At 33.7% G+C, this 72089-nt stretch overlaps 1 long non-coding RNA gene across 1 annotated transcript; it reads left to right on the top strand.

The window, feature by feature from the left end:
- The first annotated feature begins 16472 nt into the window (after window positions 1–16472).
- Window positions 16473–35597, top strand: LOC123573522 (uncharacterized). The gene is made up of 3 exons (XR_006698077.2): window positions 16473–16624; window positions 30789–30958; window positions 32298–35597. It is a non-coding gene; the product is annotated as an uncharacterized lncRNA (long non-coding RNA).
- Window positions 35598–72089: the final 36492 nt, after the last annotated feature.

Here is a 72089-nt window from a genome sequence, read left to right as displayed (position 1 = left end):
GAGGACATATCTCAGACTGTCTCAGCAGGGGAAACCTCAGACAATACAGAGGCTTTCTTGGGCAGAGGTCCCTGCGGCTTTCCACAGTGCGTAGTGTCCCTGGTTAATAGAGAATGGAGAATGGTGATGACTTTTACCAGCATACTGCCTACAAACATATTGTTAACAAGGCACATCCTGCACAGCCCCAAATCCCTTAAACCTTGATTCAATACAGCACATGTTTCTGTGAGCACAGGGTTGGGGCTCAAGTTTCAGATTAATAGCATCCCAAAGCAGAAACAATTTTTCTTTGTACAGGATCAAAATGGAGTTTCTTATGTCTTCCTTTTCTACATAGACGCAGTAACAATCTGATCTCTCTTTCTTTTCTCCACACAGTACCTATTTCAAGTTCGGATGTTAGGATAAATTGAGTTTATATGCGTGTAGTACTTTGAACAGTGTACATAGCAAGCTCTCAACTTATGTTAACTTTTATTAGTGAAAAAGAAACAAAAGGCGCTAATAAAATTTCTTGTACTTCAGTGTGACTGAGAGGTGATAAAGTTTCCAAATGTTAAAAACTTTTCAGTTTTAAAATGGACTCATAATTTTATTTTACAACAAAAAGAATGCTCCAATATTTTTGATATTTTCCATGTTAGAAACTTTGTCAATATTCTGCTACCTAGCAGATATTTTCAAATAAAAGTAATTACAAAGTTAATTCCTTCAAAGAAATGTTGATATTTTAACAATTAAGTAAAAAAAAAATTTTTAAAGACATTAACCCTAGGGAAATAATATTTTGAAAATGGATGTTCACTGGTCATTGTTATTTGACTTACGTTACAGAAAAAGAACTCACACATAAAAATGCTTCTCTTTTCCCATAAAAAAAAAATATGCCAACCAACATCACTTTACCTATCTGAAAATCGATTAGACCTTTTTCCATGTTAATGAGGGTTGATTATTTTTACATTCTAACTTTATTTAAATAATACATTTTAGTGGGCTGATAAAAATAATTAGCATCCATATATTTTGTTCATAAAGTCCTCACTTAAAATGCTTGTATAATTGCATGCCATTTACCCTAGCTTAGCTATATTGCCAATACATTTTTCATTAGTAAATTCAGATATGACAATATGTGGTGCATCAGTGTCCAGTGAACCAAATATAAGTTTTTCACCACCTCCAAACTATTTACCCACATCAAAGCAAACAGTCGTATTTCCTCTGCCAGGAGTTGTGCCAAGAGACCATGACCCGTGTGATATTTTTGGTCATAATCCTCTATGTTAATTCACACTATGGTAATCAGCCCTGATTCTGAGCGACTTGAAAATTCATCAGTTATGTAATCATTAACATTTTCTTAATTCATCAAGGCTAGAATAAAACAGTGACGCTGTTTTTATCCTCCTATAGGATGAGGAGTTTCACGGTAGCTAGACTATCTAATTTCTTATAGTAATTCATTAAGATATTGAGAACTACTTACTCCATATTTGTCAAGCTATTTTTAACTAATTATTTAAGTACTTCTTTCTACCATTTTAATTGCCCTGAGGTTTTGTTATTTTTTTTTTCTGTTTTTCCCTTTTTATTGTTTCCTTTTTTTTCTCAGTAATTCTAATGTTTTTACAATCATGCAATTTCATTAAGTTTTCTTGGTGAAGAGATTCATGACAAACTTTCTCACATTATCTTACCTCCTCTCAAACAATAAAGTCACAAAATGAGCCTAAGGAATTGGAACACCATTTATCACATCAGTCATTACTTGGATCAAAGGCACATAGTTTGTAGAAACTTGAGTATCATTAAGTAAACAAACCACAGTTGTTGCATTTTCAACATTTCAGCAGCCTTAATATTCCATTTAATGTCTAAAGGCAGAGTAGAACAATTGTCTTGTGTCCATATTGGGAATTGATCCATCTGTTCACATTTCTGCAAAACATGCTGTTATATGAAGATCTTCAGTAAGACCAAACATGGGCTTCCATTTGGCAGTATCTAAAGCAGGATAATAATTTCTTGTTTATTTGTAAATAAAATCAACTTTAATTGTGGCTAGGCATGTTGTCAACACCAGTTTATAAATGGAGTTATCTTTTAACTGAATATCTTTTTGCTTTCTATTTAAGGAGTCTCTTGATTTCCTCTCCTTGAGACAGGTATTATCTTTCTATGCTTAGTGATAAAATGGGGACATCATTTCAACCAAAACAGGCATCTGTCCAACTCTCATATGATGTTATACCCCTGCATGTACAGATAGGTCACTGAGTGTGATTAAAATCTGGCAACCTTTGGCTACTTCTTTTTCCTCATTACCAAAGTGGGTGAAAGCTGCCAAAGTATCACATTGTTGACTGACTTGCCCTCGTTTAAATTTTTTTGGTAATCCTTTGGTAATTTCTTCCATGCATCTACCAACTGTGTGTCCTTTCTTTTCTTTTCCTTTCTTTCTTCCTTTCCTTTCCTTTTTCTTTTTCTATTGAGACAGAGTCTTCTATCACCCAGGCTGGAGTGCAGTGAAGTGATCTCTGCTCACTGCAATCTCAACCTCCCAGGTTCAAGAGATTCTCATGCCTTGTCTCCTGAGTAGCTGGGATTATAGGCCTACCCCACCACACCTGGCTGATTTTTGTATTTTTTGGTAGAGATGGGATTTTGCCATGTGGACCAGGTTGCACTCGAACTCTCGATTTCAAGTGATCAGTCCTCTTTGGCCTCCAAAATGCTGAGATCACAGGAATGAACCACCACGTTCGGCCTCTGTGTCCCATTATTAAGCTTTTCCTGTCAGCAGTGGTCAAAGCTCTCAAGCAACCTTCCACCAGAGATGGTCAGGAACCCATCCTGACAAAAAATGGTTTCCCCTTCCTCATCCTGCTCTCTCCCAAATCAAGCCTAAACTATAATTTAAATTATAGATATAACATTCGTTTGTTTTTCTGCTTACATTTCCAATGGCATCAATTACACAGTTACAAAATTAAAGAATTCATAAGACTCACAGATTATGCTTGAATGTCTTTCTATGAAAGTCAAAGATATAGCACAAGAAGAGGAAGAACGCACACAGGAAGGTCTGAATACTGGCAAGTGTAGACCTGCCCACATATTCCCGCCTTGAATATTCCCATTATTCCACAGGATAGTCTTTGTCTTTAGATTATGCACTACCATTGAAAGTGAGAGGTATCTTTATTTCAAGCGAGTCTCGGCAAAATTTCGCACAGGATTTATCATATTCCATTGGTTACATAGCTAAAACTAGGTTACATACAATACATCCTTAAACAGTGTAGACAGCTAGCCCTAACTGCCTTTCAGTTTCCCGCTTTAAACAGCAAAATGCAAATTACAAATTAGTACCTCCCATCCTCATTTTGACCAAGGGTCATACTTAGACTTCCAGATAGTCATGGAGCTATCTCAGTTCAGCTATAAGATAACCTTGTTTCACACATGGTCAAAGTATGAGGGAATTATTCTTCCTTCCAAAACTCATACCCATTAATTTGTAGTTTGTTACATATGGTATCATTTTGCATTGTTAAATTTGAAATATTTACTTTGTGTTATCCATAATTCAGTGATTTTTTTTCCTGTAGCTTGATTCTACACATTGAATATAAATAAACGATATTTAAATTTTATTATTACTATATTGTAAAACGTGATCAAATGCAGCCATAAGTTAAATATTATTTCTCAAAGGAGACTTTAACAGGAATCAAGATCTTGCTAATTTTTCTTTACTTAATCTGGTAATAATCACCTAAAGTAATGTCTTACCTCCTATATCGTCCTCTTGCTTCTATTGCTTTTTCCATTTTGTTGAAATAATTTAAATATTTTTTGCAATAAGATATATATAGATATCCAAATGCTTTAATGGCCAATATGTCTCATAGCCTCTCTCACTTTTAAGCTTAGTATCTTTTTCTTTTCTTTTCAGATTTAAAACTACTATTTCATTAAATTTCAGAATGTAGTGTTGTAGATGAGAAGGCTGAAATCAGTCTTTTTTTGTGTAGATAAGCTGGATTGTCTCATATTATTTTGATTTTTCTTTTCCCCAAGAAGGGTTTGAGGATGCTTGGGAATATTACATGGTTTGGAATAGATGTGAATCCAATTTCAATCACATCTCTTGGATCCCTGGGGTGATTCAATTCCTTAGACATTCTCGTCCAAGTTCAGTAATGAAAGACTCATTGCAATAATGTCTGTTGGGCCATCCCTGTCTTCATATTAATCTATTGACTGCAAGGTTATAATTTCGTAGCCCACTTAAATCAGCAGAATGAAGCATATTTTGAAATAAAAAAATTAATTTATACTCATAGAAATTATTGTAACTTTTATTACAGAGAATATCATTGCCTGAAAAGCATAGGAATTCAAACTACTATAAAGGTTTTTCACAGAAAATTATGTTAGCTACAATTCACATTGTGAAATATAATTATAGTATCATCTGTAATATGTTAATATACTTAAATTATCTCTAAGTTTGTAGTTATAAAAACTTATAACAAGGTCATAAATTCTATCCAATAATATAAATTAGGGAATAAGACAAAAAATAATTATAAAATGGTGATGAGTGGAGGAGTGGTTTTCTAAGTGATATAAAAGTTCCTGTAGAAAAACACAAGTATGATCCATTAAAATCTGATCAATAATTTGTTTTCAGTAATGTGTTGCTAACATCTATTTTCTCTGACCACGTATTCATGTTTTATTCCCACAATAAAGCAATAATAGTTGGAGAGTACATACTATCTGTAAGTCCTATATTAGTGTCATATTATTTCCCCTTTAACTACGTTGTAATTTAGTGAAATAAATTGTACTTCAGATTTGCCAAGGTCAGATAGTTTCGGGTTAGATGCTCAGCATTCCTACGAAAAGCTTAACACCTTGATATACTTTAGTCTTACTACAACTTGGGTTTGACATCTTCGAAATGGGGAAAATGATACCCTTACTGCTGTGTTGCAATGACATAATGAAATGCCCTCTATAAAATGTTTGGCATTTAGTGGTTGCTCAATAAATGTCATTGCCCCAATTTCCCTTTCCTTGCTTCCTTTCTATATGTTCTGGGCTAATCAAAAAAAAATTTGACTATCTTCTCTCTAATGACATTTTTTTTGTTTATGAGTTTACTTATTTTCGATTTTTTTTTCTCTAGTAAACGTATTTTGTTTTCTTTTGTGAAAGAGGCATATACGTCTCAAGGTTATTAAGTTAAGTTGGAGATTTATGTGTCTAGTGGCTGAGATTGTGAGGGAGCGTAACTGTAGAAAGCTTCCCGAAGATGATGAGCACTGAGATGAAGCAGGTACGTAAAGACGTTGTTTGGCGATTAGAACAGTGAGATGCTATTTGAATGTGTATTAATAAAATGTTTGCATAGCCTCAATATCTCACTTATTAATTATTCAAGGAATCCATGAAATAAAAATGCTAAACTGACAAGCCACAGCATTAGTACTCTAATACAGAATAGCATGCTAAAGATTTGAATTATAGCACCTTTTATTTGTCTCCATTTAAACAACACTATTAAACTGAAAAAAAAAATGACTTTAGCTTCTCCTAGGTTTAGCTCTTTCAATTGAAAACAGTTTGACACTTCCTCATCCTTTTTGATATGTTACTTTCATCGTTTTTCCCTGCAAAGTAGAAATTTTATTTAATATTGTTTATTTTAAATGTATAGTATATGAGGAAAGATTATGAAATTATTTTTAAAAGATGTTAGATATAACAGGAGCAAACATTCATGAATATATATGATGTACTGGTGATTTTATACATAATTTTTCCTAGAAGTAGGTGTTATTAACCCAGTTTTAATATGAGGGAAGGGATGCTTCAATTTAAGTGACTTCCTGAAAGCCGCACAGTTGATGAGTGGTGTGGGGGACACAAAGTAGGCCAGATGATTGCCTGGTTTTAATTATTTCTAGTTCAATCTTCTGTTGATAGTGGGCTTGGTAGCTCTGGAAGATATGGACCTCATCTGATTTTGAGATATAGCCAGAAGAAAACTATGTTAAATGGGAATGAAGATGAATATATATTTAGTATGCTCTAAATGATATAATATTATGGCATGCTAATTTTGTAACTACATTTTAAAAGTCTCTTTAGTCATGACTCTATGAATGAAATAAATATATTGCTGAAATTTTAATTTCCTTTTTTATTTACTAATACATGTGATGATGGACTTTCCAATATTTAACTTCAAACTTAATATTTCAACTTGGATATCAAATGTAGACTGCAACTTAATATACTCAAAGAATAAATGTTAATTTATTTCTCCAAAAACCTACTTTTCTCTTAGTTTTTCCCACCTTAGTACATTTCGCTATTTATCTAGAATTCAGGTCTCAAATATGATCCACTCTTGACTTTCTCACTAACTGAGCATGTTCCGTTAGCTCTAAATATCTAAAGACAATAACATCTCATCACTATCTCACTTTCAACATTGTAGTTGCAGACGCTGTCACATTTTTTTTACTTGGGGTTGCTTAAATTACTTCTACCTAGTTTTGTGGTTTTTTTTTTTCCTACCACCTGCAGTGGGTTGAATAGTGTCTTCCCAAATTTCATGTCCATCTAGATCCTCAGCATGTGACCTTATTTGGAAACAGGTCTTTCTTTGCATATGCAATTGGTTAAGAGTCTCAAAATTAAATCTTCCTGGATTTAGTTAGGGTAATATTGGAATCCAGCGAATAATGTTTTTATAAGAAGATAAGAGAACCCAGAGAAGTAAAAGGAGAAGAAAATATGAAGAAAGAGGAAATATGTGACAATTTTGCCACTACTTTAGGAACTCGTTCCTATCTTTGTCTAAAATATTCTTTCCCTAACATCTTTAGGTGTCTCAGTATCTTTTTTCATTTAGTCACCACTCAGATACCGCAGAGTTCCTTCTTGATCATTCTATCTAAAACTGTCCATAAATATATCATCTCTCTCTCTTTATTTTTAAAAAAGTTTTAAAAGCATCTGAAATTATTGTTTTTTTCATTTATTTATTTTTTTCATACTTCAATATAATTTAAGCTCCTTCAAGAAGGAACTCTTCCTATTTCTTCTACCATTATATGCACAGTGATCAAAAGAGGGATACCTAGAAGGTGGTCAATACAATCGGCTGAAGTAGTTAGTTCAGTCACAATACGTATAGAAAGGGGCATAGCCTTGATAAGTTGGACTGGGGCATGTGGGAACCCTGAAAGCGAATCCTTACTGACATTTGAAAAAATAAAAGAATCTGCCATTTAATTATATTCATTATTTATTTGTCTTCTAGTCTCAGATTTGTCATTGATATACTAACAACAGAAAAATGAACCCAAAGCAAAACCGAAAACAAAGCTCATTTAAGACAGTAGTGCAGCACATACAAATATCCTGGAAGAATTTAGAATTTCATATGCCCCATGGTGTTTTGGGTAGGTAATAACAATTATCAGTAGCAGTTGCCCAGAATACAAAGATTCACAGCGATATCAACTAAGTTCAGTGAATGTTAATGTAAAGTAAGTAATTTTAAAAAGACGCAATAGTACTTTGTTTTTATATTTTCTAAATCAATAGGAACAAGAAAGAAAGAAGGCATAAACTGGAGACTTTCTAAGGTGGTATTGACCTTTATGCCATTAGGTCACTTTGAAGGGTGTTCGAATTATTTTTGGTTACCCATGATATATATTAGATGTTACTTTTAGAAACTTTGTCAAAAGATCAAGGTAATTCCTTTCTGTTGGCAAAGTCTTATCAAATTAACTTGGCATTATATAAAATATGATGTGGATGTCCATAATAAAATGAAACAGGTGTCAGTCAAAGGTGTTTTCTATAGATTTTGACAAGCCTCTTTGATTTTCTACTAAATACAATATTAAAAATTAGTCATATATTACCTAAAGTTTGTTTTTATTTATTTGTTTTAATTTGAAAAGTCTCAGTAGTGAATGAAAAACCCTTTCCCACATCTTGGAGTGGTGAAGGAAGAAAGAACAGATTTTGCTTACTGTCACTCTATATGCATGGAATTTTAAGATCAAAGTGAGAAAATATGACACTGTCCTTTAGATGAAAGATGATCAAAAACTACATTTGCATGATTTCTTTTTCTCATTTAGGACACAAATAGTCAACTTTGTCATTTCCCCAGTTGAATGTTATGAATAACCAAGTATGTAGATTTTCCCCTTCCAGAGAGAATAAAAAAGAAAGTTGTTGAATTACGTTATGCGCTTCTACTTTGTTCCCTTGTGGTGATTTATATAAATCATCTCTTGTGACAGTATGGTAAAAGTCTTGCAGTGGTAAGACTGAGAAAGACTGTGATAGCCTCTCTACCATGCATCTTCCAGGAGAAGGAAAATCTTTAACAATGGCATTGTGGAAAAGCCTTGGATTCAGGGAGGATTGTCTGTGAATAAACAAATACTTGCTGTCTACAAGTACAATTCCCAGCAACATCAAATAACTGAGATCATCATGTGGTTTCCAAGGAATTAAGCAAAGTGAAAGCCATTAACACTTAAACCGCTTGCTCTACACTGAATTTCCTACTCAGTCATATTGAGCCAGCATCCCACTATCTACTACAAATATCCTGCATCCTTCTCTATCCCCCATAAGTGTGATTTAGCTCCTCACTATTCACAAGTATATTTCAAAATAGTCTACGTTTGTGATGCTTTCTTCTATTCTTTTCATGATTTCCACCAATCAATGCAATTTTAGCCAAAGTTATTTTTTATAGAAAATTCTCTCGTCATCAAAGACATTTTGCAAAATTAAACTTGGTATGTTCTCATCCTTTTATACTTATTTGCATCATTTTATCTCTATCGAATACACTCTGACTCTTGAAACTGTTACCTTTTAAATTATCTTTTCCTTTTTGTGCTAATTGCTTTCATCTTTTTTCTCTGATGAAATTGTCTTACTAAATAGTGTTCCTTATCTTCTGTTTGTTTCTTAAATTTTGCTGACATTTTGTACTCATAAATTCTTTCTCTAGTGATCAGCTTTCTGATAGTCATTTCTTATTTATACTAACTAGATGACAAATGTTCATCTTTTATCCTTCATTTTGTAAACACAATTTATGAATAGGTCTGTGAGCCACACCCACACAAAAATCAATTTCAAGCTTCCCATTGGAAGAATAATCTCAGGTATGTTTTTATTATTATTTCAAAATGTTAAGGGCAAAACATAAAGACAATAATTTTTGTAAATATAGATAGATTAATAGACAGAAATTTATATTATTTTATATAAATGTATAAATATAATACCTACATAGTTCTTGATTAGTCTTTATCTTGACTAATCCCATAAAGTAAGCATAACTAGTTGCCAAGGAATACATAAAGCTGAGGGTGTAAGTAAAATTATTCAAATAAAGAACCACAGAATTTCCACTGAATAAGAAAAGAAAAAAAAATGACATAGAAAGGGTGATGGAGAGTTTTTAAAAACATGTGAAAGTCAGTAGTATTTACTGTCACATTGAATGTGGAATAATTGAAGGGATAGGATTAGTGAAGGGAGAGGGGCAGGAATTAAAGATGATGGTCTGAGAGTGAAGCATTGGCAGGGGACAGCCTACAGGAAACCGGGACTCGGCTCTCAGTGGCAACAGAGAGAGCAGAGGATGGGGCCCTTGATCTAGAAACTTACCTGTCAACAGAGGTGTAAGAAGCATATTCTCATGTTCTCCATGTCTGGTAAAATCTTAGATTAGTTTCTAATATGCAACCTTATAGAAATCTCCATCTCCATTCAGTATCAAAGAACAAGAAAATTCATATGGAACAAATAGCCTTAAAATAGCAAATTAAATAAATCTGAACTTTGTAAATGCTGAAGTTCCTTCTTGTTTGCATTTTATTCATATGTGTTTCCTAGACTTCTACCGTGTTCAGGGCCTTTTTGCAGAACTATTTTGAGGAACTCTTTGAAATTCCCTGGATATTCCTGTCTGAGAAAAAAACAAACAAACAAACAAACAAACAAAAACATGTAAATTGGCTCAAGTTGTGTCAACATGATAGAAAATTGTAGAGGCAGGTACACCTTTGCATTTGGACAGTCTTTCACTTAAAAGAAAAAAAGTTTATATTTAAAGAGAATATATAGTACACAGGACTTTAAAAATATATATTTATATTCCAGAACTTTGCCTTTTGTAATTTAAAATGCATTGTAAATGAGGTAAAACATTATTCAAAGTGATTGTAAATTAATGGAGTTAAATTTCCAAAAAATAAAGAGTACAATTTTTAATTATCTGGTTCATGAGCATGCTTTCCATCTGCCTTCATTGTGTTGACTTGGAAATACTATAAAATTTGATTCACTGTTGTGCTGAATTAACAGTTAAAAATTCTGCCCTTTAAAAATACAAATTTACTAAAAAGGAAAAATTACTACCTCAAATGGGGAAGGGAAGAAAAGAAACACTTGCTATTTTTTTTTTCTTTTTTGTACTAATGTGTGTGACCTGATTTTATAACTTTTACTGAGTAGCTAAAAGTAGCTCTGCCTCTGGGATAACTATTGTGTACCTTAGCAATGCTATTCACCCATTAAGAATCTTAGGGACCTTGAAACAGACTGCTTACTCCACAGTGGCTATATTTAACTACCTTCTGGAGAACACACTATACAATTTTTGTAAGAGTATCGGATGTGTGCCTATATGATAAGCTAGCAAGATAGGAGGCTGCTTTTTAAATCCCACAGTACTTCATTTAAGAATGATAAAAGATAATTCAAAGAAAAAGATCCTATTTTGAAATTTCATTCAACTAAAATATCATATAAAGTATTTACCTTACAGAATAATATTTACTTTGCATTATGCAGACTTATTACAGCCTAAATAAATTAGTGATTTAAGTTGGAAAATGATTAAGTCTCATGTGTGTAGAATATAATCTTGTGAAAATATTTTGAAATAATTAGTTATAAGCTCCTTCTATCTTTGCAGAATGTGAATGAATTAGTTATCCTTTAAATCTCTTTTTTAAAAATTATACTTTAAATTGTGGGATACATGTGCAGAACATGCAGGTTTGTTACATAGGTATACACGTGCCATTGTGGTTTGCTGTACCCATCAACCCATCATCTACATTAAGTATTGATCCTAATGCTCTCCCTCCCCTAGCCCCTCACCCGCCAACAGAACCCAGTGTGTGATATTCCCCTCCCTGTGTCCATGTGTTCTCATTGTTCAGCTCCCACTTATGAGTGAGAAAATGCGGTGTTTGGTTTTCTGTTCCTGTGCTAGTTTGCTGAGAATGATGGTTTCCAGCTTACAGGTCCCTGCAAAGGACATGAACTCATTCATTTTTATGGCTGCATAGTATTCCATGGTGTATATACGTCGCATTTTCTTTATCCAGTCTGTCATTTATGTGCATTTGAATCGGTTCCAAGTCTTTGCTATTGTGAACAGTGCTGCAATAAACATACGTGTGCATGTGTCTTTATAGTAGAATGATTTATAATTCTTTGGGTGTATATCCATTAATGGGATTGCTGGGTCAAACAGTATTTCTGGTTGTAGATACTTGAAGAATAGGAATCGCCATACTATATTCCACAGTGGTTGAACAAATTTACATTCCCACCAACAGTGTAAAAATGTTCCTATTTCTCCACATCCTCTCCAGCATCTGCTGTTTCCCGACTTTTTAGTTTCCATTTGTTTGTGTCTTCTCTTATTTCCTCAAGCAGTGATTTGTAGTTCTCCTTGAAGAGGTCCTTCACATCCCTTGTAAACTGTATTCCTAGGTATTGTATTGTATCTGTTTGTAGCAACCGTGAATGGAAGTTCACTCATGATTTGGCTTGCTGTTTTCCTATTATTGATGTATTTAGGAATACTTATGATTTTTGCACATTGATTTTTTATCCGGAGACTTTGCTGAAGTTGCTCATCAGCTCAAGGAGATTTTGGGCTGAGACGATGGGGTTTTCTGAATATACAATCATGTCATCTGAGAACAGAGACAATTTGATTTCCTCTCTTCCTATTTGAATACCCTTTATTTCTTTCTCTTGCCTGATTGCCCTGGCCAGAGCTTCCAATACTATGTTGAATAGAAGTGGTGAAAGAGGGCATCCTTGTCTTATGCCTGTTTTCATATGAAATGCTTCCAGTTTTTGCCCATTCAGCATGGTATTGGCTGTGGATTTGTCATAAATAGTTCTTACTATTTTGATATACGTCCCATCAATACCTAGTTTATTGAGAGTTTTTAGCATGAAGGGGTATTGAATTTTATCAGAGGACTTTTCTGCATCTATTCAGATAATCGTGTGGTTTTTGTCATTGGTTCCGTTTACATGATTGATTACATTTATCAATTTGCATATGTTGAACAAGGCTTGCATCCCATGGATGAAGCTGACTTGATCGTAGTGGGTAAGCTTTTTATTGTGCTGCTGGATTTGGTTTGCCAGTATTTTATTGAGGATTTTCACATTGATGTTCATCAGGAATATTGGCCTGAAATTTTCTTTTTTTGTTGTTGTGTCTCTGCTGGGTTTTGGTATCAGGATGATGCTGGCTTCGTAAAATGAGCTGGGGAGACTCCTCTTTCTCTATTGCTTGGAATAATTTCACAAGGAATGGTACCAGCTCGTCTTTGTACCTCTGCTAGAATTAGGCTGTGAATCCATCTGGTCCTGGGCTTTTTTTGGTTGGTAGTCTATTAATTGCTGCCTTAATTTCAGACTTGTTATTGGTCTATTCAGGGATTCGATTTCTTCCTGGTTTAGTCTTGGAAGGGTATGTGTGTCCAGGAATTTATCAATTTCTTCTAGATTTTCTAGTTTATTTGCTTAGAGGTGTTTACGGTATTCTCTGATGGTAGTTTGTATTTCTGTGGGGTCGGTGGTGATATCCCCTTTATCATTTTCTAATTGTGTCTATTTGATTCTTCTCTCTTTTCTTCTTTATTAAAGTCTGTCTAGCAGTCTGTCTATTTTGTTAATGTTTTCAAAAACCCAGCTCCTGGATTCATTGATTTTTTGAAGGGCTTTTCGTCTCTCTATCTCCTTCAGTTCTGCTCTGATCTAGTTATTTATTGTCTTCTGCTAGTTTTTGAATTTGTTTGCTCTTGCTTCTGTGGTTCTTTTAATTGTGATGTTAGGTTATCGATGTTAGATCTTTCCTGCTTTCTCTTGTGGACATTTAGTGCTATAAATTTCCCCCTAAACACTGCTTTAGCTGTATCCCAGAGATTCTGGTACATTATAATTGTTCTCATTGGTTTCAAAGAACTTATTTATTTATAGATGACAATTTTCTTCTATTGAAACCAATATCTAATCCTTTATGTTCATTTACAGTGAGATTTTAAATGTTATTCTCATTTCCTTCATCTCTATGGTGAAGTACTTAACATGCAACAGTATTAGTAGTGAAACAAATGCCAAATCTTCAAGAATATTTCTCTTAACATGATTTGATCACTTATCCATGACAGTTTTTCTCTACCATAATCGTTTCAATGGAGGGTGGCAGTTTGCTGAGGTGTGAACTGTGGGCCAGCAGCACCATCATCTCCTGCGACACTTTCCCAAAAGTATAACTTCACACACACTAACAAAGAAGTCATAGTTAAGTCTAGTAATCTTCATTCTAACCAAGTAATCTTGGGAAATCTTTTGCCCAAAACAGGTTGAGATCCACTAGTATATGATATAAATTAATTAGTAGTACTAGATTAAGTATTTTTCAAGTATTTGTGTATTTCTTTAATTGTTGGTTTGGTACTGATAGTGTTAAAATATGATAATTCTAGAATAATTTTGGTTTTCATTATTATACATTAGTAGATCTACTGTAATTGGAAACACCTTTGTTTAAATGGTCTCTTCCTTGTGCACATTATCTCCAAGAGCATGCAGCTCTTCAGATTTTTAATATAAAAATTATTATAGAAATTTATTCCAAACTTGCTGACATGTGGAAGGAAGTGTTCAGTTGGAAAATTAATCATTGTTTTTGCAGGATTTGGAGCAAGAGAAAAATCCTCTACTGAGTGATATGGGAAATCAGAGACCCCACATTTTCTTCCAATGTCATCAACAAATATTTTTCTCCAGGCCATCATCTATAAAAGAGACACACTATATAAAATACAAATATTTATTTTTTCATATTTATTTTTCAAATAATTAAATAAAACTATTAATATTTTCCAGATTTGAATAATCAAAGACCCATTTTAATACATCATTGTAAAATTGTTCACTAATAGTATTAACTAATCCCGTTTTCATTTTACTATTTTGTTTTCATGTATGATTAAACTTTTACTCTATATAAATGAATATTTAGGAATTTCATCAACTCAAAGTACTCAATATAAGTAAAGGTCAATCAGTTTGCATTTGTGGGTGCTTCTTTAAGTAGGGGATAGCACTGTCTACATGTCTGTTGTCAAGATTTGTGTTGCTTCTCTGAGTCCCACTATCACTTTTACTCACATTTAATGTGCAAATTAAAATATTCTAACAGCTATGGGCAGACATTTAAATAATGAAGCAGCATTGCAAAACACACTTGGCTTTGTGTTCACATTTTTTAGATTTATCACTTAGCAGATGCTGAGCAGGAAGCCATATTAAGTGTTTACATTACAGTCTATCATATACTTTTGTAAATTCATGTTTAATTACAAATTTGGGGTTTTACTTTTTTTTAAATTTATATTATTTATTTATTTATGTACTTATTTATGGGGTATATGAGATGTTTTCACACAGGTATGTAATATGAAATACATCACAGAAGACAAAGTATCCATCCCCTTAAGTATTTATCCTCTGTGTTACAAACCATCCAATTACACTCTTTTAGCTATTTTAAAATGTACAATTAAGTTATTATTGACTTTAGTCACCCTATTGTGCTAGCAAATAGCAGGTCTTACTCATTTTTTCTAACTATGTTTTTGGTACCCATTAATCATCCCCATCTCATTCAGAGATCCCTACTGCCCTTTAAAGACTCTGGTAACCATTCTTCTGCTTTCTATGTACATGAGTTCAATTGTTGTGATTTTCAGATCCCACAAATAAGTGAGAATATGTGATGTTTGTCTTTCTGTGCCTGGCTTATTTCACTCAATATAATGATATCCAGTTCCATCCATGTTTTTGCAAATTACAGGATCTCATTTGTTTTTATGGCTGAATACTACTCCATTGTGTATATGTAGCACATTTTCTTTATCCATTCATCTGTTGATGGACACTTAGGTTGCTTCCAGATCTTAGCTGTTGTAAATAGTGCTGCAACAAAAATAGGAGTGCAGATATCCCTTCAGTATAGTGATTTCCTTTCTTTTGGGAATATACCCAGCAGTAGGATTGTTGGGTCATATGGTAGCTCATTTTTTAGTTTTTTAAGGAACCTCCAAACTCTTCTCCATATGGTTATTCTAATTCACATTTTCACCAACAGTGTACAAGAGTTCCCCTCTCTTTACATCTTTGGAAGCATTCATTATTGCCTGTCTTTTGGATAAAAGCCATTTGAACCGGGGTGAGATAATATCTTATTGCAGTTTTTGTTTGCATTTCTTTGATGATCATTGATATTGAATATCTTTTCATATGCCTGCTTTCCACCTGTATGCCTTCTCTTGAGAAATATCTGTTTAAATCTTTTGCCTATTTTTTGTTTGAATTATTAGGTTTTTTCCCTTATAGTTGTTTGAACTTGTTATATATTCTGGTTATTAATTCCTTGGCAAATTGATAATTTACACAATTTTCTCCCATTCTGTGGGTTGTCTCTTCATTTTGTTGATCGTATTATAATACAAATTTGAAGTCGTTATATTTGATTGTCTTATTGTTCACAACCAAAACAGTTATAAGATATTAAATTATTTCATTACTTTGGATTTCAGAAGTACTTTGCAATGACTGCGAAGTTTAATAAAATACTTTATATCATAATCATGAATAGCAAAATATGTCTTACAAAAGTATGTTATGCTGATGAACTACCTTCAGTGATAATTTACAATGTGCCAGAAACTGAACCTGTGCACACCCTAGAAATTGTAAATTAGCAAAAGTTACAAATCCAGGGCTCCCTTTCCTCTACCCTCCTCATAGACTGGTTTTTAAGCCTTTACCACTGGAAGAGGAAGTGCTATGAGTGAGAAGTTGGTATTAAGTGAAAAGATAAAGAGCCACATAGGTAATCCTGAAAAAAATCCTAATGAGAAATGTTCTTCTCTGTTTCAAATTGTCATATAATCATTTTAGTTTAAATGCAGCTGAGTGTGTGTGTGTGTGTCTCTGTGTGTGTCTGTCACATAGAAAACTAGTGGGAGGCAGCAGTATACTTCAGCAGTAGCTAAAGTATAGCTGTCAAAAGCAAATTTGAAAGGGAGATCTTCCACAGTTTTAATTCTCATTCCTCTGTACTTTACTAAGTCATCTTTAAATTTCTGTTTTCTTATTTATGAAATGGGGATATCAATATAATCTACTGCAAAAGTTGGCTATAAAGATGCATTGAAACAAGGTAGGTAATAACCTTTTCCACACCAGTTGTTTAATAAAGGTCAAATATTGTCACTGTGATTGATGCTATTATTGTTCTACTTATCGTTCTTATTGATAGCAAGAAAACACATGTGTTCAATGTGTTTTTCATTTTTGCCAATAGCTTAAAAATTTCCTTGGACATTTTTCAAAAAGAAAGATAATAGTAATAATTAATATTTAGTTTTTAATATTTACAAATTTGCTAATTATTTTGAGCTACATGCAAACTGATTTATTACTTTTTGTCAGTTAGTCTGACAACTCAATAGGACAAGTATTACTGTTATTGTCATTTTAATTGATGAAGAAAATGAGCTCAAAAATGTTGTCAGTAGCTAAAGTAAGAATTCCAATGTAATTCTGAAGGATTAAAAATCTTGTTCTCATAGACTGCATGGAATGCTATCTCAAAAGTTACTAGCAACAGTACTTTGCAATATTTCCTAAATATTAGAAATATTGTTTGTTGGATTTTACCAGAGAATGAATTAAAATAATCAGCATGCTCTTTAACATTTTTATCCTCTATTAAAGTGTTCTACATTTGTGTGTATAAAATATTTAATACATTTAGTGAGAATGTTGGACTATGTATTAATGTGTTTGCCAAAGATAAAGAATTTATTACATTATATAAGTGTTTTAAAGGTATTCCAAATCTGACCTAAATTTCAAGTCAAAGAAATTTTTCAGGGCAGTATTAGATTGATTGGGCTGATTCCCAAAGCTTTGCTTTCCTTAATATTCTTTCTATGTCAGAAGAATTGGCAGCATTGTAAATCAATATCTAAAAGAATGCAGTCTTATCTTAAACTGAAAATATTATTTTAAAATTGTTTATGTTTAACTTTCTAAATTATAAAATGTTATAAAGAAAAATACACTACATGAATCATTATTTAATATATTTAAATTAAAGTTTTCTTCATAAATCACTCTAAACTATAGGATTGATTAAAAGACCACAAGATATATTTTTACATATGAAATTTTAAGAAAACATTCCAAAATTCAGAAAACATTAAAGTTAGGCTTCCTCATTTGTATATATATTATACCCTGTGTTATTTTTGTATATATATAGACATACTTGCATAAAATCACATGCAACTTTCCTAGTTACCATAGCTTTGAAAGATGATATTTTTCGTATGTATTATTCATAAAATCCTCAGGCTAATTTATACATGAAAGAAAAGAAAAATGTAACTCTTGATCATAAATCTTTATTTATGAACAGAAACCTAAAAGATTTATAATCGTTACATTATGGCAAGTTTCTATCATATGATGTATTAACTTGCAGTCATAACCTTAAGTAGAGAAGTCCTGTGATAGTATATAAATCACACGATATTTGGTTTCGGAAAAAAACCCTCTTGGGATGAACCTATTCATAATGCTACGCATTGGATGGGTGATTTCAGTAACTTTCTAGGATTTCCAAATACGCAAAATGAGTTTTATTTTATTATGAGGTAGCCCACCCTAACTCTCTGTCCATAAAAGATATCTCATTATAAACTAATTGTATAGATATATAAATTTAACACTTAAAACCAAAAATTTTGTACTAATTTAGATCAGTCATGTGTATGAAATTCTCCATGACACTGGAATCCACAAAAAAATACAGTTCTTTACCTTTCCAAATTACATTTTTGGGGTCTATATCACCTGAATTGTTAGAAATTATGATATTTGTGTAGAGATGCTTCTCCTTTACTTTACAATTAAGTAGGAATATATTATATACAATCAAGGTAAATTGGAGAAGAGTATTTTATTTTTAATTTAGTGTGATTTCTTTTAATACATTTAGCACATCAGTAGTTTTGACACTTACTTGCTATGTGATCTTGGGTAAGTTATATTACCTCTCTGTGTCTTGACTGCATAATTTTTGTAATAAAAATAGTCATTTTATAGGGATAATATAAACATACATAATAATTTAATACATGTAAAGTATTTAGAAAATATTTGCATAAAGTATATACTGAATAAAAGTTAGCTGTTATCCATTAAAGCCAGGTCAAACTGCTGGAAGCAACCACTCTCTCCCTTAAGCTTGGATATGAACTCATGGGTCTGCAATTTTTACAGACTATTTGTCAATTTTCCACACAGCTTCCCATCAAGGTTTCTTCTACATTTTGCATAAGGAATATTGATGAGGTGTAATTTCCTGTTTCTCAAAACTCTTCCCTTTACCCATAAAATTTTGTATTTTTAAAATTTTTTATGGTTTCTCAATTAGTTGCTCCATTATATAATATTTGCAATATTGTTTATTAAGAATTTTAAGTCATTAAGAAAGCTCTTTAAAAGAAAAGAAAGTAATGTATAAATGATTTTCAAAAATATAATTGAATCTTCTTAAGATAAAGTTTATAATTACACACACACACAAAAAGCACCAAAGAGGTATTTTGGCAAACTCAATATATTGTTCCCATACATGAACACAGTTATTTATGACAACTACATTAAACATAGTGTGTAGGTGATTTCTTCATACAGGTTATGTCCTACAGAGATTTAATTGTTTTAAATACAATAATATGAATACAGTCTCATCTCATTTCCTTAGTCCTTGAGAAACATCATTTTTACAGCTCCTTACAATGTAAGATTATTTTATCATGGATAAACAGTTTTACTTTCCTGCAGGATGAAATTTACTAATCCATAGAGTGATCAGGAATTTGTTCTTACCATTGTTTCTGCCTTGAATTTCTTCTCTGCTCTTAAACCACAGTTTGTTATGATGATTCTGGCCCTCTGCTTCTTAGAGGCCCCCTTCCCTTAACCTGGAACCCTCCTCCGTTGCTCATTCTGCCTTGCCATGTTCCCCCAGAGCAATCTCTTATTATCTACACAGGAGATTATTAGAAGTACTTTATTAAAGGAACAGATGGATTTAAGCCTAGCTGCACAGTGATGGAACAACAGACATTTAAATGGATATCCAAGTTAAGACCCTTTCTGATTATGGATACCATCTACATCTTTATTTGTTTCTTCACCTTTCCTCAACAAATCCTTTCTTCTCATGAATCCCATTACTTTCTCTGTCAGTTTTTATCTCTTAAAACTAAATATTTCAGGTTTGGCCAGAAGTTACAGAAGGCCCCCTTCTGATCATTTGATTTGTCACTCTAGCTTGATGGAAAGAATAATTATACTTCCATGGTTCATGCAAAGCGAGGTGTTCAAAGAACATTCTATTCTCCTGTCAACGTATTTTGAATTAGTTTTATAGAGGCAATAACACCTCTGTAACCTATAAAAATAAACTTTCATTAATAAAAACAATCGCACCATCTCAAAATAAATGTAAGCTAATTATATGTGGGGAATAAACGTCTACTCTACCCAGTAACTTGTCTTTGCCATTGCCACATCTGAAACAACAAACTTCACCATAATCATGCAGAGGAGCACTTATGGGATTCTATTTCTCAACTAAGCTCATGGGCTATAAATGCTTCTCTATATTTTTGCTAGAAACATGGTCCAAATTTGATTCGGTTCTTTTTATTTCATCTTTCGCCATATTGTCGGGGGAAACAGGTAAAGGAGTAGGGATGCTAGTCAAACTACAAAATTAGAAACATGTGTAAGAACAAATTCATTTTTATATTACTTACACTTGTATTAATTTTATTTACAAAACCTCAAAGAGCTTCTTAGATATCTTGTGCTGTGAATTGTTTAAAAATTATTGTTGTCATTCTAGTGGTTAAAGAAACAGAGGCTTTGCATGGTTGAGGTATCTTGCAAAAATAATATTTTTTTGTTTAAATCAGCTGTACAAAACTTCTCAATTCATATGAAATAAATAACATATATATCAGATTGTTGGCATTTATAAATGATATTGAAAAAGAACATGAAGTGGACCATTTTTAAAGATGGCAATAGAATATATAACTCATGCTTATGGGTAATGGAAGAGGTTAAACAGGCCATGAACCTAGGAATAAAATATTTTCTTCACATGTGCTTCAGAGACATGCATGGATATTTTGAGAATAGAAATTGCTTTCACTGTGTTGAGGGTGAGAAAGTTAATTTGAAGAGGACATAGACAGATTTATAGGTGACTTATTCTTATGTTTGAATAATCCATGTCGACTTTCTTTCAGAAAGAATCAAGATCTTAAACTATTTTCTGCTCATTTTCCTAATCAACCAGTATGTTACTTCCCACCTCGTCCTTGCTTTTTCCTTTTTTAAATGTAGCTCTAGTTATTGTTAGTTCATGTTGATCACTTGTAAATTAACTTTGAGGTAGATACAGAGTTATCTCTCAGTAAGTCATTGTTTTTCTTGTCTGGGGTCGAAGATGTTTTATTGGTCTTCATAAATGCTTTCAACCATTTGAAAACAATAATGCAATGCATAGAAATAAAAACATTTTATGTTGTCTCTGTCTTTATAAAAACATACCTCATCACACACAAAAATGTATGAATGTAGAAATGCATGTATATATGTTTGTATACATATATGTTTTATATTTGAAATGAAAAGTAATAAATGACATATACTCATCATACCCAATATACTCTGTCTTCTTTTCTTTCTCAGTCAAATGGATTTCAATTTATCTAAACTAATCTTTTCAAGTCTATTTTATTATTTTATATTCTATCTTATTTTTTTAAATGCTGGCCAAAATCTAGCATATAGATTTCATAGCCCCCTATGAAATATTGTTTTAAAAACAATATTTCCAATCAGATCTGGCAAAGAAAACAAAAACAAAAACATTCATTTCAGTTTATATATAATGTAGTCAACAACAACAACAAAATGAAATAAGTAACTTCATTAGTTTAGGAGAACAGTATGCAAAAGAGTGTACATTATAAAGTAGTAAATGCCTTGAGAAAGTGATGTATAAAATGTTTGGTTCCCGCCACACCAATATAGGAATATTATGAAAGTGTAATATTTTCCTCTCATAAAATAAGAATCATATAGAATAAACCATTTTATAAAAATTTAGTGATGAGAATTACTATTATGAAGTGAAGGAAAATAAGATTTGTAATAAATTATCCCATTTACTGCAAAAGGTCCCTAAGTAGCTGTGGCACTCACCACATTAGGGGTTGTGAAAAATAGAACCCCATTTCAGGCAATGTCCTAAGGTTCTTTTTTTCTCACCCCACACCCTTCCCCAACACATATACAAGCCACTCTTGGACAGCACGCTATGAGAATACGTTAGCAGGGGAGTTGTTCAGAAATCATTGCTGCCTAAACTTATAGGAGACTGACAACTATTGAGAAAAGCATTTTGAAAACAAGAATAAGATACTGACTTCTAAAACCATTGTAAAGTTAGACTTCAGAAATAATAGTACATTAAGAAAGGTAAGCATGCATGCCCATGCACACATGGAAAGAGAGAGAGAGAGAGAGAGAGCAGGTAATGAAATAAAGAAAATTATGCATTTCTAAGGCCACTTGAGATTGTAATTATTCTCTCTGCGATGAAAGAAAACCCAGATTTTTAACATTTAAGAAGTTAGGAATAAAGTTGTTCTGTTCAGAAATTAATAGCTTAGAGGAAATATACAAAGCTTTATATTTTTAGGGAGACTAGAAACGGAAATGGTGATCTAGCTGTTTTTGTGTTTGTTTGTTTTGTTTTCATTTTGTTTTTTTCTTTTTTGAGATGGAGTCTAACTCTGTCACCCAGGCCAGAGTGCCGTGCAGTGGCATGATCTCGGCTCACTGTAACCTCCGCCTCTCAGGTTGCATCAGTTCTCCTGCCTCAGCCTACCAAGTAGCTGGGATTACAGGCATGTGCCACCATGCCCAGTTAACTTTTGTATTTTTAGTAGCGATAGGGTTTCACCATGTTGGCCAAACTGGTCTCGAACTCCTAACCTCAAGTGATCTGCTCGCCTCAGCTTCCCAAAGTGCTGGGATTACAGGCGTGAGCTACCGCGCCAGCCTGATCTTGCTGTTTTTAGTTCATCTCAGTGTATCACTTTTTTGTTTCATTTTCTGATTATGGAATGCGAAGTGTACACATTTAAAGCAGATTATCAGTTTTGTTTTCACACTGTCCTGGGCTATTTTGATAAGAGGGAGAATCTGCCTTCATGACGTCATCTCCACACAATATGTCAAAGTCCTTCACCCCTTATGGGAGATTATTGGCGTGGTTAAGGAGCAGGAGAGGTAAGAAGAATCTTGAGAAGAGTGGGTATTCATATTCAAAGACTGATGGGCCATCCACTGTTGGCAGTCTGTGTGCTCAGAATTCCTGTGGTTCCCGCACAGCAACTGGGCATCAATGCTAAAATCCCTCTTTACTGTCTCACATGCAAGGCATTGGCACCTCTCTATTCCACCTCCCTAGTTCCAGTGCTTCCTCCTTACAAGCATTGTGTCTTTGAGGAGTTGAAAATTCACTCTGAAAGGTGCTACCAGAATCTTGATGAAACATGCTCCAGCCAAAGGCACCTTTGAGAACTGTCTCTTGGTAAGAATAAACTTTTGTTGTTGTTCATTTTTTTTTTTTTATTGTATCTCAGAGCATGAGTGAAAGAGCAAACTAGGAGAGAAGCCAGAATATAAATTTTATCATCATTTAAAACTGATATAATCAATTATATTATCTTTATTGTACTTCATAAACAAAAGGCCTTATTTAATTATTTGTATTTTACTTTATAAATTTACATATTTATTGTCTTTTATAATAAAGGGTACAATATAGATAAATTATGCATTTTTTTCAGGTGAAAAACTTTGCTCACTATCTTTGCAACCTAGAATAGTACATTCCAAGTTGTAGGCAGTCATGTTAGGTGCATAATAGTAACATATTACTCATGTAGGAAAATGTTTTCTTGTGACCAGTATTTCTGCCTTGTTTCCTTCTTGAGACAAATAATATTAAAGAATACATGATTTAACAAATACAAGATATATATGAAAGTCATAAAAACCAACTTTAGGTTATTGGTTACCTCTGGAGAGTGAGGATGGAAGAAGTGATGGAAATGGTGCTTTTGTTCACTCTTTAATGTTTATTTATTTATTTATTTATAAAATGCTGAAACTAAATGATAAAAACATTACCATGTATTAAATTTGGAGTTTGATAGAAACATAACTTATGTTATACTTTTGGCCAGTTTATTTCATATCTTTCAAAATAAAAAATCTTCAATGTTTTATAAGTATAAATGAATGGTTTAGTCCAATCGGTTAAAAAAAAAAAAAAAAAAGTCTTGCCGGGCGCAGTGGCTCAAGCCTGTAATCCCAGCACTTTGGGAGGCCGAGGCGGGCGGATCACAAGGTCAGGAGATCGAGACCATCCTGGCTGACACGGTGAAACCCCGTCTCTACTAAAAAATACAAAAAACTAGCCGGGCGAGGTGGCGGGCGCCTGTAGTCCCAGCTACTGGGGAGGCTGAGGCAGGAGAATGGCGGGAACCCGGGAGGCGGAGCTTGCAGTGAGCTGAGATCCGGCCACTGCACTCCAGCCTGGGCGACAGAGCGAGACTCCGTCTCAAAAAAAAAAAGTCTTAATATAAACGCCTGCTCCTTGGAAAATAATTTTACAGAAAAAAGGAGCATTTAAAAAATACGTAGTGCAAAATCAAAACTTTCAAATAACGGTTTTCTGATAGTAACTGTGTTATCTTCACAGTTAGCAGATATACAATGTCTCAATACCTAGAGTTAAACACATATGAGGCTAAACCCCTGGAGATGGTTGTTAACTCTGAATTTTAATATGATATCAGAATTATTGAGAGTGGCTAGTGCCACACTATGAAGAAAAAATACACTTCTTAATTTATGAAGCCCTTGAGGGTTGGGATATCAAATTTTATCCCATAATTTCAACAATGTCCAGTTGGCACATAGTATGTCCTCAATTGTATTTTGTTACTATCGTGCAAATCTATAAATATTGTCATGTTTAACATAAAAATGACTATGTAAAATGAACTACAAATCATGGAGGAATTGTATTGATAAATATTTCTTACAGCTATTGGTGAAAAACTTTAGGCAGGTGTAACAGAAAGCTTTCTGTTCTAATTTAACCAAGAATCTTTTTCTTGTGATATCCAAATTGTGTTGATATTCTTTTTTATTTCCCACATTTTATTTCTCACATTAAATGATTTAAACATATAATGTAATTATCTTGAAACAGAACATTTAGAACAGTTATTGGTAAAAGTTCTGGGTCTGTGTTTGTAAATCCTCAACGAATACTTTAAATAGAACAACATTATCAATATTATTCTTATACAGATTATACTTGCTTCTAATTTGCTCTTCAAAATACCTTCCTCACCAGGTATATTGCTGCAGAAAAGTTTTATTTTGTTTTGCTTTGTTTTGCTCCATACATAACCCTGCATATCCATGTCCCTGATCTGTAACAGGGCTATTCAGTCTCTTAAATGCTGACTTGTTTTATGTTTCCTCTAAGACAGTAATTATAATTTCGAAGTTGAAATCTCATTTAAAATCAGATTGCCTTCTTCTCTGCATGCTCAAGAATATACAGAAACAAGGCTGTCATGATACTATTGGAGTAATCTCTTCAAAATATCTCTTCTTGCATATCTTTTTAGCTCACGGCCGTATTACGTGCACAGTTGTTTGCGTTATGTCTTTTAATCGGTTTTTATTTTCTTCATGTATATGATGTTCACCTGACATAATTATTCTAAAAATGGTAGTCTTAATCTCACTGTCTTTTCACTAAACACTATAAAACGAGCATCTTGAGTAGTCTATCTAAATCAATATACTTCACTATAAGAATCTCTTAAAAGTGCAAATAAAATTCATATTAATATTTATGTGTGTCAAATATTTGGTAAAATTTAATAAAAGTCAGGATAAAAATAACAGTCATAAAGTAAGGTGCTCTAACACCTCCACAGATTTTTTTTTTATTTGCAGATTTATATAGCACTGAAATCAGATGGGCAAACAGTCAATATAAACATATTTTATTGCACTGTCTGTTTTCACCAGATTTGTTACTTGACAACATTTTTATTTACTGATAGCACTAAAAATGAAATGGATAAATGGAATGTGAAGGTATTTTTAACAAGTCTTGTTGGCTTATATAACATTTGGAATTTTAAAATTGCCTTATTTTATGAGTTCTAAGATCAAACTTTCCCAACAGCATTATAAATACACAGCAAAAAATTTGATATGATGTCACAGAAATGAATAAATGTCATGTTTATTGAAAGACTGTAGCAAAATGTAATAATTTGAGAGTATATTTCTTAAAATTTTTCTATAGTGTTTTGTATGTGAACTTTGACCTTATATAATTATATTTATAGCTTTATAAAATATTTTGGATTTTCTTACTTAACAATTTACAAGGACAGTTTTATAATTTTTGCTTATTATTAAGTCTCTTTAATTGTACCAAGGCTTTATAAGATAATTTATAAAAATTGACTCAATTTGTCATACCCATTCTGTAAAATAGATATCTTAATTTTACACTTGTAATATGTGAAATTTAGAACTATTTTAACTTGGCCATGATCATATGACTAACAAATTGACAGTGCCAGAATTCATAATTTGCACTGAGTTCTGTCTGTTTTCATAACTTTAACCTGTTTTCTACTTTGAATTAGTTTTGATCAAAAATTTTCCTCCAAAATTAGTGTTTAAAACTTTACTTAAAATAGGTAATTATAATAATGATTAATACTACTTAAAGATCATACATTTTTTACATATTTCCAAAAATAATTCCTAGGTATTTTTATTCTGGTCGCCTATATGCAATGGAACGAGGAGTTCAAAATAGCATTGCTGAAAAATGCTCTCTAGAAAAATAGATTTTCATTACACCTCTTTAAGACTTTCCAGTAAACTAATAAGTGAAAGAATTTTAGGAACTTTTTTAAATAAAGAGAATAAAAAACTTGTTAAGCCTTTGGCTGGTTAAAATATAGTTGATGTATTACTGGCTATGTAAGATCTTTGCCTTTCCTTTTATCCCTTTCTGTCTTACAATAGAGGATCTAGGTAAAGGAAAAATCTCAGACCTGGCAATATTCTTCACACCAACTAAACAAAGATAAAGGAAGAATTTACTAAATGTATTTTCTTAAGAAGAATGTAAAATATAAAGAAATGTAATAAGAATATATTTAACCTAGAACCATCAATAAAATGGTTTGAAGACAAAATAACCTAAGGGCTCCATGTGGTGCATTTTCTAATGATCATAAAACAGTTTGATTGAGTTCCAATTTTAAATAGTATTACAAGTAATGAAGCATAATAATTAGGTAGTTATGAAAAAATATGGAATAAAAATGATTAATGCTCCCTGATAATTATATTAATTATAGTTATATATATAAGAATGTATCATGAATAATTTTCAGACAAATTGCTAAAAAGAGAACATAGATAAAATTTTTCAAAATTTGGGGTGAGAATGTGGAACAGTAGTCCAGATTTTTAAGATTACTCCATTTTTCAATTTGTAAGAGCCTTCAAAATACCTTTTTTAAATAAGATAATGAAGGAGAAGCATAGCATATTATAGAGTAAGAGAAAACAGAAAAAACCAAACAAACAAACAAACAAAAAAACCACTGACCTTAGTTCCTTTTGCCACCCCAAAACATAAGTAACTTATTTATATGTAAGGAAAAGTATTCAGATGTATCCATTATCCTTGGTATTGCAGTTAAGATACAAGGCAGATAATAAGGGTACTTAATACTCACGCCCTAAGAAGACCTGTTAAGCAGCCTCCAAAAAATAGAACCAGTCTACCCCTGAGCACTGCCTTATCCATGCTTACAAAAAGCAGAAGAGGCCCTCCCATCTTTATCCACTGCTACACCAGCTTCCCATCCATTCCTCCCCAAACACATCAGAACCACCACCACCACCACCACCACCAACAAAGATTGTGCTGAGTAACTTGAAGAAAATATAGGGTATTTATTACATAGGAATTATTGTAAAATGATAACTATGACACTGCTTAGTCATGGAACTTCCCAGTTTATCATCAAGAAGCACAAGAAGAAACTCCCCTACGGAAAATTTTGTTTAGGAAACAGTGGGGGACAACATTAGCCCATAACTGAGTTTCTGTATAATCTTGTTTTGCACCCTAGTCACATGTGCTGCACTCTCCTATAGGGAACGCACAATATCTAGAGAAGCAACAATGTTAGGAAATTCACTTTCATCAGAAAGTGAAACTGACTACAATGGATATGGGACAAGGGCATCTTCCTTGAGCAAGGTATAACTGCTGACGTATGCAAGAGGATCTTCATATTCTCTTTCCCCCTTTGTGCCCCACACCATGGAATCTGGGTGGATCTGGTGTCTCAGGGCCAGTTAAGGGTTCTCTCCTCCGTTTCTGCAATGGCTGTGCTATGAAAATGAGAGTAAATAAACTCTGAACTGGATCTGAGATTAGAGTTTTAAAGCAGATTGGACTACGTTTTAATAAACAACATAACCAGAAGATAACAGAATTTAAGTATTAAGAGAACAAAGTCTTGGTGCAAATCAAAGGTTTGAAATAGCACAGGCACAGGGCAATTGTTGGAAAATAGCATTTTCAGCTGAAACTACCTAATAAACTATCAAGTTTATTTATCAAGTTTATCAATTAACTATCTAAGCTGATTGTGTATATTTTGCCATTTCAGAATTCTTGGGTAGATGTTTTTATTGAGCAGAGATGGCTCAAAATTTTCTGTGAATATCACATGTTTCTGTACTCACATAAAAATGAATATTAAGTTATTCTCTTATATCTGAAGATAAAATTCTCCTTGTTTTACAGTAGAACTTTTTTTTTAGCTCAAATAGTATGTTGGCTTTAGCTGTTTAAATAAAATATACCATTTCTGTAAATGGTAAAAAGTATGGAAAACTGTTGATATTTCACATAGAAGATAGTTCACTTCAATGTTGTGGTGTTTTTATAGCTAAAATTTTAAATGGATATTACATTGCTCTTTGTTGAATTTATGTTTGAAGCAATATTTTGTGAAAATTATTTCCAGTTGTGAATTATTCTGTCTGCACAACTTGCTTCCAATTATTTGCAATCAAGTTTATTGAATTGCTGAACTATCTAGATATGTTATGTTTGATTGTATCTAGACGTTGTCTTTGTATAAAAAAAAAATGTTTTGTAAGTATTACTTACTGTTTTCCCAAGAACAGACAGTAGCATTTACAAGATATATATGAAATAATATAAGGCAAAGTTACAAGCATTAAGTTATCTTAGACATTTTACTACCCTCAAGACATCTTATTTGTGATTCACTGTTTTCATTAAGTTCTCTTTCCAACAATAGTGTTTAAGTTTAATGCCATTTATTTTTACTTCTGTCTGCTCTGAAGGGATTCAGTTCTGTTGGTATCTAGCATGTAGGCATCTGACAGTTTTGTTTCAACTTTAAAGTTTTTTTTTTTTTTTCAGTTCCATCCTGACAAAAAGTAAACATAAATATATTTTATTACCCAGATCATTTAACAAAAAAAGGAAAAATCTACATAGTATTCAGAAGTGTCAGTGTAACAATTGTGTTCTATATGAAATCATTAGAATAAACTTTTCAATACACAAAACAAATTTTCCTCTATTTATTTATAAAAGTGGAGTATTAGACTGAGAAATTTTCCACAGCTTTGTTAAATAATAAGTTGAAAATATTTTTGCTTCAGATATTTAGTTTCTCTGTACAATATTTAAACAATTATATTTCCTATATATTAGAAGAAATGAGCCATATTAAGATGCATCATTGAAAGAACGTACATTTAGGCCAGGGACAGTGGCTTACGCTTGTAATCCCAGCACTTTGGTTGGCCAAGGCAGGTGGATCATGAGGTCAGGAGTTGGGGACCATCTTGGTCAACATGATGAAACCCTGTCTCTACTAAAGGTAAGATATTAGCCAGGCGTGGTGGTGCACACCTGTAATCCCAGATACTCAGGAACCGGAGGCAGGAGAATTGTTGATACCCAGGAGGCGAAGGGTGCAGTGAGCCGAGATGGTGCCACTGCACTCCAGCCTGGGTGATAGAGCAAGACTCTGTTAAAAAAAAAAAAAAAAAAGAACATACATTTCAATTTATCATCACAATATACTTAAGGAAAAAAGTGTGCTGTTTTGCAACTAACAGCACCCCCACACAATTCCATGCATGTTAATATGTTGTAAATCTCAATATAATTTAAAAATGTAACTGATGAGATAGATTAATTACTATAAAAATAAACTATATTCAAAAATTAGAATGATACACTCAGGTCTCAATATCTACTCTTTGTGTTCATTTCTTAATTCTCATTTGGAAGTATAGGAAACAATAAGAAGAGATTACCAATTTCACCAGACTCCATCAAATTCTCATTGTTACAACTATTTCAGAGAGGGTAGATACTCTGAGTTGCTGACTCAAAAGACACACCCTAAGTTCTTCCTTTATAGCAGAAACTTTTTTCTTAAGAGGCCAGTGTGCTCAAAAGCAGGAAATGACTCATGATTTCTAATCACTGAATTGTCTTCAGCTCATTTGCTAGATCCTGGCCATTGGATTTACAAGAATCTATGCTGGGAGGACCTGGGGAGGACTTTGCTTTCCTGGTAAAATGAATTGAAGCTCTCTTCACTGTTTTACGTTCTTAAAGTGCATACTACTATAGTTACAAAAACCATAGAGTTGTCATACAAAATCATGGTGAAAATCAAAAGTCAATATAATTAAGGTGGCAGAGTGTTTACACAGAATGGACCGGGGTCCTTTGATGACTTCATTAAAATTTCAACTTTAAAAAAAAGTGAGCAAACTTGCTCTTGATTGCCATGAAACTTGGGACCAATTACAACATGATAACTAGAAGGAAAAAGCAATACTTAACTAGGATTGAATTGTGTCCCTCTCCAGCAAAACATTATGTTGGACTACTAACCACCAGTACCTCAGAATGTGACTTTATTTGAAGATAGGATTTTTACAGAGATAAGAGAGTTAAAATGAGGTCAACAAGGTGGGTCCGAATTTAATATGAGTGCTGTTTTCTTAAAACGGGGAACATTTGGATGCAGACACAGACAAGCACACAGGGAGAATACCGTGTAAAGAGTGGAGTTGTGCTGCCACGAGCAAAGGACCTACCAGAAGCTAAGAGAAGCATGGAACAGATCCTTCCCCAGAATCTTCAGAGAAAGCATGGACCTACTGATGTCTTCATTTCTGATTTCTGGCCTCCAGAACTGTGAGACAACAAATTTATTTTCTTCTAAGCACCCAGTTTGTGTTAACTTGTTACAGCAAGAAAGTAATATGATATTTAAGTTTTAAAAATGAAATATTTTTCATTTTATCACTTGCTGAGTAAAGTGAGATTTTAAAACAAACCTTACCTGTAAAAATTATTTAGTTGAGCTCATTATTCTATATATAATGAGGGCAATAAATATAATAGACTTTCTAAAATGAGGCTAATATTAATTCTTATTCTTTGAGAAAGTCTGCAATAGAAAATCAGCATTTGTTTGTTCATTAGATTCCCATAGACTTAGATAGCAATAAAATACCTTTAAATTTCAGTCTATTCACAGTGCACCCTTCAGATCAGTTTACTTTGATGTCTTTATAATGCAATCATCCAATCTATTCTCAATCCGTGCTTTCTTATTCATTCAGCATAACAATATCATATGATTTATCTTTTGAATAAGGTGATGTTTTTCTCAAACTGTATATGATTCATAAATTGCTTTCTTCGGCAGAGGGAAATGTGAGCTCATTTCCTGCCAAACAAAGTAACTGCATAAGAAGGGAAGAAACGTATTAAGATGGTGCAAGTTTTATCTTTTTACGGAAAAGAATATGGTGTTAAAGCCATTTTTGTTATGAAAGCTGAAAAGGCAAAGGTCTAATGTTCATCTATTCAAAGATAATAGGCTAAAAGTTAAACATTTAAAGAATGGAAACATTCTCTTCTGTACAACCCTAGCTAGAATAAATTCTAGACGAGTTTTACAACAAATCATATAATTCTACATAAATCAAAATTTTGTAGGCATACAATTTTATTAAGTGAGTTTTCTTGAAGTGAACAATTCTATTATATAATATAATAGAATTATAAACAAGGCATATTAAATGATTAGATATCCTTGCCAATGTCTTATTGAATGGCAATCACTTAAGGAAAAGGTCCATCATCAGATGAGATATTTTCCTAAATCGAGGTGACCAAAGCAATAATTATATTAGTAAAATTAAGGATTTTACTAATTGCTCTATGCTCTTTCTGTTTGAAAGAATGAAAATCAATGAATCCTCCACAGATTTTCACTTCCATTACAAATTTTCTGTGCTTTGCACAATATACCCCTTTGAGAATTCAGAAAATGAGCATGTTAAAAACAAGAAAACTTGTATAACCTCCCCAGTGCTGAGTTCCTTGAAGTTCTTCCACTAAGAAATACTTATTTTAATAGATCACCAATATAAATACTATTTATTATCTGAATGATGAGACTGTAAAATATAAAACTTCAAGAAATTAAAGTATAGTAAAATGTCTTTTTTTTTTTTTTTGACAGATCATTTCCATAAAATGGATTTCCAGGAAAAACTTAATATTACGTATGTATTTCAGTGGGCGAATCCTTGAATAGATGTAATAGGCAAGATTTAGCCTGTGGGCTGTAGCTTGCGCATCCCTCTTCATTCTAGAATATTAAGTTCTATGGGCTAGATAGCTGATATAGTTTGGGTTTTTGTCCCTGTCCAAACTTCATGTAGAATTGTAATCCCCATTGTTAAAGGAGGGGCCTTGTAGAAGGTGATTGAATTGTGGGCAGATTTCCCCCTTTGCTCTTCTCATGATAGTGAGTGAATTCTCATGAGATCTGGTTGTTTAAAAATGTGTGGCACCTCCACCTTCTCTCTCTTCCTCCTGCTCCAGTCATGTAATACATGATTCCTTCCTCTTGGCCTTCTGCCATGATTGTAAGTTTCCTGAGGCCTTGCTCACCATGCTTTCTGTACAGCCTGCAGAACTGTAAGCCAATTAAACCTCTTTTCTTCATAAATTATCCAGACTCAGGTAGTTCTTTATAGTAATGTGAGAACAAACTAATAGAATAGCCTATTTACTTGTTTCTTTGTGAAAAGAATAGGGTGTTCTTGCATTCAAGCTTAAGTCTCTTGAGCCTAAAGTTCATGTCGTTTTAGGAAGGACAAACAAGGAAAATATGAGAAGTACAATATGGCATAATACATAAATCTATATTCAAATCTTTAGTGTTCAATGTCATGCTATTGAACCATACAGTGTGGCTTAGTGAATTATATTTATGTTTCCCCTTATCTTTGCTTGCACAAGATCTATTCTTTTATCTTCTTAATATACATGCATTCTCCTGACTTTATTAAAAGTAAAATAATATACTGTGCAAAGGAAAACAAAAGAAAGGGAAAGCTAATTTGTGAGTGTACTATCATCATATTTTAAATTATGTAAAAGAGATATTTGTTACATGTTAGAAAAAACAGTGAGTAAAAATTTATAAATTAGAAACTGTGAGTCATCTGTATTTTTCTGGGACTTAACACTTTTACTCAACCTTACGTTTTTAGAGTAATCCAAGTTGAAGACTGCAGTATGTTCATTTTCATTCTTATATAGTACTCCAGTTTTCTAATATTATCTATTCTTTTCTTCTCTGTTGATAGAAACAAGTGTTGTTCCTATTTCGGGCTATAATATATAATACTTCTATGAACATTTTGTACATGGATTCTGGTATACCTGTGTGGACATTACTCACATATGTACTTAATAATGAGATTTTAGGAAATTTATACACATCCTTGACTCTACTGGAAATAATTTAAAATAAATGTTTCCCATAGATATATGAAGTTATACTCTCAAGGTCAGTGAATGGATGGTGGATGTCTTTATTTTTCTCTTCTCTCTCTCTCTCTCCAATTTAATTATCATTTTTGTAGCATTTTCTAAGTTCCAGGCACAGCTGTACATATAGATCTTACAAGCTTAATTTATCTCAAAAATGTCACAATAAAATATACATTGTTATAAATTCGTTGCATACAGGAAGTAGAAAAGGGAAATAGAATTTCGATGAGGAGACTGTGTTCAGCAATACATCAGTTCCTGCCTCTAGGCCCTGGAAGATGGAGTCTGAAAAGAGTTTCTTGGCTTTATAAGCAAACTATGGTGGTCTTTGTTAGAGCTTTTCATGAAAGCTTAAGAGATTACCAGGGACTAAAGAGAGAATGGAAGAGAAGAATGTGAGCTATACAGGTGACACTTTGAATACGTTTGGTTTGGGGAAAGCAGAACAGAGTGTGAAGATGGACTCGAAAAAGAAAGGATAGATGTCTCCCTCTTAGTTAAGGTATGATTTACATATAATTTTTTTAAATATGTCAGTAAGTGACTTTATACATCACGTTTATTTTTATCAGTGAATGATATTCTATTGTATGGATGCACCACAATTTGTTTATCCATTTACCTGTTGGAGGACATCTTCACTGTTTCCAGTTTTAGTCAATTATGAAAAAGTCATTGCATATGTTCATGGGAAGTTTTTTTGTGTGTGAACATAAGTTTTCAAACCAATTGGGTAAATACCTAGAAGTATGATTGTAGGATCCTTGGGTATTACCATGATTAGCTTTGGAAGAAGCTGCCAGGCTTTCAAAGCATTTCTATCAGGAATGAACAAGAGCTCCTGTTGCTTCGATTCTCCAGGGCATTCAATTTGTCAGTTTTGTTGGACTTTAGTCATTCTATTGGATATGTAGTAATATCTCATTGTTGTTTTAATTTGCAAATATTTAATTCCGTAATATAAAAGAATGAACATTTTTTAAATATTATTTAACATATATGTATTATTTAGTGAGAAGTATCTTTCAGAACTTTTGCTCATTTTTTCATTGGGTTGTGCATTTTCTTATTGTTGAATTTTAGTTGTTCTTTGTATATTTTGGATACAAGGCCTCTATCAGATATGTGTTTTTCAAGCATTTTGGCCTTTGGCCCAATCTGTGGCTTCTCTTTTTATTTCCTTAACGTTACTTTTGGCAGACTTTTAGTTGAATTTAACTTACCTTTTTTTTTTTTTTTCATGAATTGTACATTCGATGTTGTATATAGTAACTAATTTCCAAGTGACTCAAGGTCACTTAGATTTTATTTTATATTATTTTTAGAAGTTTTATAGTTTTGCATTTCACATTATTAGGTCTATGATCTATTTTAAGTTAATGTTTTAAAAGATATAGGCCTGCATATAGACTCTGGTTTTTTGTTTTGTTTTACTTTCAATTACTTGCATTTTTTTTTTTGGTATATGAACATTCATATGTTCAAAAGCCCTTTGTTAAAAAGACTATTCTTTTTCCATTGAATTGCCTTTGCTCCTCTTTCAAAAATCGGACTATATTTGTTTGTATCTATTTCTGCTCTGACTACTGTTCTATCGATTAATATCTATTGTTTCACCAATAGCATGCATTCTTGATTTTTATAACTTTATAACAAGTCCTGAACTTGATATGGTTTTGTTGTGTCCCCACCAAAAATTTCATCTTAAATTGTAATTCCCATAATGCCATAATCTCCACATGTCAAGGGAGAGACCAGGTGGAGGTAATTGAATGATGGGGTAAGTTTCCCCCATGCTGTTCTCATGATAAGAAGTGAGTTCTCATGAAATCTGGTGATTTTATAAGTGCTTTGGCAGTTCCTCCTGTGCTCATTCTCCTTCCTGCCACCTTGTAAAGAAGATACCTTGTTTCCACTTCTCCTTCACCATGATTGTAAGTTTTCTGAGGACTCCCACCCATGCTGAACTGTGAGTCAATTTAACCTGTTTCCTTTATAAATTACCCAGTCTCGGGCAGTTCTTTATTGCTATGCGAAAACCGACTAAAACAGAACTCAAGTAATGCCAGACTTTCAGCTAACATTTCAACATTTATACACATTTAGTTCATTCTGCTAAACATTTTCCAAATGCTCTCACTCAAAATATAAGATAGGTTCACCTGCTCCACATTCTTCTCAACATTTGTATGGTCTTTTTCACTTTTAGACATTCTGATGGATGTCTAATATTTTGCTGGGATTTAATGTGCATTCCTCTGTTGAAAATGACATTTTTAAAAATCCTTTAATTAAGTTGTCTTTGTGATTTTCTTGTTGGTTTTCAAGAGCTGGTAGTGTTTTCTGGATATAATTATTTTCTGATATATGTGGATAAAAATATCGTTTAAAGTCAATTTTAATTAAGTCTGATTTATTACTCTTTTATGGTTAACTTTTTTATATTCTCTTGTAAGATTATGATAACATTATACTATGCTTTCTCTAGAAGCTTGATTGGTTTAGTTTTTAATTCTGTAAACATTTTGAATAATTTTTTATAAGATACAGTTCAAATTCTCATTTTGTATTTTCATTTTGGGTATATAATTAACAAACTATCATTCATTGAGAATATTTTTATATTGAAATTCACTGTGACTTTGTTTGAAATGAGGTGAGTGTATGTGTAGGTCTATTACATTCTGTTGGTCTATCTTTCTAACCTGTAATAATAGACACTATCTACATTATTGTCATTTAATAATAGATCATGAAATCTGTTGATGCAGGTCTTTTGATTTTACTTTTCTTCTCCAATGTTGCCTTGGCTTTTCTAGTTCTTTTGCACTTCCACATGAATTTAAGACTCAGATTATACATACATATACACTGACTTTCTGATGTCTGACACTTTTATGTCATTTCAAGAAAGAACACCAGGAAAAATGTAAACATGTTTTACATAAAATGCCATAAAACCCTCTAGATTTCTGATGCCTTATTATTTCAGCGCCCTTTCTTAACTTTCTTTTTCCCTTTCCAACTTTTTTTTTGGTTCAAGCGGTACAAGCGCAGGTTTGTTACATGGGCAAATTGTGTGTCACAGCATTTTGATGTACAGATAATTTTGTCAGCCATGTAATTGTCATAATGCTGGAGAAGTGGTTTTTCAATCCTCACTCGCCTCCCTCCCTCCACCTTCAAGTAGGCTCCAGCGTTGTTTTTCCCTTATTTACGTCCATGTGTAATTAATGTCTTAACGTGTTGAGTAGCTAAGGGCACTCTCATGCCCTTAGACTTGCAAAAACCAAACTATATGCCTATTTTTTCCATTTAAAAATAGAAGCTGAAGCAGGGAGGCAAGTTTTTCAAATCATCTTTAATTAATCTGTTTTCCCTATGTGTGATGTTTCATTCATTTCACAGTAAGTTTCCATGTATGTACTTTCCTCATGTGAAATATTAGGCTGCTGGGTATGTTTTTGATAATAAATTTTATAATATCCTATAAGATATTTTAGATCTAAGTCTCCTCAAAGCCAACTTATATTTCTAAAATATACAAAAATTGTACAAAAGTTAGCCAATAGCACATTTCACTTTTCTAGTAGCAGAATGCTCCAGCACTATGGTTTGTATTTAGGCAATGAGGATTTGTAAACATTCTGAATTAAGACACTTCAAAAAAACTGCTTCACAATCTTAGAGTAAAAATATTATCATATGACTTAAACTTTTCCAGTTATTTACCCAGAAAGTTGTGACAGTTTGTGGGATCCCAAATATATCAAAGAATTTTTCTTTATTCTTTTGCCCTGTGATTCCATAGTTAAAGCTGCCTACTCACCCTAAGATTTCCTAAGTAAGAGGAAGCACTCAAGAATTTATTCCCTAAAGAAGATGGTCTAGTATAGATTACTATAATCTCCACGACTAGACATAAAATAAGGGTTACTCAATTTAAAATGTAATATATTCATATGGATTCTAATAATATTGGAAGAAGAAAAATTTAAAATGAGCATGAACACAAATCATTCATTATTATTGAGTTTGTATAAAGGGACAGAAGGCGTAGCTATTTTGGGGGGAACTATCACAAGATTAGTTTTTAAGAGAATGGTAACAGATCCATGAGAATATGTTTAGGAGGCATTTAAATATAGAAATGAAGCTTAGAATGTGATAAAAATGAAGCTGTACATCAGGTAATTATCCCCTAAAACATTTTTTAACTATTTTTTTTTTATTTTTTAGATCTTAGTCTGTTTCCTGTCTTAAATTTTCTAACTATGGATGAAGAAAATGTATTTGAATGCTATAGGTTCTAGACTGAAAAAAAAATCATGTAGACTAAGGATCTAAAACTACTGCTTGAGGGCATATGTGAGAAGATCTAAATAGGCAAGTAAGTTTGCCAAGAAAGAAAATATGCAGAGATAAATAAAGGAAACAAACTTGCAAGGAGAGTAAGAACAAGCAGGCAATTTTGCTTTCTCCATGTTCCCATTTTCCAGTCCAAAATTTCTGTGAGACCTAGTTAGGGAAATGTCTTAATTATCATTAATTCTCCCAGCAAGAGATGTCCCACTGAACAAAGTTTACTAATTTGTATTATCACATGCTTAATTAGTTTAAAATTGAAACTTATAGGTAATTGAAACTGGAGGAAAACAACTGGGGAAAAATACTTAATGTAGATGATGTTTCTGGGAGTTTATTCCCACACACTAGTCCTGAAAGTTACCCATTCCCTAAAAAAGTGGGTGTACTGCATAAATTAATTATGAGATATTGCATACTCTATGTCACTTCTTGAGACAAAAGGTACCAAAGCATACATGTTAGGGAGCCACCAGTTTGGAAAACCACCTCTGCTTTCGGTTGTCTCCCCTTTTTCTTTCTTTTCCTCTGTGTATCACTTAGGCATAGTGAAGTTTGACCACCTGACAAACTAGAAGACTTGCTGAAAGAGTTATTAGGAAAACATTCTGATGCTTATTAAGACTTTATGCAAATGGAATAAAAGCAGGAATGATCTTACACCGTGAATTTTGCTCAAAGTTGAAGACCTGTGCCTAAGCTAAAACTACTAGGACACATACTCTGTTTTTTTTCTTGTCCTATGGTAAACCTTTCTAGTATGGCTAATGGTTTTCAGTCATTTTTATTATTTGGATTTCATGTATATCATATGGTTTTCTAGATGACAGTAATATAATTTAAAAAAATAAAGACTTTCCTTCTTTTGTTATCTTTATGGTACACAGATTCATAAATATAAATATTTTAATGATGAAGAAAGTGGAGTTAAATAAAATGGTTTAATATTTAAAAGTTATCTCTTAGCAGAAATAAGTGTAAAATATAACAACATTTTATGAAAAAGAAAATATGTACAACTTTGGTAAACAACACAAGCTAATTTTTACTTTTAAAATACTTCTAAAATTATGATCAACAAGTTGCAATATGAAACTGATATCTACCAGGAATATTCCTAGATATTTGTGGTTACTTTAAACAAAAAAAAGTCAAAAAAATAATTATTACATTCAAAGTTGATAACCTAGAGAGAATGCTTGTAAAAGTTAAGAAACTTTAGAAATAGTTATAAATAGATCAATTTCCCATATTTGGGTATAAGGTAAAATAGTCACTTTTCTCAACGTTTCCACAAAAGCAGTTGAATTGTTATATTATCTTAATAGTTTCTAAATAAACCTCAAATTACCCCTTTTTATGGTGCTACACTTTATCCTACAAAACAGTAGTTACATAAAAGAATGACAATAAATGATGATGAAGACACACCAAAGGTGAAGCATACAGGCACACCTCATTTTATTATGCATCAATGTATTGCACTTTGTAGATATTACATCATTTAGAAATTGAAAGTCTGTGCAACCTTGTGTTGAACAAGTGTATTGGTGTCTTTTTTTTCAATAACATGTGCTCATTTTGTGTCTCTGTGTCACATATTGGTAACTTGTGCAATATTTCACATATTTTTATTATTAATATATTGGTTATGGTGATCAGTGATCAATAATGTTTGATACTACTATTGTAACTGTTCTGAGGCATCATGAATTGCCTCCACATAAGACGGCAAACTTAATCGATAAATATTGTACGTTCTGACTGCTTCACTGACTGGCCATTTCTCTGTCTTCCTCCTTTTTCTTGGGCCTTCCTATTCCCAGAGATACAACACTATTAAAATTAGGCAAATTAGTAACCTTACAATGGCCAATAAATATTCAAATAATATGAAGAGTTGTACATTTATTACTTTAACCAAAAGCTAGACATGATTAAGTCTAGTAAGGAAGGCGTGTCTAAAGCCAATAAAGGTGAAAAGCTATGCCTCTTGTGCCAAACCATTAGCTAAGTTGTGAACGAAAAGAAAAAGTTCTAGTAAAACATTAGAAGTACTTAATTAGTTCAGCCATTGTGGAAAGCAGTGTGGCAATTCCTCAAAGATCTCAGAAAATATTAACATTTGACCCAGCAATCCCATTATTAGGTATGTACCCAAAGAAATATATATCATTCTACCATAAAGACACACATACACATATGTTCGTTGCAACACTATTCACAATAGCAAAGACATGGAATCAACCTAAATGTCCATAAGTGGTACACTGGATAAAGAAAACATGGTACATAAACACCAAGGAATACTATACTGCCATATAAAAGAATGAGACCATGTCCTTTGCAGCAACATGGATGGAACTGGAGGCCATTATCCTAAGCAATCTGACACAAGAACAGAAGACCAAATACAACATGTTCTCACTTATAAGTGGGTGCTAACCAACAAGAACACATAGATACTAGAAGGAGAACCACAGACACTGGGGCCTACTTGAGAGTGGAGGGTAGGAGGTGGGAGAGCATCAAGAAAATACTTATTGGGTACTACGCTTATTACCTAGGTAACAAAATTGTATGTACACCAAACCCCCATGACATACAATTTACTTGCATGGCAAACTTGCACATGTATCCCGGAACCTAAAATAAAAGCTAAAAAAAAGAAAAAGTAAAAACTCCCGAAGCTTAAAATATGTGTGTGTGTGTGCGTGCGTGTGTGTGTGTGTGTCTCCAGTGAGCACACAAATGATAAGAAAGTGAAACAGCCTTTTTGCTGATATGGGGAAAGTTTTAGTGGTCTGAATACAAAATCAAACCATCCACAACATTCCCTTATGCTAAAGTCTAATGAGGAGCAAAATCAACTTCTTTTTTAAATTCTCTGAAGGCTGAGAGAGGTGAGGAAGCTAAAAAAGACAAGTTGAAGCCTAACAAGGTGGTTTTATCAGGTAAGGAAATAATCCATTTCCATAACAAAGAATGCAGGTGAAGCAACAGGTGCTGATGGAAAAGTTGCAGCAAGTTATCCAAAAGATGTTGCTAAGATATTTGACGAAGGTGGCTCCATTGAATATTAGATTTTTACTGTACATAAAACAGCCTCACATTGGAAGAAGTTGCCATCTGGGTCTTTTATAGCTAGAGTGGAAAAGTCAAAGTCTGAGTTCAAACTTCAAAGGCAAGGCTGATTTTTTTGTTAGGGGCTAATGCAACTGGTGACTTTAAATTGAAATGAATACTGATTTACCATTCTGAAAACCCCAGAACCCTTAAAAATTATGCTAAATCTACTCTGTCTGGGCACTACAAATGGAACAACAAAGCCCAGATCACAGCACATCTTTTAATAGCATGATTTACTAAATATGTTAAGTCTATTGTTGAGACATACAAATCACAAAAAAAAAAAAGGAAAAAAGAATTTTTTCCAAATATTAATGCTCCCTGAAAATGCACCCGGTCACCTAAGAGCTCTGATGGAAATGTACCAGTAGATTAATGTTGCTTTCATGCCTGCTGACAATGAATAAAGGAATAATTTAGACTTTCAGTTTTATTATTTATAAGATACATTTCAGAAGACTGTATCTTCCACAGAGAGTAATTTCTCTGATGAATCTGGGAAAACTAAGTTCAAAATCTTTTGGAAAGGATTCGCCACTCTAGATGCCGTAAAGAACATTGGTGATTTGTGGGAGAAAGTCAAAATATCAACTACAATAGGAGTTTGGAAGAAGTTGATTCCAATCCATGTGGATAATTTTGAAGGGTTCAAGTTTCCAGCAAAGGGAGTAATTTAAGATGTGGTAGAAATATTAAAATAACTGGAATTTGAAGTGGAGCCTGAAGATGTGATTGAATTGCTGCAATCTCATGATAAAACTTCAATGAGTGAGGGGTTGCTTCTTATGAATGAGGGGGGAAAGTGGTTTCTCAAGATGGAAACTATTTCTGGTGAAGTTACTATGAGAATTGTTGGAATTAACAACAAAAAGATGTAGAATATTACATAAACTTAATTGAAAAAACTACAACAAGGTTTGAGAGGACTGACTCCAATTTTGAAAGAAGTTCTTCTGTGGGTAAGATGCTGTCAAACAGCATCTTATGCTACAGAGAAATCTTTCATGAAAGAAAGAATCAAATTGGTATGGCAAACTTTATTTCTGTCCTTTTTTAAGAAATTGCCACAGACACCCCAACCTTCAGCAACCGCTACATTGATCAGTCAGCAGCCATCAAAACTGAGGAAAGACACTCTACAAGCAAAAATATCATGACTAGCTGAAGGCTCAGATGATCGACTTTTTAGCAGTGAAGTATTTTTTAAATTAAAGTGTGTACATTGTTTAGACATAATGCTATTGAATACTTAATAATCTACAGTATAGGGTCTGGTGTGGTGGCTCATGCCTGTAATCCCAGCACTTTGAGAAGCCAAAGTGGGCAAATCACAAGGTTAGGAGCTCGAGACCAGCTTGGCTGACATGGTGAAACCCCATCTCTACTAAAAGTACAAAAATTAGTTGGGCATGGTGGTGGGCGCCTGTAATCCCAGCTACTCGGTAGGCTGAGGCAGGAGAATTGTTTTAACTCAGGAGGCAGAGGTTGCAGTGAGTCGAGATTGCACCATTGAACTCTAGCCTGGGAAATGGGGCAATGCTCTGTCTCAAAAAAAAAAAAAGGTCACAGTATAATGTAAACAGAACTTTCATATGCACTGGGAAACCAAAAAAATTTATGTGACTTGTTTTATTGTGATATCTGCTTTATTTAAGTTGTCTGGCACTGGATGCACAGTATCTCCAAGATATGGATATAATAACTATTTGTGGTATATTGCCTTGTTCTCAAATTACTAATAGTCTTTCCAATTGAGCCCCTTTCTGGTATCCCTCTTGGAAGAAGAATTATTCCCTGCCCTATTGATGTCAGGCCTAGGCATGTGACAGTATTTGGAAAATAAACTGAAGTGTGCATTTCTGATTTAAGAGTAGGTATGTGGCCCCACTAATTCTTTTTATTCTGCCCTTTCCTGTGTGTATGCTGCTCCTCAGACTTTAGTCCTGGCCCGCAAATGATGTCAGGCAGAGTTAAAACTAAGCCAGGATTGCCATTCGCTGTGTAAAGGGATTTTTTTTTTTTTTTTTTTTTTTTTTTGGTGCCCCAGAAAGATTTCAAACTTAAACTGCAACATAGCCCAGAGAAAGCAGATTGATAGACTCATCAATGTAAATGATTAGCTTTATTTTTCCAGTGACTGATTTTAGGAATCCATATCTGATTCCATTTAGAAATTGTGCTGGAAGAGTTCTGGGAAAAGTTCCTTTGCTCCAATTAGGAGATGCTTAAGATAAAGGAAATGGCCTCTATCCTTCTTCTGGTGCCCTTAACATTAATTTCTGGAACTCCTACAACCATCTCATAATAATCGTGGAGGAAGGCAAACCCTAGATATTCACAGAAAACCAGAACTGGAGCTCTAATTCACTTGGCTTGAGGTCTGCCTTATCTCTAGCCATATTTGAAGTGAAATAATCAATCCCTTTATTTTTAAAGTCAATTTGATTTGTTTGACATTGATTTCTTATATTAGAATGTAATGTGAGCATTATATATAGCTATGTAAGAGACATTTCTATATATGTGCAGTAGAATTTATCTTAAAATGTTACCTTTAGGTCTATTGTTACATTTTATAATTTAAAAAATAACAAAAAATCCTATTTCCACAAAATACCATTTTACCTCAATTCCTGTAGTTGAGCCTGTTGTTTTCATTGTAGTTGGCTGCATAAAATCTAATAGCTATGAAAAAGCAGCTTTCAGAGAAGCTCAGCAACATTGCCAGATAATTTATTTCTGAAAATAATGTGCAAAGTAACTACTTCTTTCTTTCTTTTTGTTCCTTTTTGAGGTAAACACTTTAAAGGTGATCCCATTTCATAATCACAGCATTAAAGATTTTGTTGGTGGAACTCTTTGTGAGGATTTTCAATTTTACAGCAGCTTATAAGTGATTGGCAATGAGTTGTGCAGAGCCCTACAACTTTGAGGATATACAGCACTCCACTTGGCAGAGATAGATGCTATACTTCAAAAAAATTTCCTGTGTTAAAAATGCAAATTAGCATAATATTTTTCTGACTTCAGATTAATTTAACAAGTTGTTGAATATTCAAAGATAAAATGTAGAACATAATTTGCTTTATAAAAAACATAAAATTCACCTAAATTATGGTTCTCTATATGCCACCTAACTTGTTTCATACATTTATAACACATGGTTGTTGGTGAGGTTTGAGTTAGTATTTTATATCCACACTCACATCAATTTCTTATGGAGGAGTAAAATATGAAAAATGTGGGCATACTTGAAGTTTCTGGAGAAGTAGGTTATAGTCCTTTGTGGAAAAAAAATACTTGGGGCTCACGCCTGTAATTCCAACACTTTGGGAAGCCAAGGCTGGCTGATCTCTTGAGCTAGGAGTTCGAGACCAGTCTGGGCAATGTAGTGGAACTCCATCTTTACAAAACAATAGAAAAATTAGCTAGTCATGGTGGCATGTTCCTGTAGTCCCAGATACTCAGGAGGCTAAGGTGGGAGGATCACCTGAGCCCAGGGAGGTCAAGGCTATGGTGAGCCCTGATTACACCACTGCATCCTTGTGTGGGAGACACAGTGAAAGCCTGTGCTGTAAAGCCCAGGGAAAGCCTTCCTGTCATTTCCCCTATCCTGTAAAATTGTGTAATTTAAAAAAAAAAAAAAGAAAGAAAAAGGAAGTTTGTTCCAATTTAAAGGAAAATTGGTTTTCAAGGGCAGGACAGAAATTCTGGAGAAAAAGGCACCTTGAACGTAATTAAGATTAATTATGAGCAGACTAGGCAAATGCCAAACTAAAGAATGTGCCATTTATTGATGGCAAACTATAGACGAGTTCTGTCACTGACCATAGCCATGAAGCCTCAATGCCAGCTTCATGGGAGGAGTCCCACGCAGGGCTCCCCACTCAGAAAGGCTTGTGTTTAGCTTACTAATGCTTCATTGTTGCCATCTTGAAATTTTTAATACTTTTTGAACATAGGGCCCTACATTTTTATTTTGCAATAGTCCCTGAAAATTTTGTAACTAGCCCTGCCTGGCCATAATATGTTAAGTCTTAAAATATAAAAATCAGGAAATAAAGTCAAAAGTTGGGGTGAGAAAGGACTATTGTGTTTAATATTGTGCATTAGCTAAAATAGAAGTTAATCAATGTTTATATTATTACCTACAAAATGAAATTTTAAGAAAACACACATTCTGTGTTCTTGGATGCCATCCTGATGAAGAGGAGTAAAATGTTTATGAAAGATGTTCTGATTTTTTCCTGTTGCAAATATTTGTGGTAAAAACTTTACCTTAGCCAGGCACAGTGGCTGACACCTGTAATCCCAGCACTTTGGGAGGCTGAGGCAGGTGGATCACGAGGTGAAGAAATCAAGACCATCCTGGCCAACATGGTGAAACCCCGCCTATACTAAAAATACAAAAATTAGCTAGGTGTGACGATATATGTCTGTAGTCCCAGCTACTCGGGAGGCTGAGGCAGGAGAATCACTTGAACCCGGAAGGCGGAGGTTGCAGTGAGCCGAGATCATGTCACTGCACTCCAGCCTGGTGACAGAACAAGACACTGTCAAAAAAAAAAAAAAAAAAGCAAAAACAGAAAAGAAACACTTTACTTTAAATTTTAATATAGATACTGTCTCTTCTGAAGTAAGGATTTTTACATTAAAGAAGACAGTAAAGAAATCAGTAAACAAGCAAACAAAAAACACCAAAGAAGAACATACCATAAAAATTGTATTGATTAAATAATTATTAAATGACCTCTGCATTGTGGAGCCAAGTCAGTACACCATAATATACCCGTACTTGCCTTTTCTACTTCTGGACTTCTTTTAGGAGGAATTGACAAACTTTTATCTGTGTTAAATCTCTGCTAATTGCATTTTTGGAACTTCTCGTGTATTGAATCTGTTTATATTTAGAGTGTTGATATAAGTATATGTTAACAATGAAAAATGGCTAGCTTTTTTGTTTTCTGGTAAGCAAAGATTTTTTAAGGTGAGATATTGGCACTATAATAAAGCAGTTAACAAATAATAACTTTAGGAATTTGCAAAAATATATCTATGTGGGAAAAAAGGGGGCAAAGCTATCTTTAGAAGATCTCAGATTCTAAGATATGAGACTATAAAATAACGTATTTTAGGTGGATCAGTCAGACAGTGAAATATTGAGACAATGTGATTCATATAATGTAGAAGGAAAATAAGAGAGCACATTGTTAAGCAAGCAACCATTAAAAACCAAAGCTGAGTGCACAGGAGAGGAAATATTCAGGTGGCATTGGCAAGAACCTTAACTTCTCAGGAAGTAGAGACAAATACCAAATCAGTGGAACAGAAACATCAAGACTGGCCACATCCGTACTCTAGAACTAAAAGTATAGTAAAAAAAAATCAAATTATGTAAGTGGTTTAGATAAGTTAGAGAATTTTTATACTTAATAAATGGTAAATATTTTCTCATTACTCATAATACTGTTTTATTTAGTATACAACAAAAATAAAACTCTGCATTTGATTAGAAACCTAAGCTAAAATTTTGTTTGTATATATATATACTCTTTAAAAACTTATTTGCAAAACAAATAGGAAATTTACCTTGTGTCTGTACTTCATAGGAAAAGGGGAGATTCCACCAAAAGGGCTCTACTAGAAAGAAACCTGGAGACTAATGAAATAGGAAAAAAATCAAGACATAAAAACATCAATAAACTTTATTAGATCGAAGCTTCTGTACAAAATTCATTAAAGAAAGTTTCAAAAGTAATGAAAGACACAAAAAATTAGATCAGTTGAACTTCATCAAAATTAAGGAGTACTGTACTTTAGAAAACACCAAGAATAAAGTAAAATGACAACTAGCAAATTTAGATAAAATGTTTGCAAATCATGTATGTGATTATGTATTTATGTAATATAAAAAAACTATACAATTCAATGTTAAAAACACAAGTAGCTTAATTTTTAAAATGTAAAAAGCATCTAAATAAACATTTATTCAAAGAAGACACAAATGGCCATCGAGCACTTAAAAAGATGCTCAGTGTCAGTAGCTTCAGGAAATGCAAGTCAAAATCTCAGTGAAATACTACTTCACCCTGATTAGAAGGACTGCCATCAAAAAGGCAAACAATAACAAGTGTTGGAGAGTGGGAGGGAAAGTTAGAACTCTCATGAACTGTTGGGAATATTAGAAGTGGATAAGGCTAAAATTCCAAGCATTCAGTGAAAATATAAGCACAAGGATAATCTGTTATAGTGGAAGTATGAAAGAATATTCAATTTTAAATGACTGCTGTTGAAAATAATTATAGCTAGTTGGAAATACAGAAAATATACTTTATATCTCATATATCGGGGCCAATAATGGATATCATATATAAATAATATTCACATTATTGATTCACCTCCTCCCATGTGATAAAAACCAACATAGAACCAGCTCAGATTACTCTTTTTATTTTGAGATGGAGTCTTACTCTGTCACCAGGCTGGAGTGCAGTGGCTTGATCTTGGCTCACTGCAATCTCCAGCTTCTGAGTTCACATGATTCCCCTGCCTCAGCCACCCGAGTAGCTGGGACTACAGGCACACACCACAACACTCAGCTAATTTTTTGTATTTTAGCAGAGATGGGGTTTCACCATGTTGGCCATGATGGTCTCGATGTCCTGATCTCCCTCATGATCTGCCTGCCTCAGCCTGTCAGAGTGCTGGGATTACAGGCTTGAGACACTGCATATGACCTCAGCTCAGATTATGAAAGAAATTAGTAGGACAGATATAAGTAAATTTTAATAAACTATTGATAGCAGGAATTCTCACATTTGATGAAGTTCGCGAATGGAGTGATGAAAAGTTGAAGAATATGGTGGCAAAGAAAATAGGACGCTGCATATCCAGTTTATTAAATAGATTTTTTTATTAAACTTTTTAGCCTTCAGTTTTCAATAAGAGCTCATTTGCAGAAAAGTATTATCTTTCTAAAACTGTCACGTCAGTGGCCAGGCTGGAATGTTGGTGGATTCATAGTTTTACAGACCTATCCAGTTTTGTTGTCTGGTTCTTGATTATATGTCAATAACTCAGAGCTAAAAATGGAATAATAACTAATGAATCATCTTGACAGGTAAAAATACTATACAGTGATTTATAATGGTATTTGTTTATAAACATCTCTTTCCAGAATTGTCCCTAACTCAGTTGTTTTCATTGCATCAAGTTTCATGAAGAAAAACAATATTGCTTAGAAACATTAAATTTCTTTATACTGAATGTTGATGCCATCAAGTAGTTCTTTATAAGACTGAACATAACTAGACTTTGAATTACTTATAACACTTGCTTAAGTAGAATAGTTCAAAAAAAATCTTCACAGAAAAGCCAAATCACTTTTGGTTTATTAATATATCAAAGTGACTAAGAAAAATGGAGCATTTGATAGCGATATAACTTTCGTATCATAATTGAATTTGCAGTGCTGTTGACCTTAGCACAATGTAGTACTAAAACAAAGATGTCTTTCTTCACACTTCCCAGATGTCATTGGAAATAAGTAATGGGATACATACATGAGGTAAATTATTTTTAAAATTATTTATATCAGTTAGAAACCTTCCATTTTAGTTGACAAAATGTGTCTTGACTAAATTAAGTCAAAAAAGGAGAATTTAGTGGAGCAACAAAATTAACCCATGAAAAGAGAGAGATGAATGTGAAGTCAGGTGCAATCAGTTGAGAGATTTGAATAGATGCAGAATTTCTCCTTCATTTCATATATCTGTTGTTCTATGTATTTTATCACCTTTTTGTCCTGGTAAAGATAGGTAGTTGAGTTCTAGTCTATGTATGTAACAATAACAATTGGAAGTTCCGATTTTTATGAAGCCAACTCAGAGACTAAAAGTAAAGATTATTCTCTTGACACCTTAATACATGAAATTCCAGAAATTGAGTGTGGTTAGCTTTCAGGAGATTTTGCCACTCAGGCTCTATCAATCACTGTGCGTTATAGTGTTTGTCCCAGACTAGATTGCATGGAATTCATATGGAAATACCAGGGACCCAGAATAGTCAAATCAATGTTGAAAGGAAAATGGATTTCATCACTTACTACAAAACTACAGTAATGAACACAGTAATGTTCTGGCATAAAGACAGACATATGAATCAATGGTGTACAATTGAGAGCAAAAAAATAAGCTCTTGACTTTATAGTCAGCTGATTCTCAACAAAAATGCTATGAAAATTCAATGGGAAAAATCATTTGTTTCAATAAATTATGCTGAGATAATTGGTTTCTACATTCAAAAAAGAAATTTGGAGTGGTATCTCACACCACAGGAAAAAAGTTACCTGAAAGTGCATGGCTGACCTAAATGTAAAAGCTACTGTAAAACCTTTAGAAGTGAACATATATAATCTTAGGTTATGCAGGAGGTGGAGGTTACAGTGAGCTGAAATTGTGCCACTGCACTCCGGTCTGGGCAACAAAGAGAGACTCCATCTCAAAAAAGAAAAGATATATAATCTTGGGTGAGGCAATGATTTCTTAGATATGATACCAATGAAACAAGTGATAACATAGAAATATTTCCACAATATACATCACAAGATTTAGATCCAAAACAATGAGAAAAAACTCTAACTACATAACAATAACAAAAAAAAAAAAAAACAGGTAACTCACTTAAAAATGAGCAAAGATCTGAAGATACATTTTTCTAAAGAAGATACATGTATGACTAATAAACACATAAAAAGATGCTCAGTATTATTAGTCACTGGGGAAATGCAAATCAAAGCCACAAGATGTTCCTTCACACTGACAAAGATGTCGACAATAAAAAAGGTAAGTAATATCAGGTGTTGGCAAGGATTTAAAACAACTAACACCTTTATACACTGTTGGTAAGAATGTAAAAGGATACAGCCACTTATTAAAACAGTTTGTCAGTTTCTCAAAATGCTAAATGTTTACTTATCATAGAATCCAGCAATTTTACTCCTAAGTGTAATATATACACAAGAGAAATAAAAATATATGTCCTCGCAAAGATTTACATATGAATATTCATAGGGATATTATTCACAATAGTAAAAAAGCAGAAACAACTCAAATGTTTGTTAATTGATAAATAAAGTTTGGCATACCCATACAAAAGCATAATATTCAGCAACATAAAGGAATGGAGTATTAATGCATGTTACCACATGGATGAACTAAAAAATCATTATGCTAAGTGAAACAAGACACAAAATAACACATAATTTATGATTTTATTTATATGAAATTCAAAAAATAGGCAAATCTATAGAGATGGAAACTAAATTATTGGTTGCTTGGGGTTATGAATGAACACTTTTCTTTTCCTTTTATTTCTTTTCATTTTTTTTTTAACAGGGTGGTGGAAATGCTGAACATTTACATTATGATAATGATTGTATAACTATTAATATATTGAAATTAATTGAATTGCATTTAAAATGATCAATTTTGTGATACATAATTTATCCTAAAAAACACTATTTTTAAAAGGCATAAGAATTCTACATGAGACACTATTTAAAATATCAATCACCACAAGAATATTGCATAAAATACCACCTCATACTCAGTGTCCTAAAGCAATATGCATTAATTTAGGTAATGAGTTGGCAGGCCAACTCTTTGGAACCTCTGGCATCAGATAAGATGATTCATGTGTCTGTGGTTATCTGCAGTCCAGCCAGGTGGCTGTGTTGATCTTGGCCAGGTGTTGAACACCTTGTCTGGGGGTTGACTAGCTTTCTGATTGTCTAGGATGGACTCAGGTTTATGTTCTTCTTCCTCCTGCAGGTTAGCTCAAGCACATTTAATGATAGTGGCAAGCAAAAGGAGAAGTAAAAATGCACAAACAACTTTTCAAGGTCCTACTGCACATGTCTCATTAGTCAAATCACATGGCCAAATTCATAAACAAGAGACAAGAAAATACACTCAACTTTCTGACAGGGGAAGCTACAAAATAACTTGATAAAGCTTATTATATTGGAAAAGACAGGAGACAAAGATAAGGGACATGAAATGTGGGGCCAAATTAAAAAAAAAATCTATTCTCAAGATATCTTTTAAGTAGGTTGCAAAATAAAATTACAATGAACTTTCTTATATATAAATCTCTCTCTTTCTCTCATAAATGCACCACACACAAACACAACAGAGTAAAACAAAGTAGAGAGACAGAATTTTGCATCACAGTGGTTATTTTCAGTGGGAGGATCCAAAATGATACAATACTATTAGCGTAATATTATTAGTGTTTAATATTATTACATATTCTGTGTATTTCTATATGTATACATATTTCTATATATAATATATATTTATTATATTTCAAATTGCTTCAATTAATATACATTACTTCTAATTTTTACAAAAATAATTTCATATTAACAATGGTTTTAAATAAAAATAATATATGTTTATCCTTAATGGCTTAAAACTTACCTAAAATATTAAACATAGAAAGGAAAACATTTCTGAAATCAATTACCCTGTTTATTTATAAGTAGGAAACTGTGCATCAAGAAATCTAAGAGAGTTAAACATGGCGGCTCATGCATGTAATCCTAATACTTTGGTAGGCTGAGGCAGGCGATCAGTTCAGGCCAGGAGTTTGAAACTAGCCTGACCAGCATAGCAATACCCCGGTGCATGGTGGCTCGTGCCTGTAATCCCAGCTACTTGGGAGGGTTAGGTGGGCTAATGGCTTGAACCCTGCGGTGGTGTGAGCTGCGATCACACCACTGCACTCCAGCCTGGGAAACACAGCAAGGCTCTGTCAAAAAAAAAAAAAAAAAAAAGAAAAAGAAGAAAAAGAAAGAAAAAGGAAAGAAGGAAGGAAGGAAGGAAGGAAGGAAGGAAGGAAGGAAGGAAGGAAGGAAGGAAGGAAGGAAGGAAGGAAGGAAGGAAGGAAGGAAGGAAGGAGGGAAGGAAGGAAGGAAAATAAAAGAAATATAAGAGGTTTGACTTAGGTGAAATAGCTAAAAACATTTCACCAGGATAATCTGAACTTCCAAATAATTTTTTTCTTGGTTTTTAACATTATAATAGATATTTTTTGTCATCTGGCAGGCTGGAAGGTTTAATAATGCTCTAATCTATATGCGAATAGTAAGAGTTAATGGTGATATGCATTTTCTATATATATTCGGTATTACTGTGCTCTGATAAAGCAAATGATTTGTTCAAGTTTATGTATTATGTTTATGTATTTTCTTAGTATACTTAGAAAATACATGATGTAAATCACATCATATCTCTTACATTTCTCATCTAACCTGGGGCAGAAACTCAATCAATAACTTAGAGTATAATCCTCCATTTTTTAAAAAAAAAAAATTTCCACCACTGGATCATCAAATCATCTTATAAAATATAAAAAATGATTAAAATATAAGTATGATCAAAATCAGTGGTCACACACTAAACAATGAAAATGGCTATATAAATATATATGTTTTTATGCATTTTGCCTTTGAGAAACTACCAAGAAATTAATTGGTCACATTTCTTTAGCTGTGGTATCTCATTGGCAACATTTTTTTTCTTTCTGCAACTTGGACACTTGAGATAGTATTTATAATTTTTATGCAGAACTATAGTAATGTATTGATTACATTATTAATTCATTCGTATGTTCTACAAATATGTATAAAGTACCTACCATATGCTTGGCACCAAGACAGGATCTGGGTCATAAACAAAACACACATGATGCCTAACCCCTGAGGCTTATAGACATTGCTCCAAGGCCTCATAAAGAGAGATAATGATTTTGTTTAGTCAGAAAGTCTGGACTTTAAGGGAAAAGTTAGGTAATTTTTAAGTACCCCAACACTACTGACAATAAGGGTTATAAAAATAACACAGTTAAGTAAATAGAGGGATAGATTATGGATATAAACATAATAATTGTGTAATATATATAATGTAAAACTCATGAAGATATGAAGCCTTTAATAATGAACCTCTAATCAAAGTAATAGTATTTCTAAATTCATATATATTCAATCATTTAAATTTAAAGTTGTATTTCTATTGGGACTTGAATGTTTTTATGTTTTAATATTGTATTAGAACATAGTGTTTGCAATATTTATATTTTTTAAAAGTAATATTTTACAGTGTATGCAATTGAACGCTCTCTATATAATAGAGTACCCTATTTAGTATAAATGAACATTTCAACTCTGTCACCTCAGCATCTAATACAATAAGATGAATTCAGTACATTTTTTCTTTATTTTTTAATTGCTGGAATGAATGACCTGCATTCCAGAAATATATTTGACCCTTAATATTGATGAGGTTACATATTCTTAAATCAGTGAACTAAGGTCCTTTCAAATCTTCATGCCCCTGGCTACAGATCCAAGAAAAAAAAAGTTAAAATTAACCTAGGAAGTTAGTTTTTTCAAGGTTCCAAGTGAAAGTAGCTTTGTTCTTTCATTTCATGATCCTAGCAGAGTTTTCTTCTCAGGCAACACAATAGGAGGTCCCATTATATGGACTTATTCCTTTTTAAGCAATGCCCTAGGCATTGGATAATTGCTCATAAGATAAAGATCTACATTATAAATACTACATAAATCTTTTGTGTAATATTTTACAATTTATATTTTTTGTACTTTATTATCTTTGAGCCCCCTACAGATGTTTCTCAAAACATTTACCTCCCCTTATATTTTCAAGGATCTAAAATATATAAAGGCTTCTCTGTTGGATGTCTACTATAGAATTCTCATTTAAAATATTTTTTTTTCATTTCTTGTTTTGATTTATTTCAATTCACCTATGTATCAAACGACAAATCAGTTGGTTGCCGACCTTTAAAAAAGTCCCAATGCTTTAAGAGAAAACTGTAGGGAACCTGTTCAAAATACTGCTCATCTTATAATAACCCTGCAGCAGTTTTCTTTTGCAAACAATTTGTAAGACTGCATGTATTTTCAATAAAATTATATAACTAAATACATACTGTTTTATTAACATATATGTTCTATTATCTATGCCTCTTTCTTATTTTTCTGTGAATGTGTTATTTGTTGATTTATTTATTTTATGGAATTTGAAGGATAGAAAGGCAACATGCCTTGACAAGTTATAGTAACCAAATCCTAAAATAATAGATATCTTAAAATTTTAAAAATATTTTGTTGAGAAAACAAAATGACTTCCAGAATAAAGTGAGGACCTTGATGAACCAATCTCCTGTAAAATAACTGCAATACTGTCAAAACAAAGAAAACTGAATGTTTCAGAAATTCTGAAATTAATTAAACCATATAACAAACTTAAAATGGGAAATTGTCTCTCCAACAGAAATAACTATACTTCAGTAAAATAGCAAGGTGTATAATTATTCAATTTGAGGAAATTTTTATTCCACTTTCTGCCCAGCTCAGTGGTCTGATAGCTGTGAAAAATCCATCGATCTTGAAGCAAACATCGAATAATGACCTCTTTTGGAGCTCCACCAAAAGCATTTTCCACAGTCATTATTTTATCCAAAATATGAAATATTGCTGTTAACTTTGGAAAATCATTTGACAGTTCTTCAAAATATTAAACATTGAGCTACCATAAGACTCAACAATTTTACTCTAGGTACATACTCCAAATAAATAAATATATATATCTACAAAAATAACTTATAAAATATTCATAGTAGCATACTCACAATAACCAAACAAAAAACAAAATCCAAATGTCCACAAAATGTTAAAAGAATAAACAAAATGTCGTATATCCATCTAACAGATTATTTTTGGCAATAGAAAAAAATCTATATGTTCTACAACACGAATGATTCTTGAAAATATTGTGGGAAAAAAAGCTCCTGACAAAAACGCATATTTTATATTTTCATTTATATGAACTGTCCATAATAGACAACTGTGTTGAGACAAAGAGTAGATTATTGGTTGTTTTGAGTTTGGGAGGGGTTAGGAAATGTGGAGAATCTACCAATGTGTATGGGATTTCCTTTCTGAATAAGAAAAGTGTTCTGAAATTAGACGGTGGTGGTTGCACATCTCTGTACATATAATTTTTAAAAATTGTACTGTATATTTTAAATAGGTATGTTATGTAGTGTGTAAATTATGTGTCAGTAGTCCCGTTAATACAACAGAAAAAAGAAAAATAATAACATTCCTATAGTAGGAAGACTTTCAGCACTTTATCACATCTTTGTTAGAAAGTGGTACAAAACCTGTATGTTGCAACTGTAAGATGTAGAATGCTGGGATGCAAGTGTCATTTCCAAAATAACTATTTACTTTTATTTGACATTAATTTTTTGAAAGATGAACATTTTGACATTCTCTTTTATTTCTTCAGCAGCCCTGATGTAACACATACTGATTTCATTTTATTTTTTCTAATCTGGATTTCAACCTTCCATCTTTTACCTACACCATATTGAAGCACTTTTTTAATCTTTTTTTTCTTTTTTTTTATTATACTTTAAGTTCTAGAGTACATGTGCACAACGTGCAGGTTTGTTACATATGTATATTTGTGCCATGTTGGTGTGCTGCACCCATCAACTCGTCAGCACCCATCAACTCGTCATTTATATCAGGTATAACTCCCAATGCCATCTCTTGCCCCTCCTCCCTCCTCATAATAGACCCCAGTGTGTGATGTTCCCCTTCCCGAGTCCAAGTGATCTCATTGTTCAATTCCCACCTATGAGTGAGAACATGCAGTGTTTGGTTTTCTGTTCTTGTGATACTTTGCTGAGAATGATGTTTTCCAGCTGCATCCACGTCCCTAAGAAGGACACAAACTCATCCTTTTTTATGGCTGCATAGTATTCCATGGTGTATATGTGCCACATTTTCTTAATCCAGTCCATCACTGATGGACTTTTGGGTTGATTCCAAGTCTTTGCTATTGTGAATAGTGCCGCAATAAACATGTGTGTGCATATGTCTTTATAGCAGCATGATTTATAATTCTTTGGGTATATACCCAGTAATGCGATGGCTGGGTCAAATGGTATTTCTAGTGCTAGATGCTTGAGGAATCACCATACTGTTTTCCACAATGGTTGAACTAGTTTACAATCCCACTAACAGTGTAAAAGTGTTCCTATTTCTCCACATCCTCTCCAGCACCTGTTGTTTCCTGACTTTTTTAATGATTGCCATTCTAACTGGTGTGAGATGGTATCTCATTGTGGTTTTGATTTGCATTTCTATGATGGCCAGTGACGATGAGCACTTTTTCATGTGCCTGTTGGCTGTACGAATGTCTTCTTTTGAGAAGTGTCTATTCATATCCTTTGCCCACTTTTTGATGGGGTTGTTTGTTTTTTTCTTATAAATTTGTTTGAGTTCTTTGTAGGTTCTGGATATTAGCCCTTTGTTAGATGAGTAGATGGCAAAAATTTTCTCCCATTCCATAGGTTGCCTGTTCACTCTGATGGTAGTTTCTTTTGCTGTGCAGAAGCTCTTTAGTTTAATTAGATCCCATTTGTCTATTTTGGCTTTTGTTGCCGTTGTTTTTGGTGTTTTAAACATGAAGTCCTTGCCCATGCCTGTGTCCTGAATGGTATTACCTAGGTTTTCTTCTAGGGTTTTTATGGTATTAGGTCTAAGATTTAAGTCTCTAATCCATCTTGAATTAATTTTCGTATAAGGAGTAAGGAAAGGATACAGTTTCAGCTTTCTACTTATGGCTAGCCAATTTTCCCAGCACCATTTATTAAATAGTGAATCCTTTCCCCATTTCTTTTCTTTGACAGAAAGTTAACAAGGATATCCAGGACCTAATAGACATCTACAGAACTCTCCACCCCAAATCAACAGAATATACATTCTTCTCAGCACCACGTCACACTTATTCCAAAATTGACCACATAATTGGAAGTAAAGCACTCCTTAGCAAATGTACAAGAACAGAAATTATAACAAACTGTCTCTCAGACCATGGAAATTGAACAACCTGCTCTTGAATGACTACTGGGTCCATAACAAAATGAAGGCAGAAATAAAGATGTTCTTTGAAACCAATGAGAACAAAGATACAACATACCAGAATCTCCGGGACACATTTAAAGCAGTGTGTCCCAGAATCTCTTGGACACATTTAAAGCCCACAAGAGAAAGCTGGAAAGATCTAAAATTGACACTCTAACATCACAATTAAAAGAACTAGAGAAGCAAGAGCAAACACTTTCAAAAGCTAGCAGAAGGCAAGAAATAACTAAGATCAGAGCAGAACTGAAGGAGATAGAGACACAAAAAACCCTCTAAAAAATTAATGAATTCAGGAGCTGGTTTTTTGAAAAGATCAACAAAATTGATAGACCACTAGCAAGACTAATAAAGAAGAAAAGAGAGAAGAATCAAATAGATGCAATAAAAGGTGATAAAGGGGATATCACCACTGACCCCACAGAAATGCAAACTACCATCAGATAATACTATAAACACATCTACGCAAATAAACTAGAAAATCTAGAAGAAATGGATAATATCCTGGACACTTACACTCTCCCAAGACAAAACCAGGAAGAAGTTGAATCCCTGAATAGACCGATACAGGCTCTGAAATTGAGGCAATTATTAATAGCCTACCAACCAAAAAAAATCCAGGAACAGACAGATTCACAGCTGAATTCTACCAGAGGTACAAGGAGGAGCTGGTACCATTCCTTCTGAAACTATTCCAATCAATAGAAAAAGAGGGAATCCTCCCTAACTCATTTTATGAGGCCAACATCATCCTGATACCAAAGCCTGGCAGAGACACAACAAAAAAAGGAGAATTTTAGACCAATATCCCTGATGAACATCAATGCAAAAATCCTCAATAAAATACTGGCAAACCAAATCCAGCAGCACATTAAAAAGCTTATCCACCATGATCAAGTGGGCTTCATCCTTGGGATGCAAGGCTGGTTCAACATACGAAAATCAATAAACGTAATCCAGCATATCAACAGAACCAAAGACGAAAACCACATGATTATCTCAACAGATGCAGAAAAGGCTTTTGACAAAATTCAACAGCCCTTCATGCTGAAAACTCTCAATAAATTCGGTATTGATGGAACGTATCTCAAAATAATAAGAGCTATTTATGACAAACCCACATCCAATATCATACTGAATGGGCAAAAACTGGAAAAATTCCCTTTGAAATTGGCACAAGGCAGGGATGCCCTCTCTCACCACTCCTATTCAACATAGTGTTGGAAGTTCTGGCTAGGGCAATCAGGTAAGAGAAAGAAATCAAGGGTATTCAGTTAGGAAAAGAAGAAGTCAAATTGTCCCTCTTTGCAGATGACACGATTGTATATTTAGAAAACCCCATTGTCTCAGCCCACAATCTCCTTAAGTTTATAAGCAACTTCAGCAAAATCTCAGGATACAAAATTAATGTGCAAAAAACACAAGCATTCTTATACACCAGTGACAGACAAACAGAGAGCCGAATCAGGAATGAACTTCCATTCACAATTACTTCAAAGAGAATGAAATACCTAGGAATCCAACTTACAAGGGATGTAAAGGACCTCTTCAAGGAGAACTACAAACCACTGCTCAGTGAAATAAAAGAGGACACAAACAAATAGAAGAACATACCACGTTCATGGATAGGAAGACTCAATATCGTGAAAATGGCCATACTGCCCAAGGTAATTTACAGATTCAATGCCATCCCTATCAAGCTACCAATGGCTTTCTTCACAGAATTGGAAAAAACTGTTTTAAAGTTCATATGGAACCAAAAAACAGCCCGCATTGCCAAGACAATCCTAAGTCAAAAGAATAAAGCTGGAGGCATCCTGCTACCTGACTTCAAACTATACCACAAGGCTCAGTAACCAAAACAGCATGGTACTGGTACCAAAACAGAGATATAGACCAATGGAACAGAACAGAGTCCTCAGAAATAATACCCCACATCTACAGCCATCTGATCTTTGACAAACTTGCAGTGCTCTTAACTTGAGTGATTCACTCTCCAAAATCTGTTCCCTATTGCTTGTACATTGATATTCTTTCTTTTGATATAATCCTTAGAAAAGTAGAATTTCAGCAGACCATGTATACAAACACTATTTTCTTTTTATCCCTAGGCAATATAAGGAATAAAATAGAATTATGGATTTATAGAATCTTAGAAACACTCTTTCATATTTAGGCCTCAGAACTTGTTATACAATATTTTATTTAAATACACTTGGGATATATTACATAATAGGTTTAAGAAGAACATAAATAATAGGATTTCCAGTACAATGTCCCACAAAGCACTGTTTGACAAAATGAATTTTGGAGCTAAAGAAAAAATGTTCTAGGTTAAATGTGTTTGAATGAAAAAAAAAAAAGGATCAAATGAAATTGAAATTGAAATACATTTTTTTCCTCATGGACTTCCCAAACCATCTAAATGTATTAAAGTGATTTTGACTCTCTAGAAGGGAAATATAGTAGTCTCCAAAGACATTTGACCAGAGGAAATTTTCCCATAAACATCAACATCCTTAGGTATTACTAAACATACTTTTGGAAATCATAAAATAATTTTTTTTCAGTAAATTAATTCAGGGGTTCTAAATTTCTTAAAATCTAGGAAGTAGCTTATATGACCATCACTTTAACACAAATACTATATTGATTTTGTTTTATTTAATTATATAAATATAATACAATACATACTTTTATTTATGTAAAAAATTCAACTGGTATAACAAGATGTAACAACAGAAAAATTTCCCTTTCTCTTCATCTTTTATCTGTACATTCTTACTTTTTGATAGTAAATGTTAACAATTATTTAGCTCTTTGTTCTACTCTTCACTTCCATATTTCTAAAATGTATTCTGTATACTTATCCTGCTCTTCTTTTTCCCATAAAATTTGATTGTTTATATTAATCTCTCTCTATCATTCTACACTTTCACTGTCTCTTATACACACATTTTGGCCTAGTTATCTCACCAAACAGAAACATTTCCAGACACTTGAGTGGAAGTTCAAAGAAATTAATAATTAAACCTTGCATCTGCACCTATATTACTTATTTGACACTCATCCTTGTAGTGGAATATGTAAAGAGTTTTGTAAGAAAACATTGGGTTTGCTTAAATAGTTGTTTTAGTGTTCATATACCTGAAAATACCATAATCATTTGGACTTCTAAGGTTAGCTGTGAGGATATGATACAGGTAATAACACTGGAAATGACTGCTGGAGATGTTTTAAAACCCAAGTATTAGAACACCTGGCCACTCCTGACTTTATACTTTTGCATCTTTGGTAAAGCATTTAACATCTTCAATTCTAGACATAATCATACAAGCTGAGGATTCTATCCATATGTGCATACATATCTACACACTAAGATAGATAGGTAGTTCTTCTAAAGTCACTAACCGTTGCAAAATTCAATGATTTTCTAAAGCTACTTAGAGTCTCTGTGAGAGCTGAGGGTCTAAGTTGTATCATAACTTCAATTTGGTGTTCTAATAAGCTATTCTACTTTCAGAATTTAATAGGATTTCTCTTTTACTTCTACATTGTTTTACATATGTTGCATATATTTGGCTTTTAATAATCAAATAATTATTCAAACAATAATATTTTTCCAGGTAGATTTTGCTAATGAAGGCCAGCATTCCATTAATGTTCCAACATTATTCTGTTTTAGTAACTATTGCATGTGCATAAGTATCAGGAAAACAAACGCACACAATGACCAGTTTGTCCCACACCACGTCTGTCAGAGCAATGATAATTGAGAGAAGCACTGGGAACACAAATGTTGTCATGTGTGAAGGTCTCCCTCTGCCCATTGCATTCTAGTGCATCATACAGAAGTTTAGTAAAGCCAGGGTAATCAGATTTCAGAAAAGGATCTGTCCTAGGATTTCAGGCAGGATGCTAAGGCTGCAGGAGATGAGGAAAGCTGACTCAGCTTCCCTCCACTGTGATCTAGAGTTGGATAACTAGCAGTACATTGTGAAAAAACCTTGACTTATGCTCTCTCACATGCATAGCTCAATGTTTGTGACTCGGTGTGGAAATAGCTCATAAGCCATACTGACTTCTATAGAGTTTTCAGAACAACTCCTTTGTGTATAGTCCAAGATTCATAGTGCATTCTCAATACACACACACACACTATACACACACACACACCCAATATATATATGTATATGTGTATATATACACATATATGTATATGTGTGCATATATACACACACTATATATATATATATATTTATCTACACTATGAATTCAAGTATAGGTGTATGTGTGTTGAGGTGTGTGAGTTGTAACTGGAAAAAATGAATTTAAACTTTCTTCATCTTGACACACCCTGGAGAACAGATAGATGGTTTTCCCTGAGGGCTTAATTGAAGTCTCTTTAAAGGTAATTCTTAACTTCCACTAGACATTGAAGTTATCTTATAATTGCTTCTAAGGGCCTAAAGTTTGTGACAACACTTACATTCCTAACTTTACTTTCAACACTTCACTCTCATTCAACTCATGTCAGCCACACTGACTTACCTTCTATCACTTGGACAATTCAGTTCTATTCAGCTCCAAGGAGAAACTCCAAAGCCGGAAAAACCCTTTTCTGGGTTCTAATTTCTTCTATTTGTTATATCAATATAAAAGTGTTATTTATGATAACATCTTGTTATGCCATCTTCAGAAGATGTCGCTGCCAGTCTCTCTCACATCTTTTGGTGCTCTTTATTGCACTTACTATTATTTCAAATTATCTTAAATATTTACATATCTTCTTTTTCTACCCACAAAAATATTAATTGCACAAGGGAAAGGATGCTCATCTATTCATTATTTTTCCCCATGATCCAGAACAGTTTCTGAGACTTAGTGGGTACTCAATATATTATATTTTGAGTGAACAAATTAGACAGTGTTATAAAACATGGTGAAGGGCTGAGGCCTTCATACCAGGGCTCATTACTTGCCAAGAACATTGTGTTATATGAGTCCCTGACAATAGCTGTCGGTGTTTGAACTCACAGTGGAAGAGAGTAACCAGATACATAAAGAAGTGGGTGACTAGTGCAGAGCTTTGGGGTGATTGGATACTTTCCGTTCTTTCTCAAATCTATACTGGGGGAAAGGCCACAGAGCAGATAAGGAACAGGGGCATGAGCTACATTAGGAGGCAGAAATAGCCTATTCCCCTATAGCCAAAGAAGTAAAAAACATTATAAATGATTCTTCATAAAGAAAACTATTCTAAACCCTAGGAGTTTTTTAGTTATTTTTTTCTCTCTTCAGTAAACAACACAAAAACATATTATCTCATTATAGGGTTTTTTTTTCCTTTTTTTCTCTTTGTGATTTTTAAAATATACATATAAAAAACAAAAGACATTTCAGCAAAAATATCGAAGAAGCTAATAAAGTCAAATTATTTTTATTTGCAGTTAAATGTAATGGAAGTAATTAATTGCTGAGCAAGAATGATAAATTGATAAATTTAAGTAGTGATTATTTTTTAATCATCCTTTGCCTTCTAATGTTCTTAAACACAGCCTAGCATGGCACATTTAACATTTTGTTAGCAAATTAGGAACACACAGTTTCTATATCTAAGAATATTTATTAATCTATTGTCAATTTACACTATATTATATTAGTACAAAATAAGAACACTAAAAGCCACAGTTCTATGCAATGGAAGTAGCAGAAATCTTAAATATTTAAATAGCTTACATACTGGTTAATTATCTTTCTGGTACCAAATTAAAAAGTCTTATCTTTTAGATAAAGTGTGCTCCACTTATTTTGATTTATTTACAGAATTCCAGGGAGTAGTTAATTGAGTGTTTTTTTTTTTTTTTTCCCCCCCTTTGGTTAGTCTATTCTCTGAATATGCCTACTGATTTTTTCATCATATTTTGTTGTATAAGTTAGGACATTTAATTGTAAATTGGTGAGGAAGCATTTACATATCTGAGTATGACCTTTTTCTTTTTTTCCTATTAATATTTGGTTAAAATATTTATATTTCCTTATGATACAAAATAATTAAATAATCTTTAAGGACTTTGATGTCTGTGGTATGATACAATATTATTTTCATCTATGAGCCCTATTTTATTTGCCATTTTTATAAATCCTAATTCTACTCTAACCTAGATATGGTAAGAATAAGATTGTTTAAAATTCTTAACTGTTATAGGGAAAGAGAGAAAATTTCAGTCTTTAGAATGAAAAAACTTTTCTTAAGATGCTCCTCTCTTTTCACTAGGTACCAGAATGTTCTTAAAGCAATGTCTCATCAGCAAAATACACAGTACACTGAGAGTACCCAGATTAGGGAGAATCTTTCCAGGAAGCAGATGAAACAAAGTGAGCAAAGAGAAAGGCAAGGATCTTGAAAATACATTGTTGAGCCTAAAAGATAAACCTTAAGCATTACAGATAGAGAATAACAGTTCATTTAGTTGGCATAATAATAGCTCAGTAACAAGAGAGCAACCACCAAACAGAGGGTAAAATCACAACAGGAAAACAACAAGGACAAGACCAAAAGTTAGGATGACAAGGAAACTACTTGGACAGAACCTGAAAGTTGTAATTCCTCACAACAACACTTCAACACTTGGTTAAGTATTTTAAAAATGACATTTCTAAGTAATTTTTTGCTCAAGAAGAATCCTACTGTGTGTATGTATGCAAAGTTATTTTTGGAGTAAATGAACAAACACTTGAATAAACAGGTAAACTTAAAAAGAAAGGAAACATGCAAGTATTGAAAAGACAAATATTTGTTTTCATCTCAACTAATCAAGAGTGCAGTGCCTCAAATGTGCCCATTCTGACAATAGGACACCCTTATAAATGTTATTTGAAATTTTTCTTCTATTATCTAAGATTTCATAATCTAGCATTTCTATCTACTTTATCAGAAAAAAAGAACACATATGAATTAAATTATTCATTTTAATAATTTAGCTAGCATAAATGCGATTATATTTACTTAGTAAGAATTGAAATGATTTTCCCCAAGAATAACAGGGGCCAATAAAACACTTAGTACTTTAGAGTCAAGGTATCTGGGTTCATATCCTGGCTTTGCCAATTAACTCAATGTGTACTCTTTTGATAATAATAAATCATTCTGAGTCTTAAATTCATTGTCTCTAAAAGAGAAATGAATATAGGAACTATCTAAAATAGATTTGTAAAGACTAAATATGATAATATTGGTAATGTAATCAAATATGATATATATCTGTATATCAGGAGTTTAAATACTAATACATAACTATTTTGTTACTTTTACCTGTTCACAGCTAACATAGAATTGAGGAATAGTTCGCTTTTAAAGATTCAAATTTGTTGATATTTTCATTTATTTTCCTTTTTATATTTAATTTTTATGCTTAGATAGTGGGTGTGTCTTATAGGTTTTGTTTAAGCAGCTGATGGTCTCTAATAAATAGTGATCACTGGATTTAATGGGCTTCTTTCTTTCTTCCTAATCTCTACATTTATAAGTGTTAAAATAATGCAGTTCTTCAAATGAGTAATGTGAGAGATTTATGGTTTATAGATCATGTTATAAATCTGTCTAAAATGTAGACATAAAAATTAAGCCTCTTTTTGACAAACACTGGGTTTCAGTAGATTAATTCAAAACAATACTTTGAATGAATTTCATGAAAATAAATCTTAATATAATGAACACAAAATAATAAAACTGTATCAACTAAAGCAGTATTTTCCATTTTAGATGGACAAAACTTAATCATTCCCAAAAATTGCCATGGAATTGTTTCAAAAATTTTATCTAATTTTCTGAAATGGCACAGTTTCTCATATTTGATTATTCTTCTTCCATGGAAGGTATTCCTTTGCATACCAAGTGTCTAATCACCTTAGGTCTATAATAACTAGGACATCATATGACCCACTTCATATTAACTGACTATAAATTATCTGTTCCCTTGTTTACTTTAAATCTCTACTTGAAATGCTGGTTAAGTATCTAATCTGATAATTAGGCTTTTATGGAACAAATACTTATAGAGTCAATGTCCTTAATTTTATATTGCTAATTATAAACTCAATAATTTCAGTATAAGACACAGGATTAGGTTCCTTAAATTTTGGTCATATTCAAATCTCACTTGATAAATTCATCCATAATCAAACATTTTATTTTTTACTGAGGTACTAAACTATACTGACTCTTTACAAGAGTGCCAAAGTCAGGTTGCCTGGGTTTCAATTCTCCGCAATTTGGTGTCTTCATGCCTCAGTTTCCTCACCTGCAATATGGAAATAAGAAAAGAACTAATAAAGTTGTTTGATGATTAAATGTATTAATATTACAAAATACTTAGAGTACAATGGGTACATCAGCGGTTGGCAAGATGACCGAATAGGAACAGCTCTGGTCTGCAACTCCCAGCTAGATCAATGCAAAAGGTGGGTGATTTCTGCATTTCCAACTGAAGTACCAGGCTTGTCTCACTGGGGCTGGTTAGACAGTGGGTGCAGCCCACGGAGGGTGAGCAGAAGCAGGGTGGGGCGTCGCCTCACCTGGGAAGTTGAAGGGGTTGGGAACTCCCTCCCCTAGCCAAGGGAAGCCATGAGGGACTCTGCCATGAGGAACCGTGCATTCTGGCCCAGATTCTATGCTTTCCCATTGTCTTTACAACTCACAGATCAGGAGATTCCCTCGGGTGCCTACACCACCAGGGCCCTGGGTTTCAAGCACATAATTGGGCGGCCATTTGGGCAGACAGCAAGCTAGCTGCAGGAGGTTATTTTTTCATACCCTAGTGGCACCTGGAATGCCAGTGAGACAGAACCATTCACTTCCCTAGAAAGGGGGTTGAAGCCAGGGAGCCAAGTGGTCTAGCTCAGTGGATTCCACCCGCGAGGAGCCCAACAAACTAAGATCCACCGGCTTGAAATTCTCGCTACCAGCACAGCAGTCGGAAATTGACCCAGGATGCTCGAACTTGGTGGGCGGAGGGGTGTCCACCATTATTGAAGCTTGAGTAGGCGACTTTCCCCTCACAGTGTAAACAAAGTAACCTGAAAGTTTGAACGGGGCAGAGCCCATCACAGCTCAGTAAAGCTGCTGTAACCAGACTGCCTCTCTAGATTCCTCCTTTCTGGGCAGGGCATCTCTGAAAGAAAGGCAGCAGCCCCAGTCAGGGTCTTATAGATAAAACTCTCATCTCCCCGGGACAGAGCACCTGCGGGAAGGGGCAGCTGTGGGCACAGCTTCAGCAGACTTAAATTTTCCTGCCTGCTGGCTCTGAAGAGAGCAGCAGATCTTGCCGCACAGTACTTGAGCTCTGCTAAGGGACAGACTGAGTCCTCAAGTGCGTCCCTAACCCCTGTGCCTCCTGACTGGGAGACTCCTCCCAGCAAGGTTCAACAGACATCTCATACAGGAGAGCTCTGGCTGGCATCTGGCAGACAAAGCTTCCAGAGGAAGGAACAATCTATGTTGTTCTGCAACCTCCACTGGTGATACCCTGACAAACAGGACCTGGAGTGGACTTCCAGAAAACTCCAGCAGACCTGCAGCAGAGTGGCCTGTTAGAAGGAAAACTAACAAACAGAAATGGATAGTGCCAACATTAACAAAAAGGGCGTCCACACAAAAACTCCATCCAAAGATCACCAACATCAAAGACCGAAGGTAGATAAATCCACACAGAGGAGGAAAAACCAGCACAAAAAGACTGAAAATTCCAAAAACCAGAATGCCTCTTCTCCTCTGAAGGATCACAACTCCTCGCCAGCAAGGGAGCAAAACTGGATGGAGAATGAGTTTGACAAATTGACAGAAGTAGGCTTCAGAAGGTGGGTAAGAACAAACTCCTCCGAGCTAAAGGAGCATGTTTTAACCCAATGCAAGGGAGCTAAGAACCTTGAAAAAATGGTTAAAGGAATTGCTAACAGGAATAACCAGTTTAGAGAAGAACATAAATGACCTGATGGAGCTGAAAAACACAGCAGGAGAACTTTGTGAAGCATACACAAGTAACGGATATCATAACAGTTTCTCAGACCACAGTGCAATCAAATTAAAACTCAGGATTAAGAAGCTCACTCAAAACCACACAACTACATAGAAACTGAACAACCTTCTCCTGGATGACTACTGGGTAAATAACAAAATTAAGAAAGAAATAAAAGAAGTTTTTAGAAACCATTGAGAACAAAGACACAATATACAAAATCTCTGGGATAGAGCAACAGCAGTGTTTAGAAAAACACTGGGAAATTTATAGCACTAAATGCCCACAGGAGAAAGCAGGAAAGATCTAAAATGGACACCCTAACATCACAATTAAAAGAACTAGAGAAACAAGTGCAAATAAATTCAAAAGCTAGCAAAGCACAAAAAATAACTAAGAGCAGAGCACCATAGAAGGAGATAGAGACACGAAAAATCCTTAAAAGAACCCATGAATCCATGAGCTGGTTTTTTGAAAAGATTAACAAAATAGATAGACTGCTATCCAGACTGATAAAAAAGAAAAGAGAGAAGAATCAAAGAGACACAATAAAAAATGATAAAGGGGATATCACCACTGATCCCACAGAAAAACACTATCACCAGATAATACTATAAACAGCTCTATGAAAATGAACTAGAAAATCTAGACTAGAAATGGATAACTTCCTGGACATATACCTCCTCCCAATATTAAACCAGGAAGAAGTTGAATCCCTGAATAGACCAATAACAAGTTATCAAATTGAGGCAGTAATTAATAGCCTATCAACTCAAAAAAAGTCCAGGAGTAGATGAATTCACAGCTGAGTTCTATGAGAGGTACAAAGAGGAACTGGTACCATTCCTTCTGAAACTACTCCAAACAATAGAAAAAGAGGCACTCAGAGATATACCTAATGTAAATGACGAGTTGATGGGTGCAGCACACCAACATGGCACATGTATACATATGTAACAAACCTGCGCGTTGTGTACACGTACCCTAGAACTTAAAGTATAATTAAAAAATAAATAAATAAAAAAGATAAAGAGGGACTCCTACCTAACTCATTTTATGAGGCCAGTATCATCCTGATACCAAAACATGTGAGAGAGACACAACAAAAAAAGAAAATTTCAGGCCAATATCCCTGATGACCATCGATATGAAAATCCTCAATAAAATACTGGCAAACCAAATCCAGCAGCACATCAAAAAGCTTATCCACCAAGATCAAGTTGGCTTCATCCTTAGGATGCAAAGCTAGTCCAACATATGCAAATCAGTAAATATAACCCATCACATAATCAGAACCAATGACAAAAAAACACACGATTATCTCAATAGATGCAGAAACGGCCTTCAATAAAATTCAACACCCCTTCATGCTAAAAACTCTCAGTAAACTAGGTATTGATGGAACATATCTAAAAATAATAAGAGCTACTTATGACAAACGCACAGCCAATATCATACAGAATGGGCAAAAGCTGGAAGCATTCCCTTTGAAAACTGGCACAAGGCTGGGCGTGGTGGCTCATGCCTATAATCTCAGCACTTTGGGAGGCCGAGGCAGGTAGATCATGAGGTCAGGAGATGGAGACCATCCTGGCTAACACGGTGAAACCCCATCTCTACTAAAAATACAAAAAAATTAGCCAGGTGTGGTGGCGGGCGCCTATAGTCCCAGCTACTCGGGAGGCCGAGGCAGGAGAATGGCATGAACCTGGGAGGTGGAGCTTGCAGTGAGCGCCACTGCAGTCCGGGCGGGGTGAAAGAGCGAGGCTCCATCTCAAAAATAAAAAAGAAGGAAACCAGCACAAAACAAGGATCCCCTCTCTCACCACTCCTATTCAATATAGTATTGGAAGTTCTGTCCAGGGCAATCAGGCAAGAGAAAAAAATATAGGGTATTCAAATAGGAAGAGAAGAAGTCAAATTGTCTCTGTTTGAAGATGACATGATTGTATATTTAGAAAACCCAATTGTCTGAACCCAAAGTCTCCTTAAGCTAATAAGCAACTACAGCAAAGTGTCTGGATACAAAATCAATGTGCAAAATTCACAAGCATTCCTATAAACCAATAATGGACAAAGAGACAAATTATGAGGGAACTCCCATTCACAATTGCTACAAAGAGAATAAAATACCTAGGAATGCAATTTACAAGAGATGTGAAGCACCTCTTTAGGGAGAACTACAAACCACTGCTCAAGAAAATAAGAGAGGACACAAACATATGGAAAAACATTTAATGTTGACGGATAGGGAGAATCAATATTGTGACTATGGTCATACTGCCCAAAGTAATTTACAGATTTAATGCTCTTCTCATCAAGCTACCATTGCCTTTCTTCACAGAATTAGAAAAATCTACTTTAAATTTCATATGGAACCAAAAAAGAGCCCGTATAGCTAAGACAATCCTAAGCAAAAAGAACAAAGCTGGAGCTATCACGCAACCTGACTTCAAACTATACTACAAGGTTACAGTTACCAAAACAGCCTGGTACTGGTACCAGAAGAGACATATAGACCAATGAGGGTGCAGAAATAATGCCAGATATCTACAACCATCTGATCTTTTACAAACCTGACAAAAATAACCATTAGGGAAAGAGTCCCTACTTAATAAATGGTATTTGGAAAACTGGCTAGCCATATGCAGGAAAATGAAACTGGACCCCTTTCTTATAACTTTACAAAAATTAACTAAAGATGGATTAAAGACTTAACACCTAAAACCATAAAAACCCTAGAAGAAAACCTAGGCAATGCCATTCAGGACATAGGCATGGGCAAAGGCTTCATGACTAAAACACTAAAAGCAATGGCAACAAAAGCCAAAAGTGACAAATAGAATCTAATTAAACTAAAGAGCTTCTGAACAGCGAAATAAACTATCATCAGAGTGAATAGGCAACCTACAGAATGGGAGAAAATTATTGCAATCTATCCATCTGACAAAAGGCTAATATCCAGGATCTACAAGGAACTTAAACAAATTTACAAGAAAAAAAACAACCCCATCAAAAAGTGGGCGAAGGATATAAACAGATCCTTCTCAAAAGAAGACGCGTGTGTGGTCAACAAACATATGAGAAAAAGCTCATCGTGACTGGTCATTAGAGAAATTCAAATCAAAACCACAATGAGATACCATCTCATGCCAGTTAGAATGGTGATCATTAAAAAGTCAGGAAACAATAGATGCTGGAGAGGATATAGAGAAATGGGAATGCTTTTACACTGTTGGTGGGAGTGTAAATTAGTTCAAGTATTGTGGAAGACAGTGTGGCAGTTGGTCAAGGATCTAGAACCAGAAATACCATTTGATCCAGCAATCCCATTACAAGGGCATATACCGAAAGGATTATAAATTATTCTACTACAAATACACATGCACACGTATGTTTATTGCAGCACTATTCACAATAGCAAAGATATGGAACCAACCAAATGCCTATCAGTGACAGACTGGATAAAGGCAATGTGTCACATATATACCATGGGATACTATGCAGCCATATATAAGGATGAGTTCATATCCTTTGCAGGGACATGGATAAGCTAGAAACCATCATTCTCAGTAAACGAACACAGCAACAGAAAACCAAACATCACATGTTTTCAACCATTAGTGGGAGTTGAAAAATAAGAGCACATGGACACAGGGAGGCAAACATAACACACCGGGGCCTGTCAGGGGGTGGGGGGCTAGGGGAGGATAGCATTAGGAGAAACACTTAATGTAGATGACCTGCTGATGGGTGCAGCAAACTACCATGGCACGTATATACCTATGTAACAAACATGCACGTTCTGCACATACATCCCAGAATTTAAAGTGCAGTAAAAATAATCATGCAATGGGTACATAATTAGCAATTAATAAAAACTATTGTTATTATTAGATACTCCATGAAGTACTAACAATTCAAAGATAATATTAAATAATAACAATCATGATGAAAATGACAAAATATTACCATGATGGTGGTAATTACACCTGTATAATGAACATTTTTCTAATTAATTAATCTAGATAAAATTAAGAAATATAAGCCTATGAGATAAGTATTATCAATTTCATTTTGGATATAAGGAATTTGAAATCTGAAGATATTAAGTGACCTGCTCTAAGTTATCTGATTAATATATACTGAGGTCAAAAGTGGAATCCAATCAGTGTAACTCTAGAGGGTATTCCCTTAACCACCTTCTCAACTGTCTTCTCCCATCATCTGTTCCTTCAATTAGTTCACAGTCTAGATTAGAGAATGGGAAGCTAAAGACGAGATTACATGAGAAAATTATAAGACATACAAATTTATGCTCAAAGCAATAGTCTTCGAAGGAAGATTAACAGTGAGCTGGGTCTTTCAGAATGCATAGGCTGTCCCTAAATGGATAAGAGAGATATTTGTGTGCCAGGAATGGGAGGCAAGTATATTGGATGCCAGAGTAAAGGTCACAAATGATGTGAACTAAGAGCAAGACAATATAGTAACAGAGGTGGCCAGGAAAACTATTTGGGATCATGGCACAAAAGACTTCTTTACCCACGTAAAAATATTTTTATATATTACAATAAATTGGTAAAATTGAATAATTCTAGCATAAGAAATTGGAAATAACTGAAGTATTTTTTCCTTTTGTTTTGTTTAATAAGCGAGAACATTTTCTATTATTACTTAGCTGGCAACATAGAATGGGATAGGAGACTCTAAGACTGAGATAAAAGTAGTAAGACTAAGGCAACTATTCAAAAACAACTAAAATACTTGCAGTGGAGATAAGGCAAAAACAATAGACTACTGAGAAATTTGAGTTCTAAAATACACAAAACTTCTTATAGCAATCCTCTGTGTGGGATGAAAGATTGAGAGAAGTCTTTGTTTGCTCTGAGGTTCTGAGTGCTCTGCTCTGTTCTATAGTGTTCCATGTTTGGATGAT

The sequence above is a fragment of the Macaca fascicularis genome, chromosome 5 (genome assembly GCF_037993035.2).
Source record: "Macaca fascicularis isolate 582-1 chromosome 5, T2T-MFA8v1.1".
In the NCBI taxonomy this organism is placed as follows: Eukaryota; Metazoa; Chordata; class Mammalia; order Primates; family Cercopithecidae; genus Macaca; species Macaca fascicularis.
The sequence above is the reverse complement of the archived record's forward strand: the minus strand, read 5'-3'. Positions and strand labels throughout refer to the sequence as shown.